The following is a 72,089-nucleotide window of genomic DNA, read 5'->3' on the forward strand; positions in this document are numbered from 1 at the left end:
CTGCCACACAAAGGGGATACCACCCTGAAATACGCAGTATAATCAAGTGCTTGTCCAATTGTGGATGAGTGACTGATGTAATGTGTACAGCCTGCATTTCTTAAAGTATGTGGGTCACGACGTAAATGTATATTTCATTCATTACTGGAATTGATTTGGCCAAGTGCGCTCCTGGTTCAGTGCTGCTTATCAGGGGTCTCTGCTCAGTTTGGCAGCTGTGTGAGTGGGAGAGGTTGTAAAGGGAGATGCCCCTGTGTTTCACGGTTTACCGGATATTTTTCCTGCAGTTTTCTTGAAGATCACTCCACCACCCACACGCTGCAGCACTGTTGTTCAAGCCACTGACTTGTTATTCCTTCTCGCCATCACTCACCGCTGTCATGAAATAGACTCATGCTAGCCACAAGTTCTGACTGAGCTCAGTCGGCATGAAACGCAAATACAGTGATTACTTTTTGTCTATTTCATACAAACGTTGAGAAATAACTAGGAGCGCCCACAATGTGTTTTGTGTGGGGAAGTGCTTAGTAATGAGTGTCTCAAAACGAACAAATGAATAAAACAACACGTCCTGACAAAACATCCACAACATGCCGGTAAACCCAGGGAGGACTTTCAGAACAGGGCAGAATGCTTCAGGAAACAGGGCATTGACTGTGGAAAAGTAAGTCAACTAGCAAGGCATTGTTGTCATTTTTTAACAGGTGATGATCAGCAGAAATAAGGGAGTACTATCTCATAGTAGTAGATGTGAGTTCCTCTTTCAAACAATCCCCTGGCCTTGTAACGGTACACAGCTAATAGCTAACGTTAGCCGAAGCAAGCTAACTAGCTATTGATAGTGCAACCCTAAGTAACAGTACAGATTAAAAATGATAAGGCCTACTGTAGATCTTACTGTAGAAGTGACCAGGCCTACTGTACATCTCACTGTAGAAATGACCAGGCCTACTGTACATCTTACTGTATAAATTATAAGGCCTACCGTACATCTTACTGTAGATATGACCAGGCCTACTGTGCATCTTACTGTAGAAATGACTATGCCTACTGTAGAAGTGACCAGGCCTACTGTACATCTCACTGTAGAAATGACCATGCCTACTATAGAAGTGACCAGGCCTACTGTACATATTACTGTAGACATGACCAGGCCTACTGTACATATGACCAGGCCTACTGTGCATCTTACTGTAGAAATGACCATGCCTACTATAGAAGTGACCAGGCCTACTGTACATCTCACTGTAGAAATGACCAGGCCTACTGTACATCTCACTGTAGAAATGATCAGACCAATTTTACATATTACTGTAGAAATGACCAGGCCTGCTGTACATCTCACTGTAGAAATGACCAGGCCTACTGTACATATTACTGTAGAAATTATGGGTGAAAACAAGTCTAGGTTGGAGCGGTTGCTGTTACAAGTAATACTTTTTATTTTGAACTGGAATAAACTGAAGCAAGATGCTTTTTGAGGCAATAACTCTCATAGTTCTGGGTTGTTCATCTACAACAGGAAGTGGTCTCCTGCCTGGCTCACACTGTTCTGGGTTATTCAGCTACAGCAAGAAGTGGTCTCCTGCCTGACTCTCACAGTTCTGTGTTATTCATCTACAATAGGAAGTGGTCTCCTGCCTGACTCACACAGTTCTGGGTTGTTCATCTACAACAGGAAGTGGTCTCCTGCCTGACTCACACAGTTCTGGGTTGTTCATCTACAACAGGAAGTGGTCTCCTGCCTGACTCACACAGTTCTGGGTTGTTCATCTACAACAGGAAGTGGTCTCCTGCCTGACTCACACAGTTCTGGGTTGTTCATCTACAACAGGAAGTGGTCTCCTGCCTGACTCACACAGTTCTGGGTTGTTCATCTACAACAGGAAGTGGTCTCCTGCCTGACTCACACAGTTCTGGGTTGTTCATCTACAGCAGGAAGTGGTCTCCTGCCTGACTCACACAGTTCTGGGTTGTTCATCTACAACAGGAAGTGGTCTCCTGACTGAGAACCCACTCACACAGTTCTGGGTTGTTCATCAACAACAGGAAGTGGTCTCCTGCCTGACTCACACAGTTCTGGGTTGTTCATCTACAGCAGGAAGTGGTCTCCTGCCTGACTCACACAGTCTGGGTTGTTCATCTACAGCAGGAAGTGGTCTCCTGCCTGACTCACACAGTTCTGGGTTGTTCATCTACAACAGGAAGTGGTCTCCTGACTGAGAACCCACTCACACAGTTCTGGGTTGTTCATCAACAACAGGAAGTGGTCTCCTGCCTGACTCACACAGTTCTGGGTTGTTCATCTACAGCAGGAAGTGGTCTCCTGCCTGACTCACACAGTTCTGGGTTGTTCATCTACAGCAGGAAGTGGTCTCCTGCCTGACTCACACAGTTCTGGGTTGTTCATCTACAGCAGGAAGTGGTCTCCTGCCTGACTGAAAAAGCAGTAGATGTTCTGATCCAGTTTGGCACCACACACCTATGCAAGTCAGGGTTCTCAAGTACAGAAACAGTTTCAATGCTGAGCATGACCTCCGTGTTGCACTGTCTAAAGCAGAGCCCAGAATAGATCTGCTTGTTTAAAACGTCAACCAGCCACACACCTCTCATCAGGACTGTGTGTTCTGGTCTACATCTGTGTGATGTGATCAATCCATTTATTCCAGGTCAGAATGAAATGATGTCTTGTATTTTAACAGAAACAGTTCCAACCTGGTACATAAGAATAAACTAAATAAAAATAGACATGTAAATATGTTTATGGGTATTTTATTGCATTTTTTTAGGCATAAGGGCAATGAAATGTTCCGATATTTACGTATAGTTGCACATTTTCCTAAGCTTGTGTCCCAGGAAAACATAGAATTTCTCATTTGGGTCTCAGGCTTAAGAACCCCTGGTGTACAGCCTTCTCAAAATACAAAGCAGAGCTCCTGCCTTTCAAGCAACTTGTTTCAAATCATCATTAGAGTCTCATCATGCAGCCTTACAATGTATTAAATCAAAACATACAGGCCAACGTTTGTAGAACAACTAAAGTTACATTAATGTCTCTAAATGTAGCATCTAGGAGGACCTATTTCTTTGTTAACCTCTCAACACAGAATAGTTGCACTCCATCAAACTGTTTGGAGAACATATCCTTTCTATTTTATTCAGCTTTGTTCAACTGTATTCTTCATACTATAACATATTATAAAATAATGCAATGGAATTCCAAGAAAATCTTGTCTGCTGAATGAACTAGTGTAGCCCACAGCCATATGGCACAGCCAGATCAGGGCCTAACATGAGGACAACACAGAGTATGTTATTCTGTTCTTCTGAAATAGACTACATTTTCTTATATTATGCTTCTTTAGACCTGTCTAAAATAAATAATGGATTTATTGTGGTGTAGGCTATATTATATGGATTTATTGTGGTGTAGGCTGTATTATATGGATTTATTGTGGTGTAGGCTATATTATATGGATTTATTGTGGTGTAGGCTGTATTATATGGATTTATTGTGGTGTAGGCTGTATTATATGGATTTATTGTGGTGTAGGCTGTATTATATGGATTTATTGTGGTGTAGGCTATATTATATGGATTTATTGTGGTGTAGGCTGTATTATATGGATTTATTGTGGTGTAGGCTATATTATATGGATTTATTGTGGTGTAGGCTGTATTATATGGATTTATTGTGGTGTAGGCTGTATTATATGGATTTATTGTGGTGTAGGCTGTATTATATGGATTTATTGTGGTGTAGGCTGTATTATATGGATTATTGTGGTGTAGGCTGCATTATATGGATTTATTGTGGTGTAGGCTGTATTATATGGATTTATTGTGGTGTAGGCTGTATTATATGGATTTATTGTGGTGTAGGCTGTATTATATGGATTTATTGTGGTGTAGGCTGTATTATATGGATTTATTGTGGTGTAGGCTGTATTATATGGATTTATTAGACATTTTAAAATGTAGACGTTCCAAAGGTCTGTGTCAGCGGTAATAACCGTGAGACCCACAGTTATTTGCTTGACAATCACTGGCTGACGAAATTCCGTGACCGCCACAGCTCTAGTTAGTCCTCAGGCTGGTTAGGGTTGGTTAGTCCTCAGGCTGGCCAGGGATTTTCACTCATTCTGTAGACAAACACAAAGACACATCACATCAGTGATGTCTGTAGAAAGACATCTAACACATAAAGGTGAGAGGTTAAAGGTCATGTCTTCACCTCAACCTCCAGGTCTGACTTCCTCTGAACCTTCTGAGTTTCTCTCCTCCTGGCCCCCTCTCTGCTCACCGCACCTACACACACATACAACACATCTTAAACGTGTAATGTGTCTGCCTGCACATACAGTGTGTTGGTGTGTGTCTCACCATAGTCTGAGAGGCTGGTTGGTCTGTCTGGCTGGTCTCTCTCTGGTTGTCTGTCTGGCTGAGGTTCATCAAACTTCTTATAGTAGTAGTCCTGGTCAGGGGGCCCGAATCTCTGACAAACATAGTACTATTGGATGTGTGTGTGTGTGTGTGTGTGTGTGTGTGTGTGTGTGTGTGTGTGTGTGCGTGCGTGCGTGCGTGCGTGCGTGCGTGCGTGCGTGCGTGCGTGCGTGCGTGCGTGTTTGTACCTTGTCCGGCCACATGTAGCTGATGAAGAGGATGATGGGTAATCCCACCGTGAAGATGTAGACACCCCAGAGCCAGGGACGAGAGTTAGTTGCTATCAGTAGTCTCTCCAACAGGCCGGGCTGGGAGAACACACAGCGCACGGACACCGCACAAGCGCACACACACCGCACACACACACAAACCGCACGCACACACACACACACAAACCGCACGCACACACACACAAACCGCACACACACAAACAGCACGCACACAGTTATTTCCGAGTGGAGTATCACAAAGAGAGACGTACAGATTGAGAGAGAGATGAGTGAAACAGAGAGAGAGAGACGTACAGATTGAGAGAGAGATGAGTGAAACAGAGAGAGAGAGACATACTTGTTTCCGTCCCCAGGTATCCTGTGTCCATCTCTCAGCCAGCTTCAGGTCATCAGTCAACAGGAAATTGTCAAACATAACTTCCCCCGACAATGACCACAGTTCCAGACCCAGCGCCGCGACTGACCCCACCCCTAATCCAGACACCGGGGACTCTGGTTGGCTGTCAGGGGATTCTGTGTACTGGACTTCGTCTGTCAGCAGGCGGCCTTGACTGATCAGCGATTGGTCAATGAAAATCTCATACCTGCTGTCTTGATACAATTCTGCACACGCACGCACACACACACACACACACACGTTAAATACTTTATTTGACTCCACCAATCAAAGGTCTCTGTCTGCATGTCCCTCAAGGGTCCAGAGAGCACCTCCTTCTCCAAGCAGCTAGGATACCCACGGCAGCTGAAACAGAGCAGTACCCAGCCAACTGCTTTGCCCTAGTTGTTGTCAGGCCCACAGTCTGGTGGCCACACACTGCAAGCCTGTGAGCGTGGCAGAGACTGCCACATATCATCACCTCCAGCTTGCACCTCCACCGAGGCTGTTCCAGCCTGCCTGCACCTCCACCCGAGGCTGTCCCAGAGTGCCATGAGGGGTTGGTATTTAAGCAGATTCTCTGCCAAGGCCTTTTCCATGTAGCCATCCAATGAGCAGCCCACTTCCAAAATGAGCACCTCCCCCTGGCCTCCCCCCACAACAACAATATCTGGAAAAACACATCATAAACATCACACCAGCTTCCCTTTACACAAAAATGTTCATGCATGTGTGCTGTTGGTGAGACCACTTTTCTCACCTTGCTGGCTATCAGGTCAGCAAGCCAGTCATGTGAGAGTCATTTCTCTGGGTATGAACATCGACTGTCGCAACATGAATGGAAACAATTGCAGACTCATGAGAAAAATCCTAGACACTAAACTGCTCCAGGAGAAAACCATGTTTGTCTCCCCCGGAGATCCAGGGAAATGGAGTAGAGTGGCAGCAATCCTGAATGGAACTTTCTATAGGAAAGCCATGTGTTTCACACACAGATGTGAGGTTTACTGTGTAGTATTTAGTGGTTAGGCTGCATACTAACGTAGTGTGTAGAGGTAGGGTTTAGTGGTTAGGCTGCATACTAACGTAGTGTATAGAGGTGTGGTTGTCGGTCGGTGAAGTACACCGTCAGGTCATCGACGGGTTGGGGGGCGTGTATCTCTTGGTTACGGCCGTTGCTAGAGTCCGTTACCCTGACGATGAGATGGAGGCGGTGGCTGGTGCCGCACTTATCAGGACCAAACATCACAGAGTACGGAGTGGACTCACTGAACTGGCTCTACGCACATACACAGAGATATATACATATATATATATATATATATATAAATACACACACACACACTTTGACACATGCACACACACAACATCATACAACTTCCTCCATACGAAACAAGAACAGAACAAGGAGCATCGTTATAGAGGACGAGTAGATGTTGAGCAGCAGCAGTTGGGTCAACTCACCAGTCGTAGCAGATGGGTCTGAGTCAGCAGTTTGATGTAGGCTCCACTGCACTCTACATCTCTCCCGAACCTCACCTCATACCTGTACACACACACACAGTAGTAAGTAGTTTGAAAAAGACTCAACTGATGTGGGCGTGTCGAGCATACATATGTGTGTGTACTCACTGCAGGCAGAGAGGTGTGTGTATGACAGTGAAGGGTGTGTGTACTCACTGCAGGCAGAGCGGTGTGTGTATGACAGTGAAGGGTGTGTGTACTCACTGCAGGCAGAGAGGTGTGTGTATGACAGTGAAGGGTGTGTGTACTCACTGCAGGCAGAGCGGTGTGTGTATGACAGTGAAGGGTGTGTGTACTCACTGCAGGCAGAGAGGTGTGTGTATGACAGTGAAGGGTGTGTGTACTCACTGCAGGCAGAGCGGTGTGTGTATGACAGTGAAGGGTGTGTGTACTCACTGCAGGCAGAGCGGTGTGTGTATGACAGTGAAGGGTGTGTGTACTCACTGCAGGCAGAGCGGTGTGTGTATGACAGTGAAGGGTGTGTGTACTCACTGCAGGCAGAGAGGTGTGTGCATGAAGTTGAAGGGTGTGTGTAGGTAGGCAGCGATGGCATGGTGTCGTCCTGATGACTTCATCACCAGTGCTCTATTCCCAGGATACATTGCAGCCGCTGGCTCTTCCACCACCCATTGGCCTGGAGGAAACACACCTTTAACCCCTGGCTCTAACGCTAACCTCTGGATACTCTACTGCCTGCTGACCTGTAGGAAAACACACAGATGACCTTTAACCCCTGGCTCTAACCTCTGGATACTCTACTGCCTCCTGCCCTGTAGGAAAACACACAGATGACCTTTAACCCCTGGCTCTAACCTCTGGATACTCTACTGCCTCCTGCCCTGTAGGAAAACACACAGATGACCTTTAACCCCTGGCTCTAACCTCTGGATACTCTACTGCCTCCTGCCCTGTAGGAAAACACACAGATGACCTTTAACCCCTGGCTCTAACCTCTGGATACTCTACTGCCTCCTGCCCTGTAGGAAAACACACCGATGACCTTTAACCCCTGGCTCTAACCTCTGGATACTCTACTGCCTCCTGCCCTGTAGGAAAACACACAGATGACCTTTAACCCCTGGCTCTAACCTCTGGATACTCTACTGCCTCCTGCCCTGTAGGAAAACACACAGATGACCTTTAACCCCTGGCTCTAACCTCTGGATACTCTACTGCCTCCTGCCCTGTAGGAAAACACATCGATGACTTTTAACCCCTGAAATTGTACACTTAACGTCGGTGACAGCTCCTGGTGTAGTCTACCTACCATCAAACTGTCAGTACTCTACCTCCCATCATACTGCAGTACTCTGTCTACCTCCCATCATACTGCAGTACTCTGTCTACCTCCCATCATACTGCAGTACTCTGTCTACCTCCCATCATACTGTCAGTACTCTGTCTACCTCCTATCATACTGTCAGTACTCAGTCTACCTACCATCAAACTGTCAGTACTCTACCTCCCATCATACTGCAGTACTCTGTCTACCTCCATCATACTCTCAGTACTCTGTCTACCTCCCATCATACTGTCAGTACTCTGTCTACCTCCTATCATACTGTCAGTACTCAGTCTACCTACCATCAAACTGTCAGTACTCTACCTCCATCATACTGCACTACTCTGTCTACCTCCATCATACTCTCAGTACTCTGTCTACCTCCCATCATTCTGTCAGTACTCTGTCTACCTCCCATCATACTGCAGTACTCTGTCTACCTCCCATCATACTGTCAGTACTCTGTCTACCTCCCATCATACTGCAGTACTCTGTCTACCTCCCATCATACTGCATTACTCTGTCTACCTCCATCATATTGTCTACTCTGTCTACCTCCATCATAATGTCTACTCTGTCTACCTCCATCATACTGTCAGTACTCTGTCTACCTCCCATCATTCTGTCAGTACTCTGTCTACCTCCCATCATACTGCAGTACTCTGTCTACCTCCATCATACTGTCAGTACTCTGTCTACCTCCTATCATACTGTCAGTACTCTGTCTACCTCCCATCATTCTGTCAGTACTCTGTCTACCTCCATCATACTGTCAGTACTCTATCTACCTCCATCATACTGTCAGTACTCTGTCTACCTCCTATCATACTGTCAGTACTCTGTCTACCTCCCATCATTCTGTCAGTACTCTGTCTACCTCCATCATACTGTCAGTACTCTATCTACCTCCATCATACTGTCACATTGTAGTCTACATACCATCGTATTTGAGAGCCTCAGCATCTGTCTCTTTCACAGCCTTGGATTGGACCCATCTCCTGTAAAACACATGACACATTGTCTTACTGATACGATATTAGTTATATTACTAAGACACTACTATTACTAACTACTATTACCTTGACAATACTATTACTAACTACTATTACCTTGACAATACTATTACTAACTACTGTTACTAAGATAATACTATTACTACCTACTATTACCAAGATATTCCTATTACCACCTACTTTTACCAATATATTACTGTTACTAACTACTATTACCAAGATATTACTGTTACTAACTACTATTACTAAGACAATACTATTACTAACTATTAATTATACCTAGTATTACTAAGATATTACTATTACTAACTACTGTTACTAAGAAAATACTATTACTAACTACTATTACTAAGACAATACTATTACTAACTACTATTACCAAGACTATATTATTACTACCCACTATTACTAAGACAATCCTATTACCAACTACTAATTCTACCTATTATTACTAAGATAGCACTATTACTAGATATTACTATTACTTACTATTATTACTAAGATATTACTATTACTAACTACTATTACTAAGACATTACTATTACCAACTACTAATTCTACCTATTATTACTAAGATATTACTATTACTAACTACCGTTACTAAGACAATACTATTACTAACTACTAATTCTACCTATTATTACTAAGATATTACTATTACTAGATATTACTATTACTTACTACTATTACTAAGACAATACTATTGCTAACTACTATTACCAAGACCTTACTATTGCTAACTACTATTACTAAGACAATACTATTACTAAGACATTACTATTACAACCTACTATTACTAAGACAATACTATTACTAACTACTAATTCTACCTATTATTACTAAGATATTACATGTACTAACTACCATTAACCAAAACAATACTATTACTAACTACTAATTCTACATATTATTACTAAGACATTACTATTGCTAACTACTATTACCAAGATATTACTATTACTAACTACTATTACTACAACATTACTATTGCTAACTACTATTACTAAGACAATACTATTACTAACTACTAATTATACCTATTATTACTAAGATAGTACTATTACGAACTACTATTACTAAGACAATACTATTACTAACTACTATTACTAAGACAATACTATTACTAACTACTATTACTAAGACAATACTAATGCTAACTACTATTACTAAGACATTACCATTACTAACTACTATTACTAAGACAATACTGTTACTAACTACTATTACTAAGACAATACCATTACTAACTACTATTACTAAGACAATACTGTTACTAACTACTATTACTAAGACAATACTATTACTAAGTACTATTACTAAGACATTACTATTACTAACTACTATTACTAAGACAATACTATTACTAACTGCTAATTCTACCTATTATTACTAAGATAGTACTATTACTAGATATTACTATTACTTACTACTATTACTAAGACAATACTATTACTAACTACTATTACTAAGACAATACTATTACTAACTACTATTACTAAGACAATACTATTACTAACTACTATTACTAAGACAATACCATTACTAACTACTATTACTAAGACAATACTATTACTAACTACTATTACTAAGACAATGCTATTACTAACTACTAATTCTACCTATTATTACTAAGATAGTACTATTACTAGATATTACTATTACTTACTACTATTACTAAGACAATACTATTACTAACTACTATTACTAAGACATTACTATTACTAACTACTATTACTAAGACAATACTATTACTAACTACTAATTCTACCTATTATTACTAAGATAGTACTATTACTAGATATTACTATTACTTACTACTATTACTAAGACAATACTATTACTAACTACTATTACTAAGACAATACTATTACTAACTACTATTACTAAGACAATACTATTACTAACTACTATTACTAAGACAATACTATTACTAACTACTATTACTAAGACAATACTATTACTAACTACTATTACTAAGACAATACCATTACTAACTACTATTACTAAGACAATACTGTTACTAACTACTATTACTAAGACAATACTATAACTAAGTACTATTACTAAGACATTACTATTACTAACTACTATTACTAAGACAATGCTATTACTAACTACTAATTCTACCTATTATTACTAAGATAGTACTATTACTAGATATTACTATTACTTACTACTATTACTAAGACAATACTATTACTAACTACTATTACTAAGACATTACTATTACTAACTACTATTACTAAGACAATACTATTACTTACTACTATTACTAACTACTATTACCAAGACATTAATATTACTAAGACATTACTATATGGTGAATGTAGAATATAGATTTAAACAGATCACGTCACCTATCTAGAGGATCTGAGTCAAACGTCTCTGCAAAATGTGCTTCTTCTGGAACCTGAACAAGTCTGTAGGTAGCCTGAAAGAGAGAGAGGGGGGAGAGAGAGGGGAATAGAGTGAGAGAGAGAGAGAGAGAAGAGAGAGAGAGAGAGAGAAGGGAGAGAGAGAGAAAGACAGAGAGAGAGAGTGAAGGGAGAAAGAGAGAAGGGAGAGAGACAGAGACAGAGAGAGAGATAAGAGAGACAGAAAGAGAGAGAGACAGAGACAGAGAGAGATGAGAGAGAGAGAGAGACAGAGAGAGAGAGGGGCAAACAACAGTTTATAGGTTAACAGGGTAGTTAAAGAGTAAAGAGGTCAGTGTCACCTCAGTTAATAAAACAACGACAGGAGAACAGCACTCAATATCTCTTATAATATGGCACATGTAGTAGACATTACAGTAATCCAGTCCATATATCTAGTATGAATGAGAGTAATCCAGGTCATATATCTAGTATGAATGACAGTAATCCAGGTCATATTTCTAGTATGAATGACAGTAATCCAGGTCATATATCTAGTATGAATGACAGTAATCCAGGTCATATTTCTAGTATGAATGACAGTAATCCAGGCAATATATCTAGTTTGAATGACAGTAATCCAGGCCATATATCTAGTTTGAATGATATTAGCAGAGCCTGACCTGAACTGGATCCGCCGGGGTTAAACACACACAGGCAAGCAGCAGGCGGCCGAACATCATGTCTGTTTCACACGCACGCACGCACACACAGACACACAGACACACAGACACACACACACACACACACACACACACACGCACGCACGCACACACAGACACACAGACACACAATACATAACCATGTTTCCCTCTCGTCAAGGGTTACGTCGCTAGCTACTAGATAACAGATACTGTATCAACACAACAGATCCTATAACCTACAAACCCCGCTACTCCAAAAAGATACAGTACGTAATCACCACGTGTGTAAAAAAAACATACAGGTGTTTACCTGTTAATACACTTATAATAATTGTGAGTGTTTACCTGGTCAGACGAGGTTCTCAGAGACTGGTTGCTCGGTGGGAAACAGACTTCCTCAAAGTGTTCGTGTAATTACAGCTGGACTCTGACCCCTCCTCAGTCAGTCAGCCATCTCTTAGCAACCAATGAGCTTTGTCACCATTAAGGCATTAAGAGCAGCAATGCACTGTGGGATTGACATCAGGTGCTGCAGTTTCATCTGTATTGGTTCATCATTATTTAGTGATGTTAAACCAGTTTAATCTGTATTGGTCATCATTATTTAGTAAAGTAAAACCAGTTTAATCTGTATTGGTCATCATTATTTAGTGATGTAAAACAAAGGTTACGTATGAAACCAAGGTTATGTGAGCTATATGGACCACTCCATTATATTTGTGTCACTCCGCGGCGGAGGGATACATCCGAGGTGAGGATTTACCGATTTACTCCCGTGTACACCTGTGTCACGGTTAGGTCCCCCCTATGTATAGACCCCATGGCAGCGACACACGTTCTCCACATCATTGAGGCGCCTCTAGCACCGTAGAGGATTGGAGTGATTCATATAGCTCATAACCGTGGTTACATACATAACCTTCATTATGTTTCACTATATTGGATCACTCCAATTTATTGGTATACCCGTACCAGATTAGTCGATGGGGAGATTAACAAGAAGTTTATCTTTCATTTGGTGTATTGGACTTATTAATGTGTGAAAGTTGCATATTTCAAAAAAATATTTTTTAATTTCGCACGCTGCCTTTTCAGCGGAATGTTGTCGAGCGGAACCCCTAGCCATAAGAAGCTTAGCTTAGTGATGAGCTTTGAGGACACCATGGTGTCGAACGCTGAGCTGTAGTCAATTAATAGCATTCTCAGGTGTGAAAGGGCAGTGTGGAGTGCAATAGAGAATGCATCATCTGTGGATCTGTTGGGGCGAGTCTAGGGTTTCTGGGATAATGGTGTTGATGGTGTTGATGTGAGCCATGACCAGCCTTTCAAAGCATTTCATGGCTATGGGTCGGTAGTCATTTAGGCAGGTTACCTTAGTCCCTGTGCCCAAGAATACTATGGTGGTCTACTTGAAGGATGTTGGTATTACAAACTCAGTCAGGGAGAGGTTGAAAATGTCAGTGAAGACACTTGCCAGTTGGTCAGCTCATGCTCGGAGTACACGTCCTGGTAGTCCATCTGCCCCAGCGGCTGTGTGACTGTTGACCGGTTTAAAGGTCTTACTCACATTGGCTGCGGTAAGCAGGATCACACAGTCGTCCGGAACAGCTGATGCTCTCATGCATGTTTCAGTGTTACTTGCCTCGAAGCGAACATAGAAGTTATTTAGCTCGTCTGGTAGGCTCGTGTCACTGGGCAGCTCTCTTTGTGCTTCCCTTTGTAGTCTGTTATAGTTTGCAAGCCCTGCCACATCTGACGAGAGTAGGAGCCGGTGTCGTACGATTCGATCTTAGTTTTATATTGACGCTTTGTCTGTTTGATGGTTTGTCGGAAAGCGGCAGCTCTACCCTTTAGCTCAGTGCGAATGTTGCCTGTAATCCATGGCTTCTGGTTGGGGTATGTACGTACAGTCACTGTGTGTGCAAAGTCATCGACACACTTATTGATGAAGCCAGTGCTTGATGTGATGTACTGCTCAATGCCATTTGAAGAATCCCAGAACATATTCCAGTCTGTGCTAGCAAAACCATTCCTGTTAGTAGAGACCCTGAAGAGTATGAATATTAAAATAAAAAGTACCAATTTAAAAGACTAAAAAGAAAAAAGATAGATAAAAAATAATCTGTGCTCAAACAAGTGGTTGATATGTCAATAAAAGGTAGACTAAGAATAAGGTACTTTTATTTTTTTATATACTTATTTTGGTGAAAAGTATTATTGAATTGTCGACAATATACTATAACCTATGGTCAATAATGAGAAAGCGTGTGTTATGGGTTTTCAACCTCTGCCATATCGTGGATTGAGAGCTATCTAATAGAACAGAGGGTTTTCTTTAATGGAAGCATCTCTAATGTCAAACATGTAAAGTGGGGTGTACCGCAGGGCAGCTCTCTAGGCCCTCTACTCTTTTCTATTTTTTACCAATGACCTGACACTGGCATTAAACAAAGCATGGTGTGTCTATGTATACTGATGATTCAACCATATACCCATCAGCAACCGCAGACACTTAAACCCTTAACAAAGAGTTGAGGTCTGTTTTGGAATGGGTAGCCAGTAATAAATTGGTCCTGAACATCTGTAAAACTAAGAGTATTGTATTTGGTACAAATAATTCCTTAAAACTTGTTAAGGCGATGGGTTCCCCTACAGGAACTCCACCCCCCCGTTCAGCTGAAAAGGTGGCGCAGGGAATGCAAAAATATTATTTAGAAATATCTAACCTTCACACATTAACAAGTCCAATACCTCAAATGAAAGAAAAACACCTTGTTCATCTACCCAGCGTGTTAGATTTTTAAAATGTTTTACGGCGAAAACACAACATATATTTATGTTAGACCACCACCAAACCAAAGAAAAAACGTAGCCATTTTTTCCAGCAAAAGATAAAAATCACAAAAGCAGGATTTAAAAAAAAATCAATCACTAACCTCTTGAAAATCTTCATCAGATGACAGTCATATGACATGTTACACAGTACATTTATGTTTTGTTCGATAATATGCATTTTATATCCATAAATCTCAGTTTACATTGACAAATACAAATACAAATATCCGGAGGAATTATTGAAAGCTACGCCAGATAACAGAAATACTCATCATAAACTTTGACTAAAGATACATGTTCTACATATAATTAAAGATACACTGGTTCTTAATGCAACCGCTGTGTCACATTTCTTTTTAAACTTACGGAAAAAGCCTAACATACCTATAATCTGAGATGGCGCTCAGACGTAACAATATTTCTCCGCCATGTTGGAGTCAACAGAAATACAAAATTACAACATAAATATTCCTTTTGCGACACCAACTACTTTCCTTCCCATTAGGTCAAAGTTCACAGCAAATGCTCCATTATACTTTCTACTGAATGAGGACATCTAGTGGAAGACGTAGGAAGTGTTTCCAGATCCATAACTTGTTGGGAAGGGAGGGGGCGATGACGTCAAAGTTGCCCCAACTTTCAGGATTTCAAAACTTGTTTGGAAGATTGCCTGCCCTGTGAGTTCTGTTATACTCACAGACATAATTTAAACGGTTTTAGTAACTTCAGAGTGTTTTCTATCCAATATTAATAATAATATGCATATATTAGCAATTTAGGACAGATTTTGATGCAGTTCACTATGGGCACGCAATTCATCCAAAGTGGAAATACTGCCCCCTATCTCTAACTGGTTTTAAGTTCTAGACCTCAGGTGAATCTGGTAATGAATGGTGTGGCTGTTGAACAAATTGAGGAGACTAAATTACTTGATATTACCTTAAATTGTAAACCGTCATGGTCTAAATATATTGATTCAATGGTTGTAAAGATGGGGAGAAAAAATGCTTTGCTTTTTTGACACGACACACCACAAAGCAAGTTCTGCAGGCTCTAGTTTTATCTTATCTTGATTATTGTCCAGTCATATGGTCAAGTGCTGCAATAAAAGACCTAGTTAAGCTGCAGCTGATCCAGAATAGAGCTGCACGTCCTGCTCTTCATCGTAATCAGATGGCTATACTGTATCAACACCGTGCATGCCAGTCTCTCTCGGCTAAGAGTTGAGGAAGACTGACTGCGTCACATCTTGTTTTTATAAGAAACATTTATGTGAAGGAAATTCTAAATTGTTTGCATAGTCAACTTCCACACAGCACTGACACACACACTTATCCCAGCAAACATGCCACCAGGGGTCTTTTCACAGACCCCAGGTCCAGAACAAATTCAAGGAAACATACAGTATTATACAGAGCCATGAGTGCATGGGACTCCCTTCATATAGTGAACAGCATACCTGGTTTCAAAAATGAATAAAACAACAACTCATTTCAGTTGAATGCATTCAGTTGTACAACTGACAAGGTATCCCCCTTCCCCTTTCCCTCATGGCACAACGACTCTCCTCCATGTGACCTACTTGTTGTGTGTATGTACTGATATGTATGTGGAGCAGCGGTCTAAGGCACTGCATCTCAGTGAAAAAGGCATCACTACAATCCCCGGTTCAAATCCAGGCTGTATCACAGCTCTGTTATTTCCTGTTGACTTCTCAACCGCCTGGTAGAGAGAGCTCTGTTATTAGAGTTCTATGGGGGCACTCCTTGAGGCTAGAGTCCTATGGGGGCATTCCTTGAGGCTAGAGTTCTATGGGGGCACTCCTTGAGATTAGAGTGCTATGGGGGCACTCCTTGAGGCTAGAGTCCTATGGGGGCACTCCTTGAGATTAGAGTGCTATGGGGGCACCCTATTTCCTGTTGACTTCTCAACTGCCTGGTAGAGAGCTCTGTTATTTCCTGTTGACTTCTCAACCGCCTGGTAGAAAGCTCTGTTACTTCCTGTTGACTTCTCAACCGCCTGGTAGAGAGCTCTGTTATTTCCTGTTGACTTCTCAACTGCCTGGTAGAGAGCTCTGTTATTTCCTGTTGACTTCTCAACCGCCTGGTAGAGAGAGCTCTGTTATTTCCTGTTGACTTCTCAACTGCCTGGTAGAGAGCTCTGTTATTTCCTGTTGACTTCTCAACTGCCTGGTAGAGAGCTCTGTTATTTCCTGTTGACTTCTCAACCGCCTGGTAGAGAGCTCTGTTATTTCCTGTTGACTTCTCAACTGCTTGGTAGAGAGCTCTATTATTTCCTGTTGACTTCTCAACCGCCTGATAGAGAGAGCTATGTTATTTCCTGTTGACTTCTCAACTGCCTGGTAGAGAGTTCTGTTATTTCCTGTTGACTTCTCAACCTCTTGGTAGAGAGCTCTGTTATTTCCTGTTGACTTCACAACCGCCTGGTAGAGAGCTCTGTCATTTCCTGTTGACTTCTCAACTGCCTGGTAGAGAGAGCTCTGTTATTTCCTGTTGACTTCTCAACCGCCTGTTAGAGAGAGCTCTGTTATTTCCTGTTGACTTCTCAACCGCCTGGTAGAGAGCTCTGTTATTTCCTGTTGACTTCTCAACCGCCTGGTAGAGAGCTCTGTTATTTCCTGTTGACTTCTCAACCGCCTGGTAGAGAGCTCTGTTATTTCCTGTTGACTTCTCAACCGCCTGGTAGAGAGCTCTGTTATTTCCTGTTGACTTCACAACCGCCTGGTAGAGAGCTCTGTTATTTCCTGTTGACTTCTCAACCGCCTGGTAGAGAGAGCTCTGTTATTTCCTGTTGACTTCTCAACCGCCTGTTAGAGAGAGCTCTGTTATTTCCTGTTGACTTCTCAACCGCCTGGTAGAGAGCTCTGTTATTTCCTGTTGACTTCTCAACCGCCTGGTAGAGAGCTCTGTTATTTCCTGTTGACTTCTCAACTGCCTGGTAGAGAGCTCTGTTATTTCCTGTTGACTTCTCAACCGCCTGGTAGAGAGCTCTGTTATTTCCTGTTGACTTCTCAACCGCCTGGTAGAGAGCTCTGTTATTTCCTGTTGACTTCTCAACCGCCTGGTAGAGAGAGCTCTGTTATTTCCTGTTGACTTCTCAACCGCCTGTTAGAGAGCTCTGTTTTTTCCTGTTGACTTCTCAACCGCCTGGTAGAGAGCTCTGTTATTTCCTGTTGACTTCTCAACCGCCTGGTAGAGAGCTCTGTTATTTCCTGTTGACTTCTCAACCGCCTGGTAGAGAGCTCTGTTATTTCCTGTTGACTTCTCAACCGCCTGGTAGAGAGAGCTCTGTTATTTCCTGTTGACTTCTCAACCGCCTGGTAGAGAGCTCTGTTATTTCCTGTTGACTTCTCAACCGCCTGGTAGAGAGAGCTCTGTTATTTCCTGTTGACTTCTCAACCGCCTGTTAGAGAGCTCTGTTATTTCCTGTTGACTTCTCAACCGCCTGTTAGAGAGCTCTGTTATTTCCTGTTGACTTCTCAACCGCCTGGTAGAGAGCTCTGTTATTTCCTGTTGACTTCTCAACCGCCTGGTAGAGAGCTCTGTTATTTCCTGTTGACTTCTCAACCGCCTGGTAGAGAGCTCTGTTATTTCCTGTTGACTTCTCAACCGCCTGGTAGAGAGCTCTGTTATTTCCTGTTGACTTCTCAACCGCCTGGTAGAGAGAGCTCTGTTATTTCCTGTTGACTTCTCAACCGCCTGGTAGAGAGCTCTGTTATTTAAAAAAATAACCATCAAGTAAAAAAAAAACTATTGGAAGTTATTGTTTGGGTTGTCATTAACAGGAATTTAAGGTGAAATAATTTTTTCAACATGTTTTTCAAGAGACAGTTTCGTTTTTACAATGTTGAACATACAGTAGCTTACAGGTAGACTCAGCGTTACACCATCATTAAGCACAGCGACACCCTGCTGACAGACAAAAACAACAACAACAACAGATATCAAATCTGCCACAAAATATTAAATCTAACTAAATAAAACAGAGTAAATAAGATAAACGCTCTTCCAGCTGTCTCTATGGCGATACAGCGTTGTTGTCACAGTCTGATGTTGATCTCACTGCGTGCTCCGTCGTCACCGCCACTCTCATTGCCATCGGCGTCGGACAGGAAACCGCTTCCGACGGTAACCGTGGTGCCGACGCTGTGTTCCAGAGCCGTGATTCGCTGCTTCAGACGTTGCTGCGCGGTGGCATACTCCATTTGTAAACGTGCCAACTGCGTCTGGAGACGATCCACACACGCCTCCAACTTCTCCACCTATAAGAGGACAGTAGTTAAGATGATGATGATTAGTATTATAATTCTGTACCCAGTTCAAACTCTCGGTTCACACACTCTTCCATGTGAGGCCCATGAGGAAAATTTGTATTCCGTATACTCTTAGCGGTGCACTCCTTGAGGTTAGAGTTCTATGGGGGCACTCCTTGAGGCTAGAGTCCTATGGGGGCATTCCTTGAGGCTAGAGTTCTATGGGGGCACTCCTTGTGATTAGAGTGCTATGGGGGCACTCCTTGAGGCTAGAGTCCTATGGGGGCACTCCTTGAGATTAGAGTGCTATGGGGGCACTCCTTGAGGCTAGAGTCCTATGGGGGCACTCCTTGAGGTTAGAGTCCTATGGGGGCACTCCTTGAGGTTAGAGTTCTATCGGGGCATTCCTTGAGGTTAGAGTCCTATGGGGACACTCCTTGAGGTTAGAGTCCTATGGGGGCATTCCTTGAGGCTAGAGTTCTATGGGGGCACTCCTTGAGATTAGAGTGCTATGGGGGCACTCCTTGAGGCTAGAGTCCTATGGGGGCACTCCTTGAGGTTAGAGTTCTATGGGGGCACTCCTTGAGGTTAGAGTCCTATGGCGGCACTCCTTGAGGTTAGAGTTCTATGGGGGCATTCAGGAAACACATAGGTCTTTAATGTGTCCACCTCAATCATCTTGCTATGCATGTTGTGCTTCCTTACAAACAAACAAACACACACCTTCTCCTCCATTTCCTCCACTCCCAGGCTATCTCCTCCCACTTCATCCAGTAGCCCCTCCTTCCTGAGGATATCCCGCCCCCTCTGCTCCAACTGGGTTCTAGCATGAGGGAAGTCGCTGAGTGCCTCGGTCAGATCTCTCTTAGACAGACAGAACAGGTCAGAGTAACCAAGGCTACGGATGTTAGCTGTTCTCCTGTTTCCCATCTTACTGCCCCGGATGTTCAGGATGCTGACAGAGGAAAACACACAAACATTATAGTATTTATGTAACAACAATTAGACAGAAACACCCACAGTCGTGCACACACTCCCACCCCCACTCCTCCACCCCCACCTACCTGATCTCCCCGAAGCAGCTTCCTGAAGTGAGCATGGCCAGCTGAGTAGCTCCATCATCTCCCACCACCGCCAGGCGGCCATCTTTAATAATGTACATCTCCTTCCCAATATCTCCTTTACGACAGATATAATCTCCTGGAGAGAAGACCTGGGGACGCAGCTTCAATACCAACTCTACTAGCAGGCCTGCTTCACAGTCCTGGAAGATACGCACCTAGAGGAGTGGGAGAGAGGGGGGAACAGAGAGAGAGAGGAGGAGAAGAGAGAGGAGGAGAGAGAGAGAGGCAGGCAGGCAGTCCGAGGGAGATGCCGTGAGAGAGGCAGAGAGAGAGAGAGAGAGAGAGAGAGAGAGAGAGAGAGAGAGAGAGAGAGAGAGAGTGAGAGAGAGAGAGAGAAAGAGAGAAGCAGAAACAGCTTCAATACCAACTCTACTTCCTCACAGTCATGGAAGTTGCACACCTTGAGAGACGGGGAGAGAGAAAGAGAGGGAGGCGAGGAGATGGGACAACAAGTGTGTGCGAGTATGTGTTTGTGGGTGTGTGTGCGTGTGTGTCTGTGCATGTGTGTGTTCTACCTTCTTTAAAGTTTCCAGGTGCACATTGATAGCGATCTCAGCCCTCAGTTTATTGGGCAGGCTCTTCAGAACTTCCTGTTCGTCTACCGCCTTTTGATTGGTCCAGAGGTAGTCGAACCAGCGAATGACACGATGCTCCAGGTCACGGCTGACGTGTCTGAACTGCATGTAGTGTTTGACCTGGTCGATGCGGCTCTGGAACTCTGCCCGCGTAGCGTTCATATTGGAGATCATGGCTCCCACGTTCCCCACGATGCTGGCAAAGATCAACACGCCCACCTACAATAAACATACCCAATATGTTAATATTCTAGGATTAAGACACCCAATATGTTAATATTCTAGGATTAAGACACCCAATATGTTAATATTCTAGGATTAAGACACCCAATATGTGAAAGTTTCCACAGAGGGTTCTACCTGGAACCAAAAAAAGGATTCTCCCTGGAAACAAAAAGGACCATTTTGGAACACTTTTTCCTAAGAGTATATCTGATCTGGGGAATAAGGTGTACTATCTAGGGAATAGAGAGCACTATCTAGGGAATAGAGAGCACTATCTATGGAATAGGGAGCGCTATCTAGGGCATAGAGAGCACTATCTAGGATATTGATTTTAATATTATTAATTTTGAGTAACAGACATATGACAAAATATACAATGTGGACCCAGAGGATATCACTTGAATGTATTAATTTACACGGTTGTTTCCAAAGTGGTCGTCGATGGTAAAAACAATAACACATATAATGATTAAAAGGCAAGACTAAATTACAAATAAACATAAATACATTAATTTATATTGACATGTTTAAAAGTGTCACTATTCGCTGTAATTGTCCCTAACCTTAAAAATCAACCATATTCATTTCACATTTCGACCTTAAAAAACAATCTATAATTGCCTATCATTCATATGAATACACCTGACCAGCAGTAGGGGCACAAGGGGCAGTGGAGCGGTTTCTCTTACTGAGACAACCTTGTCCAAATGAAAACCTTTGCCTGCTTTTTAAAGCTATTTCTACTTTATCTTTGCTTGATCTCCAAGAGGAAGCTATTCCATAGACAAATGCCTGTATAGAAAAACCTGCTCCTCGCTGTAGTGTTTACTCTTGGGATTTTACAAGACATAACACTAGATCTGGTATTGTGACTGTGTTGGTTATGGACCATGTCAATGTGGTTTTTCATATAACCTGGGGTACGATAATTTATGATATCATACATATAATTAAGTTGGTCCAAAGGACTACAAAGGCAACAAGCCCACCTCCTGTACCCCTATGTGGGTCCTGCACCCCTATATGGGGGGGACGGACATTCAGCATATACCTGAAACCATTATGTGGGTCCTGGGGGACGGACGGACATTCAGCATATACCTGATAACATTATGTGGGTCCTGGGGGGGGACATTCAGCGTATACCTGATAACATTATGTGGGTCCTGGGGGGGGGGGGGGGGGGGGGGGGGACATTCAGCGTATACCTGATAACATTATGTGGATCCTGGGGAGGGGGACATTCAGCGTATACCTGATAACATTATGTGGGTCCTGGGGAGGGGGACATTCAGCGTAAACCTGATAACATTATGTGGGTCCTGGGGAGGGGGACATTCAGCGTATACCTGATAACATTATGTGGGTCCTGGGGAGGGGGACATTCAGCGTATACCTGATAACATTATGTGGGTCCTGGGGAGGGGGACATTCAGCGTATACCTGATAACATTATGTGGGTCCTGGGGAGGGGGACATTCAGCATTTACCTGATAACATTATGTGGGTCCTGGGTAGGGGGACATTCAGCATATACATGATAACATTATGTGGGTCCTGGGGAGGGGGACATTCAGATTATACCTGATAACATTATGTGGGTCCTGGGGAGGGGGACATTCAGCGTATACCTGATAACATTATGTGGGTCCTGGGGAGGGGGACGTTCAGATTATAGCTGATAACATTATGTGGGTCCTGGGGAGGGGGACATTCAGCGTATACCTGATAACATTATGTGGGTCCTGGGGAGGGGGACATTCAGCATATACCTGATAACATTATGTGGGTCCTGGGGAGGGGAACATTCAGCGTATACCTGATAACATTATGTGGGTCCTGGGGGGGGGGGGGGGGGGGGATTCAGCATATACCTGATAACATTATGTGGGTCCTGGGGAGGGGGACATTCAGCATATACCTGATAACATTATGTGGGTCCTGGGGAGGGGGACATTCAGCGTATACCTGATAATATTATTTTGCATGACCTGCATTCTCTTTTTCATCTGTTTTTATAGCCCAGCATACCATGCAGAGCAGGCATAATTTCTTTGACACTGAATCAAGGTTGAGACAAGCAGTTTCTTAACTTTGATGTTGAAATATCTAGTGTTACGATATCAAAATGTCAATTTGTTCGCCATTTTAGAAATCTTTTGAGAAGCAATCAGGTCTCCAGAAAGGGATTGATCTAGAGACAAACTACGATAATTTACACTTGTTTAAGATTCATTCTCCTTGCCTAAACGGTTTACCTTTATCTTGTCAGCCCTAAGCAATCTACATTTTGTTCCAAACAAAATTGGTTCAGTTTATCCCAAATGCAGTGACAATTTGTTGTCAGTCAACCCACCTCTAACAAAACCTCTATGTAACCTGTGTCCTTCCCTGATACCAGTATGGCTGAGTCATCAGCATAAAAGCAGGACTTTACTGTATCTGGCATATCATTAACATATATTAGAAATGAGAGAGGCCCTAAAATGGATCCCTGTGGTACTCCACAGGATATTTCTTTGGCCTCTGACATCACCAACATTACATACTTGTGTTCTGTTGGTCAGATAAGACCTAAACCAATTCACTGCTACATCATTTAGACCCATGCATTTCAGTTTCATCAGGAGAATATCATTGGTCCACAGTGTCAAAATCTTTCCACAACTCTAGCATGACCATAGCTGTATAGTTTCACTTCTCACTTTCCTGCTTAATGTGGTCAAAAAGGTGGATACGGCAAGTATCAGTGGAATGAGCTGTTCTAAAGTCAGACTGGAGTTCATAAAGAAGATTGTTCTCCAGAAGGTATCCTTCAAGTTGATTAAAAACTAACAACTTTGGATGAGGTTCTGAGGATTGACACGGGCCTGTAGTTTCCTACATTTGTTTTACTGCCCTTCTTGTGGAGTGGAACCATCCGGGCTGTTTTGAGATGCTTGGGAAACATACCACTAGTAATAGAAAGGTTTACTATATGAGTTATAATTTTAGCAGTGACACCACCATTATCCTTTATGAATCTTGCAGGAAGGTTATCCAGCCCAGTTGCTTTGTTGGTGCTCATTAAGCATAGCAGATTGGACATTTTGTCCTCTGTTACCATGCACATCTCAAACAAATCACTAGTGATCCTTTGCTGTGGTAAAAGTTGATAATAAAGACTGGCCATAGTGTCCAGAGCAGGTGGGTTACTTCTTAACCAGAGATGAGGCTATAGTGGTTAAAAATGGGTTAAAGTAATTAGCAACCTTTGCCTGGTCATAACATGAAACATCATCAATATCCAGGCCAATACTACAGGATTTTACCGTTTGGGGAGCTTTTCAGCCAATGTCTTTGAAAATGTTCCACATTTTACGAGGCTGATGTAAGGTATCATTCACAGTGTCTATGTAATGTTAGGATTTGGCCTTATCCATTTTGTATCTTGCCTGGTTTCTACAGTTACTTTAACCATCATCATCTTGAAGTAGATTTGTCCTTCTGAATCTGGCCAGGTGGCTATTCCCTTTTCCTTATGAGGTCTAAGATCTTCCAAGTGATCCATTTCCCTGACCGCTGTTTGATTCTAATTTGTTTCATTGGAGTCAGAGAGTTGAGTGCAGACAGAAACAGATCTTTAAAAAGATACCAAGCTTGATCAACATCAAACTTTAATTTGTCACATGCGCCGAATACAACAACCGTGAAATACTTACTTCCAAGCCCTTAACAGTGCAGTTCAAGAAGAGTTAAGAAAATATTTACCCAATAGACTAAAGTAAAAAATCATAAAAAGTGACACAGTAACATAACAATAATGAGTCTATATACAGGGGGCACTAGTACCGAGTCAGTGTGTGGGGGTACAGGTTAGTTGAGGTACGTGACATCACAGTACATGAGACCAATCCAAATTTCCAAGTCCTTCTACAAAACGTTCCATTGAGTATTGTGTCATGAACTGTACCTTCATGTAGTTATTACCTGGCTCAAGTAGCATTTTGGATGTCTTACGGGTACAGCAGGATACCATATAATCACTAAAACCAATATTTGAGACTCCTGACTGACAGATGTTCTCTTGGTCTGATACAATAATCAAATCCAAAGTTGATTTACTGTCAATACACATCTGGCTCAACAATCAGTTGTTTTAGTCCAAATAACTGATTAAAGTCATACAGGGCATTTACTAGTGTACGTCTCTGTGGTGGTAACTGCACATTTGTATTAAAACCACCAAGCAGAATACATTCTCTATCAGTCAATACATTGTGATCACAGCAATTCAATCATGGAAATGATTCTGCTTAGGAGGCCGATAGCACAGACCAACAAGTACAGGACAACATTCAGGAAGAAGTGTTTCTACACATACAACCTCAAGACCATCCATTTTCAGATCTGAACGAGGGTTAAAATGCACATTCTTCCTATTAAAAACAAACTGCCACCGTTTCAGTTTCAGATAATTCTATAAATACTAAAACCTGGTGGCTCAACCTCATTGTCCTCAGTTGACCCATCAATTCTCAGTCACAGCAACTACTGAAGCCCGGGTGTTAGAAGCCAGGAGGTTTAATTCCTCTAATTTCGTCAGCAGGCTCCGTGCGTTCACATGGATAAAGTGAAGACCTCTGATTGAAGCAGTCAAACATGTCATCTTCTGTGCCCACTGCTGATACATCGACTATCTCATCTAGATTTCACTCATCATCCCTGCTTGTGTCCAGCATTCCAATGTTTGGAACCACATTTACCCAGCATACATTGCAAACAAGCTAAATGTTACTTTGAGACTGTACAGATTCATCATTTAACAAGTGTTGGATATCTCCACACTTTAAGAGCAAACAAATCACAAATGTCATTAGCCACCGCATTTGAATTCTTCCTTACGGACTCACCACAGTTTGGGCATAGTTTTTTAGCTTGCTTTGTGGTGTTTGGGCCAGAACATCACCACAGAATAGCAGACAAAGTAATAAGCAGCTTGTTAGGGTTAACACAGGTCTTAGCTGCGCTGCAGAGTACACCAAGATAAGAGGATTCCTCTGCACCTAGCACCAAGATAAGTGGTCTCTACCTCTTTGGGACACTGTAAAGTCCATGGAGAATAAGAGCACCTCCTCCCAGCTGCCCACTGCACTGAGGATAGGAAACATTGTCACCACGATATATCTACGACAATCGATCATTTCAATAAGCATTTTTCTACGGCTGGCCATGCTTTCCACCTGGCTACCCCTACCCCGGCCAACATTTCATCACCCCCCACGGCAACTTGCCCAAGTTTCCCCCCACTTCTCTTTCACCCAAATCCAGACAGTTGATGTTCTGTAAGAGCTGCAAAATCTGGAACCCTACAAATCAGCCGGGCTAGACAATCTGGACCATCTCTTTCTAAAATGATCCACCGAAATTGTTCCAATCCCTATTACTAGCCTGTTCAACCTCTCTTTCGTATCGTCTGAGATCCCCAAAGATTGGAAAGCAGCTGCGGTCATCCCCCTCTTCAAAGTGCAAGACACTCTAGACCCAAACTGCTACAGACCTATATCTATCCTACCCTGCCTTTCTAAGGTCTTCGAAAGCCAAGTCAACAAACAGATTACTGACCATTTCAAATCCCACCATACCTTCTCCGCTATGCAATCTGGTTTCAGAGCTGGTCATGGGTGCACCTCAGCCCTGCTCAAGGTCCTAAACAATATCATAACCGCCATCGATAAAAGACAATACTGTGCAACTGTCTTCATCGACCTGACCAAGGCTTTCGACTCTGTCAATCACTGCATTCTTATTGACTCAATAGCCTTGGTACTGCACTATCTATGGAACAGGGTTCCATGTCAGACAAAGTAGTGCACTATCTAGGGGATAGGGTTCAATGTCAGACAAAGTAGTGCACTATCTAGGGAACAGGGTTCCATGTCAGACAAAGTAGTCCGCTATCTAGGGAACAGGGTTCCATGTCAGACAAAGTAGTGCACTATCTAGGGGATAGGGTTCAATGTCAGACATAAAGTAATCCACTATCTAGGTCAATTGGTTCCTTGTCAGAAATAAAATGGTACACTATCTATGGAATAGGGTATATGGTATACGGTTACATTATACACTCACCAGGAAGTCAAAGACCACAAAGAGGAACTCCTCATCTCGTACGGGTGGCGGTGTCTCTCCTATGGTGGTGAGGGTGAGGGTGGACCAGTAGAGGCAGTAGATGTAACCCCGCGACAGAGTTGTCTGGTTGGGATACACCCAGGAGTCAGACCCCAGTCCCAGGGCCTTGGAGAAGGAGTAGTACATACAGGCGTTCCAGTGGATGATCACCTGGAGGAGAGACAGCAGGGTTAAAACAAATCAACATGAATTAGTCAACAGGTGATCAGACTAACAGACTAACAGGAAAAGCTAACTTATGGGTCCTTTTCCGACAACCCACTGGGCAAAAAATGGTTGAATCAAGATTGTTTCCTAGACATTTCAAACCCTCAAATCTATGCGATAACGTTGAATCAGTGGCAGACAGACTCAGGCTATTAGATTACTCATTGGATTTGCAAAAAGTCATCAACATAAGGGCATTTCAGTATTTTTTTCATCCAACTTTTACCCTAAATCCGATGATAGGTAGCCTAGCGGTCAGGAGTGTTGGGCCAGTAACCGAAAGGTTGCTGGTTTGTAAAAAATCTGCCGATGTGCCCATGAGCAAGGCACTTAACCCTAATCGCACTTGTAAGTCACTCTGAATAAGAGGGTCTGCTAAATTACTCAAGTGTGTGTGTGTTGGGGTGTCAGTATATGTATGTGTGTATGTATGTGTGAGTGTATGGGTAGAGTCAGTGTAAAAGAGTTAGCTGGAAAAAGGGTCAATGCAGGTAGTCCGAGGTAGCCATTTGATGAGCTATTTAGCGGTCTATGGCTTGGGGGTAGAAGCTGTTCAGGGTCCTGTTGGGTGGCTGGACTCTCCTCCTGGTATAGAGGTACTGGATGGAAGGGAACTCAGGCCAAGTGATGTACTGGGTCGTTCACACCACTTTCCCAGTGATGTACTGGATCGTTCACACCACCTTCCCAGTGATGTACTGGGCCGTTCACACCACCCTTCCCAGTGATGTACTGGGTCGTTCACATCACCTTCCCAGTGATGTACTGGGCCGTTCACACCACCCTTCCCAGTGATGTACTGGGTCGTTCACACCACCTTCCCAGTGATGTACTGGGTCGTTCACACCACTTTCCCAGTGATGTACTGGATCGTTCACACCACCTTCCCAGTGATGTACTGGGCCGTTCACATCACCTTCCCAGTGATGTACTGGGTCGTTCACATCACCTTCCCAGTAATGTACTGGGCCGTTCACATCACCTTCCCAGTGATGTACTGGGTCGTTCACATCACCTTCCCAGTGATGTACTGGATCGTTCACACCACCTTCCCAGTGATGTCCTGGGCCGTTCACACCACCCTTCCCAGTGATGTACTGGGCCGTTCACACCACCCTTCCCAGTGATGTACTGGGTCGTTCACATCACCTTCCCAGTGATGTACTGGGCCGTTCACACCACCCTTCCCAGTGATGTACTGGGTCGTTCACATCACCTTCCCAGTGATGTACTGGGTCGTTCACATCACCTTCCCAGTGATGTACTGGGCCGTTCACACCACCCTTCCCAGTGATGTACTGGGCCGTTCACATCACCTTCCCAGTGATGTACTGGATCGTTCACACCACCTTCCCAGTAATGTACTAGGCCGTTCACACCACCTTCCCAGTGATGTACTGGGCCGTTCACACCACCTTCCCAGTGATGTACTGGGCCGTTCACACCACCCTTCCCAGTGATGTACTGGGCCGTTCACACCACCCTTCCCAGTGATGTACTGGGCCGTTCACACCACCTTCCCAGTGATGTACTGGGTCGTTCACATCACCTTCCCAGTGATGTACTGGGCCGTTCACACCACCCTTCCCAGTGATGTACTGGGTCGTTCACATCACCTTCCCAGTGATGTACTGGGTCGTTCACATCACCTTCCCAGTGATGTACTGGGCCGTTCACATCACCTTCCCAGTGATGTACTGGGTCGTTCACATCACCTTCCCAGTGATGTACTGGGTCGTTCACACCACCCTTCCCAGTGATGTACTGGGTCGTTCACATCACCTTCCCAGTGATGTACTGGGTCGTTCACATCACCTTCCCAGTGATGTACTGGGTCGTTCACACCACCCTTCCCAGTGATGTACTGGGTCGTTCACATCACCTTCCCAGTGATGTACTGGGTCGTTCACATCACCTTCCCAGTGATGTACTGGGCCGTTCACATCACCTTCCCAGTGATGTACTGGGTCGTTCACATCACCTTCCCAGTGATGTACTGGGTCGTTCACATCACCTTCCCAGTGATGTACTGGGTCGTTCACACCACCCTTCCCAGTGATGTACTGGGTCGTTCACATCACCTTCCCAGTGATGTACTGGGTCGTTCACATCACCTTCCCAGTGATGTACTGGGCCGTTCACATCACCTTCCCAGTGATGTACTGGGTCGTTCACATCACCTTCCCAGTGATGTACTGGGTCGTTCACACCACGTTCCCAGTGATGTACTGGGCCGTTCACACCACCTTCCCAGTGATGTACTGGGTCGTTCACATCACCTTCCCAGTGATGTACTGGGCCGTTCACACCACCCTTCCCAGTGATGTACTGGGTCGTTCACATCACCTTCCCAGTGATGTACTGGGTCGTTCACATCACCTTCCCAGTGATGTACTGGGCCGTTCACATCACCTTCCCAGTGATGTACTGGGTCGTTCACATCACCTTCCCAGTGATGTACTGGGTCGTTCACACCACCTTCCCAGTGATGTACTGGGTCGTTCACACCACCTTCCCAGTGATGTACTGGGCCGTTCACACCACCCTTTGAAGTCACATCATTACTGTCACAACAGCGCCTTACGGTTGGGTGCATTGCAGTTGCCATACCAAGCGGTGGCGCAGCTAGTCAAGATGCAGCTGTAGAATCTTGTGAAGATCCGAGGGCCCATGCCAATATTTTCAGCCTCGTGAGAGGGACGAGGTGCTGTTGTGCCCTCTTCACAACTGTGTGGGTGTGTGTGGACCATGATAATTCCTTAATAATGTGGACACTGAGAAACTAATACAACCCCATTGATGTGGATATGGGTGTGCTCGCTCCCCCGTTTCCTGTGGTCCACGATCAGCTCCTTTTTGATGTTAGAGTCTGTGTGTGTTTATATACTGGTTTAATGCTGTTTGCTTATCAGTATAGCTTCCTTCTTGATGAGCCCAAACTGGTATGCCATGTTGAATCCTCAGCCTCGCAAACCCATGTGACCACCCTGTTTGAAACACTTTAGACAGCTGTGCAAAAAATGGCGCAGGTGGTGGTATTTTTAGCTGTGCTGTTAGTTTAACTAATTCAACTTGGTTACACATGCATGCTTGTGTGTGTAAATGTGTTAGTTTGTGTGTGTACCACATATCTCTCACCAGTGTGTGTGTGTGCGTGTGTGTGCACGTACCAGTATGTAAAGGACCAGGTTAGTGATGCGGAAGGCGTTGGGGTAACTGGTCCTGGTCTCTGTACGGTCGAAGAACTCGAACATGCGGTTGAACCGCAGCAGTCTGTTGAAGCGGAGGAGAGGAGTGTGTATTCCCAGAGATAGGTAGAACAGGTCAGTAGGCAGGATAGACAACAGGTCTAGTTTAAACTGAACCGTCTTCAGATAACTGTCTCTCAGCTTAGAGAGGTCCTTCACCAACAGACCCTGCTCCAGGAAACCTGATAAACAAACAGGTAGAGTTACACAGTCAGTGTTAGGGCACAGGCTCAGGGTAGGCAGACAGATTCAGGGTAGGCAGACAGATTCAGGGTAGGCAGACAGACTCAGGGTAGGCAGACAGACTCAGGGTAGGCAGACAGACTCAGGGTAGGCAGACAGACTCAGGGTAGGCAGACAGACTCTTTCAGGAGGTGACAACAGGGGACGTGAGGAATCAAGGAAAGAGAACAGAAACACGACAGAAACAAATTGTGGAGAATTGACCTCTGACCTGTGCGTAGCCTGACGGCTGTGTCCAAGATGTAGAGACCGTCACACAGGTAGTCCAACACCAGCCACACGATGGCACCACTCGTCTGAAGCTCATCAAAGCATGCCCTGCACAGAACACACAACAATTCTGTCAATACATTACTGTCACTACATTACTGTCACAACATTACTGTCACTACAATACTGTCACAACAACACTGTCACAACATTACTGTCACTACATTACTGTCACTACATTACTGTCACTACAATACTGTCACAACAATACTGTCACTACATTACTGTCACTACATTACTGTCACTACATTACTGTCACTACATTACTGTCGCTACATATCTTTAAGGTGAGTAAAGAATGAACCAGTCAGTCTGATGCTAGGTGGGGTAGCTTCAAATCCATATACATTGTTGACAAAAAGGGAGTGGTCGAAATGTACACAATTACCCAGAGGAAAATGGGGGAGGGTCATCCATTTTAAATTTGAATTTAGATTAAATGTCATATCGCTAAGGGGTTGATAATGAGTTGCTTGTTATAGTATCTCATGTGTGCTCGATGATGCCCCCAATCCCTGATTCTCTGCTGGACGCTCAGTATCAAGTTCTGTTAGTGTGGTGTTGATTACTATAGGCCATAGGCCTAATGCCAAAGTATTCACCCCCCCCCCCCCCCCCCCCCCCCTTGGCATTTTTCCTATTTTGTTGCCTTTGGCTGTTAATATCATTTGATGTACACAACATGCCTACCACTTTGAAGATGCAAAATATTTTTATTATGAAACAAACAAGAAATAAGACTTGAGCGTGCACAACTGTTCATCCCCCCCAAAGTCAATACTTCATAGAGCCACCTTTTGCAAGTCTCTTGGGGTATGTCTCTATAAGCTTGGCACATCCAGCCACTGGGAATTATTCCCATTCTTCAAGGCAAAACTGCTCCAGCTCCTTCAAGTTGGATGGGTTCCGCTGGTATACAGCAATCTTTAAGTCATACCACAGATTCTCAATTGGATTGTTAAACCATTCAAGTTTTGCTTTAGCAGTATGCTCAGGGTCATTGTCCTGCTGGAAGGTGAACCTACGTCCCAGTCACAAATCTCTGGAAGACTGAAACACGTTTCCCTCAAGAAATTCCCTGTATTTAGTGCCATCCATCATTCCTTCAATTCTGACCAGTTTCCTAGTCCATGCTGATGAAAAACATGTCCCCGGCATGATGCTACCACCATCATGCTTCACTGTGGAGATGGTGTTCTCGGGGTGATGAGAGGTGTTGGGGTTGCGCCAGAGTAGAGTACCAGAGTACCTTCTTCCATATGTTTGGGGTGTCTCCCACATGCCTTTTGGCAAACACCAAATGTGTTTGCTTATATTTTTCTTTAAGCAATTACGTTTTTCTGGCCACTCTTCCGTAAAGCCCAGCTCTGTGGAGTGTACGGCTGAAAGTGGTCCTATGGACAAATACTCCAATCTCCGCGGTAGAGCTTTGCAGCTCCTTCAGGGTTATCTTTGGTCTCTTTGTTGCCTCTCTGATTAATGCCTTCCTTGACTGGTCTGTGAGTTTTGGTGGGCAGCACTCTCTTGGCAGGTATCACGACTTCCGCCGAAGTCGGCTCCTCTCCTTGTTCAGGCAGTGTTCAGCGGTCGACGTCACCGGCTTTCTAGCCATCGCCGCTCCGTTTTTCATTTATCCATTTGTTTTGTCTTGTTCTCTGCACACCTGGTTTTCATTCCCCAATCAATCTACATGTATTTATTCCTCATGTCTTTGTGTGGAATTGTTTGTGTTACGTGTTTATTGTTGACTGGTTTGCTTTTACCGTGTTTGTTCACATGTTTATTGTTAAACATAAATAATTGTGACTGTTTTTGCGCGTTTTTCACTTTTGTCTATGGGCTGGAGGTTTAGACGCAGTTGCGTCCATCTGTTGGTTTCTCCTGCCTCATTAAAGTGTGTGCCTATTCACAACTCTCTGCTCTCCTGCACCTGACTTCGCTACCAGTAGCGCACACCTGATAGCAGGTTTGTTGTGATGCCATATTCTTTCAATATTTTAATAATGGATTTAATGGTACTCCTTGGGATGTTCAAAGTGTTTTTATAACCCAGCCCACAACTTTGTCCCTGACCTTTTTGGAAAGCTCCTTGGTCTTCATGGTGCCGCTTGCTTGGTGGTGCCGATGCTCAGTGGTGTTGCAGACTCTGAGGCCTTTCAGAAAAGGTGTATATACACAGTTGAAGTCTGTGGTTAAATATACCTCAGCCAAATACATTTAAACTCAGTTTTTCACAAATCCTGATATTTAATCATAGTACAATTACCTGAATTAGGTCAGTTAGGATCACCACTTTATTTTAAGAACGTGAAATGTCAGAAAAAATAGTAGATATGACTTATTCTAGCCTTTGTTTCTTTCATCGCATTCCCAGTGGGTCAGAAGTTTACATACACTCAATTAGTATTTGGTAGCATTGCCTTTAAATTCTTTAACTTGGGTCAAACATTTCAGGTAGCCTTCCACAAGCTTCCCACAATAAGTTGGGTGAATGTTGGCCCATTCCTCCTGACAGAGCTGGTGTAAGGCCTCCTGACAGAGCTGGTGTAAGGTCTCCTGACAGAGCTGGTGTAACTGAGTCAGGTTACCTCTTTGCTCACGCACACTTTTTCAGTTCTGCCCATGCATTTTCTATAGGATTGAGGTCAGGGCTTTGTGATGGTCAATCCAATACCTTGACTTTGTTCTCCTTTAGCCATTTTGCCACAACTTTGAAAGTATGCTTGGGGTCATTGTCCATTTGGAAGACCCATTTGCGACCAAGCTTTAACTTGAGATGTTGCTTTGATAAATCCACGTAATTTCCTACCTCATGAAGCCATCTATTTTGTGAAGTGCACCAGACCCTCCTGCAGAAAAGCACCGCCACAACATGATGCTGCCACCCCTGTGATTCACGGTTGGGATGGTGTTCTTCGGCTTGCAAGCCTCCCCCTTTTTCCTCCAAACATAATGATGGTCATTATGGACAAACAGTTCTATTTTTGTTCATCAAACCAGAGGACATTTCTCCAAAAAGTAATATATTTTTCCCCATATGCAGTTGCAAACCATAGTCTGGCTTTTTTTACAGCGGTATTGGAGCAGTGGCTTCTTCCTTGCAGAGCGGCCTTTCAGGTTATGTCGATATAGGACTCTTTTTACTGTGGATTGCGTACTATTGCCTACCTTTTTGACATATTATAATAATATTAATAATAATATTTATATATGCATTGTGTCCGCTGTCTGTATATAGCCTTGCAACTGTTATTTTCAAATGTCTTTTTACTGTTGTTTTATTTCTTTAGTTACCTACACACACACACACCTTTTTTTCGCACTATTGGTTAGAGCCTGTAAGTAAGCATTTCACTGTAAGGTCTACTACACCTGTTGTATTCAGCATTTCACTGTGAGGTCTACTACACCTGTTGTATTCAGCATTTCACTGTGAGGTCTACTACACCTGTTGTATTCAGCATTTCACTGTGAGGTCTACTACTGTTGTATTCAGCATTTCACTGTAAGGTCTACAACTGTTGTATTCAGCATTTCACTGTAAGGTCTACTACACCTGTTGTATTCAACATTTCACTGTAAGGTCTACTACACCTGTTGTATTCAGCATTTCACTGTGAGGTTTACTACACATGTTGTATTCAGCATTTCACTAAGGTTTACAACTGTTGTATTCAGCATTTCACTGTAAGGTCTACTACACCTGTTGTATTCAGCATTTCACTGTAAGGCCTACAACTGTTGTATTCAGCATTTCACTGTAAGGTCTACAACTGTTGTATTCAGCATTTCACTGTAAGGTCTACTACACCTGTTGTATTCAGCATTTCACTGTAAGGTCTACTACACCTGTTGTATTCAGCATTTCACTGTAAGGTATATTACACCTGTTGTATTCAGCATTTCACTGTAAGGTCTACTACACCTGTTGTATTCAGCATTTCACTGTAAGGTCTACTACACCTGTTGTATTCAGCATTTCACTGTAAGGCCTACAACTGTTGTATTCAGCATTTCACTGTAAGGTCTACAACTGTTGTATTCAGCATTTCACTGTAAGGTCTACTACACCTGTTGTATTCAGCATTTCACTGTAAGGTCTACTACACCTGTTGTATTCAGCATTTCACTGTAAGGTATACTACACCTGTTGTATTCAGCATTTCACTGTAAGGTCTACTACACCTGTTGTATTCAGCATTTCACTGTAAGGTCTACTACACCTGTTGTATTCAGCATTTCACTGTAAGGTCTACTACACCTGTTGTATTCAGCATTTCACTGTAAGGTCTACTACACCTGTTGTATTCAGCATTTCACTGTAAGGTCTACTACTGTTGTATTCGACACACGTGACAAATACACTTTGATTTGATTCTATAGTGCTTTTCATAACAATCTGACACTAGCACAGCCAGCTTAGCTATCCCCATTGAGACCATGTCTGTGCCTCGACCTAGGTTGGGCAAAACTAAACATGGCGGTGTTCGCCTTAGCAATCTCACTAGAATAAAGACCTCCTCCATTCCTGCCATTATTGAAAGAGATTGTGATACCTCACATTTCAAAAAAGGGCTACTTAATGTTGGATCCCTCGCTTCAAAGGCAGTTATAGTCAATGAACTAATCACTAATCATAATCTTGATGTGATTGGCCTGACTGAATCATGGCTTAAGCCTGATTTAAATGAGGCCTCACCTCCTGGTTATATTAGTGACCATATCCCCCTTGCATCCCGCAAAGGCGGAGGTGTTGCTATAATTTACGATAGCAGATTTCAATATACAGTGCCTTGCGAAAGTATTCGGCCCCCTTGAACTTTGCGACCTTTTGCCACATTTCAGGCTTCAAACATAAAGATATAAAACTGTATTTTTTTGTGAAGAATCAACAACAAGTGGGACACAATCATGAAGTGGAACGACATTTATTGGATATTTCAAACTTTTTTAACAAATCAAAAACTGAAAAATTGGCCGTGCAAAATTATTCAGCCCCCTTAAGTTAATACTTTGTAGCGCCACCTTTTACTGCGATTACAGCTGTAAGTCGCTTGGGGTATGTCTCTATCAGTTTTGCACATCGAGAGACTGACATTTTTTCCCATTCCTCCTTGCAAAACAGCTCGAGCTCAGTGAGGTTGGATGGAGAGCATTTGTGAACAGCAGTTTTCAGTTCTTTCCACAGATTCTCGATTGGATTCAGGTCTGGACTTTGACTTGGCCATTCTAACACCTGGATATGTTTATTTTTGAACCATTCCATTGTAGATTTTGCTTTATGTTTTGGATCATTGTCTTGTTGGAAGACAAATCTCCGTCCCAGTCTCAGGTCTTTTGCAGACTCCATCAGGTTTTCTTCCAGAATGGTCCTGTATTTGGCTCCATCCATCTTCCCATCAATTTTAACCATCTTCCCTGTCCATGCTGAAGAAAAGCAGGCCCAAACCATGATGCTGCCACCACCATGTTTGACAGTGGGGATGGTGTGTTCAGCTGTGTTGCTTTTACGCCAAACATAACGTTTTGCATTGTTGCCAAAAGTTCAATTTTGGTTTCATCTGACCAGAGCATCTTCTTCCACATGTTTGGTGTGTCTCCCAGGTGGCTTGTGGCAAACTTTAAACAACACTTTTTATGGATATCTTTAAGAAATGGCTTTCTTCTTGCCACTCTTCCATAAAGGCCAGATTTGTACAATATACGACTGATTGTTGTCCTATGGACAGAGTCTCCCACCTCAGCTGTAGATCTCTGCAGTTCATCCAGAGTGATCATGGGCCTCTTGGCTGCATCTCTGATCAGTCTTCTCCTTGTATGAGCTGAAAGTTTAGAGGGACGGCCAGGTCTTGGTAGATTTGCAGTGGTCTGATACTCCTTCCATTTCAATATTATCGCTTGCACTGTGCTCCTTGGGATGTTTAAAGCTTAGGAAACCTTTTTGTATCCAAATCCGGCTTTAAACTTCTTCACAACAGTATCTCGGACCTGCCTGGTGTGTTCCTTGTTCTTCATGATGCTCTCTGCGCTTTTAACGGACCTCTGAGACTATCACAGTGCAGGTGCATTTATACAGAGACTTGATTACACACAGGTGGATTGTATTTATCATCATTAGTCATTTAGGTCAACATTGGATCATTCAGAGATCCTCACTGAACTTCTGGAGAGAGTTTGCTGCACTGAAAGTAAAGGGGCTGAATAATTTTGCACGCTCAATTTTTCAGTTTTTGATTTGTTAAAAAAGTTTGAAATATCCAATAAATGTCGTTCCACTTCATGATTGTGTCCCACTTGTTGTTGATTCTTCACAAAAAAATAAAGTTTTATATCTTTATGTTTGAAGCCTGAAATGTGGCAAAAGGTCGCAAAGTTCAAGGGGGCTGAATACTTTCGCAAGGCACTGTACAACCCCCCCCCCCCCCCTGATGTTTTCGTATTTTGAGCTTCTAGTCATGAAATCTATGCAGCCTACTCAAATACTTTTTTTAGCTACTGTTTACAGGCCTCCTGGGCCATATACAGCATTCCTCACTGAGTTCCCTGAATTCCTATCGGACCTTGTAGTCATAGCAGATAATATTCAAATTTTTGGTGATTTTAATATTCACATGGATAAGTCCACAGACCCACTCCAAAAGGCTTTCGGAGGCATCATCGACTCAATGGGTTCTGTCCAACATGTCTCTGGACCTACTCACCCTCACAGTCATAATCTGGACCTAGTTTTGTCCCATGGAATAAATGTTGTGGATCTTAATGTTTTTCCTCATAATCCTGGACTATCGGACCACCATTTTATTACGTTTGCAATCGCAACAAATAATATGCTCAGACCCCAACCAAGGAGCATCAAAAGTCGTGCTATAAATTCTCAGACAACCCATAGATTCCTTGATGCCCTTCCAGACTCCCTCTGCCTACCCAATGATGTCAGAGGACAAAAATCAGTTAACCACCTAACTGAGGAACTCAATTTAACCTTGTGCAATACCCTAGATGCAGTTGCACCCCTAAAAACTAAAAACATTTGTCATAAGAAACTAGCTCCCTGGTATACAGAAAATACCCGAGCTCTGAAGCAAGCTTCCAGAACATTGGAACGGAAATGGCGCCACACCAAACTGGAAGTCTTCTGACAGTACCGTGCAGTATCGAAGAGCCCTCACTGCTGCTCGATCATCCTATTTTTCCAACGTAATTGAGGAAAATAAGAACAATCCTACATTTATTTTTGACACCGTCACAAAGCTAACTAAAAAGCACCTGTCACACCCTGACCATAGTTTGCTTTGTATGTTGTTATGTTTTGTTTGGTCAGGGTGTGATCTGAGTGGGCATTCTGTGTTGTGTGTCTAGTTTTGCTGTTTCTGTGTTTGGCCTGATATGGTTCTCAATCAGAGGCAGGTGTTAGTCATTGTCTCTGATTGGGAACCATATTTAGGTAGCCTGTTTGGTGTTGGGGTTTGTGGGTGATTGTCCCTGTCTCTGTGTTTGTTGCACCAGATAGGGCTGTTTCGGTTTCTTCACGTTTATTGTTTTTGTATATTGTTCTATTGTCATCTTTATTAAAGATGTATCCAAATAACCACGTTGCGTTTTGGTCCGCCTCTCCTTCAACAGAAGAATCCCGTTACAGAATCACCCACCACAACAGGACCAAGCGGCGTGGTGATAAACAGCAACAGCAGGAGAGGCAGCGATGTCTGGACTATACGACTTGGGAAGAGATAGACAGGTGGGCGGTCGACCCAGGGAGAGTGCCGGAGCCCGCCTGGGATTCGCTGGAGCAGTGCTGGAGCAGTGCGAGGAGGGGTATAGGAGAATGGAGTTGGAGAGACAATCAAGGCGGCGCGGTAGGAAGCCCGAGAGTCAGCCCCAAAAATGTATTGGGGGTGGGCACACAGGAAGTGTGGCGAAGCCAGGTAGGAGACCTGCGCCAACTTCCTGTGCTTACCGGGGGGCTAGAGAGACCGGGCAGGCACCGTGTTATGCTGTGGAGCGCACGCTGTCCCCAGTGCGGGTGCATAGCCCGGTGCGGTACATACCAGCTCCGCGTATCGGCCGGGCTAGAGTGGGCATCGAGCCAAGTGCCATGAAGCCGGCTCTACGCATCTGGTCTCCAGTGCGTCTCCTTGGGCCGGCTTGCATGGCACCAGCCTTGCGCATGGTGTCCCCGGTTCGCCTGCATAGCCCAGTGCGGGCTATTCCACATCGCACTGGCAGGGCGACCGGGAGCATTCAACCAGGTAAGGTTGGGCAGGCTCGGTGCTCAAGAGCTCCAGTGCGCCTGCACGGTCCGGTCTATCCAGTACCAACTCCACGCACCAGCCCTCCGGTGGCAGCTCCCCGCACCAGGCTTCCTGTTTATGTCCTCGGCCCAGTACCACCAGTGCCAGCACCACACATCAGGCCTACAGTGCGCTTCGCCTCTCCAGCGTTGCCGGAGTCTCCCGCCTGTCCAGCGCTGCCGGAGCCTTCCTCCTCTACAGCGCTGCCGGAGTCTCCCGCCTGTTCAGCGCTGCCGGAGTCTCCCGCCTGTCCAGCGCAGCTAGAGCTGCCAGTCTGCATGGAGCAGCCAGAGATGCCAGTCTGCATGGAGCAGCCAGAGCTGCCAGTCTGCATGGAGCAGCCAGAGCCGCCAGTCTGCATGGAGCAGCCAGAGCCGCCAGTCTGCATGGAGCAGCCAGAGCCGCCAGTCTGCATGGAGCAGCCAGAGTCGCCAGTCTGCATGGAGCAGCCAGAGCCGCCAGTCTGCATGGAGCAGCCAGAGCCGCCAGTCTTCGTTTTGTTGACGTTGAGTATGAGGTTATTTTCCTGACACCACACTCCGAGGGCCCTCACCTCCTCCCTGTAGGCCGTCTCGTCATTGTTGGTAATCAAGCCTACCACTGTTGTGTCGTCCGCAAACTTGATGATTGAGTTGGAGGCGTGCGTGGCCACGCAGTCGTGGGTGAACAGGGAGTACAGGAGAGGGCTCAGAACGCACCCTTGTGGGGCCCCAGTGTTGAGGATCAGCGGGGTGGAGATGTTGTTGCCTACCCTCACCACCTGGGGGCGGCCCGTCAGGAAGTCCAGTACCCAGTTGCACAGGGCGGGGTCGAGACCCAGGGTCTCGAGCTTGATGACGAGCTTCGAGGGTACTATGGTGTTGAATGCCGAGCTGTAGTCGATGAACAGCATTCTCACATAGGTATTCCTCTTGTCCAGATGGGTTAGGGCAGTGTGCAGTGTGGTTGAGATTGCATCGTCTGTGGACCTATTTGGGCGGTAAGCAAATTGGAGTGGGTCTAGGGTGTCGGGTAGGGTGGAGGTGATATGGTCCTTGACTAGTCTCTCAAAGCACTTCATGATGACGGAAGTGAGTGCTACGGGGCGGTAGTCATTTAGCTCAGTTACCTTAGATTTCTTGGGAACAGGAACAATGGTGGCCCTCTTGAAGCATGTGGGAACAGCAGACTGGTATAGGGATTGATTGAATATGTCCGTAAACACACCGGCCAGCTGGTCTGCGCATGCTCTGAGGGCGCGGCTGGGGATGCCCTCTGGGCCTGCAACCTTGCGAGGGTAAACACGTTTAAATGTCTTACTCACCTCGGCTGCAGTGAAGGAGAGTCCGCATGTTTTCGTTGCAGGCCGTGTCAGTGGCACTGTATTGTCCTCAAAGCGGGCAAAAAAGTTATTTAGTCTGCATGGGAGCAGGACATCCTGGTCCGTGACTGGGCTGGATTTCTTCTTGTAGTCCGTGATTGACTGTAGACCCTGCCACATGCCTCTTGTGTCTGAGCCGTTGAATTGAGATTCTACTTTGTCTCTGTACTGACGCTTAGCTTGTTTGATAGCCTTGCGGAGAGAATAGCTGCACTGTTTGTATTCGGTCATGTTACCAGTCACCTTGCCCTGATTTAAAAGCAGTGGTTCGCGCTTTCAGTTTCACGCGAATGCTGCCATCAATCCACGGTTTCTGGTTAGGGAATGTTTTAATCGTTGCTATGGGAACGACATCTTCAACGCACGTTCTAATGAACTCGCACACCGAATCAGCGTATTCGTCAATATTGTTATCTGACGCAATACGAAACATGTCCCAGTCCACGTGATGGAAGCAGTCTTGGAGTGTGGAGTCAGCTTGGTCGGACCAGCGTTGGACAGACCTCAGCGCGGGAGCCTCTTGTTTTAGTTTCTGTCTGTAGGCAGGAAGCAACAAAATGGAGTCGTGGTCAGCTTTTCCAAAAGGAGGGTGGGGGAGGGCCTTATATGTGTCGCGGAAGTTTTACCAGCCCTGGTTGCGCAATCGATATGCTGATACAATTTAGGGAGTCTTGTTTTCAGATTAGCCTTGTTAAAATCCCCAGCTACAATGAATGCAGCCTCAGGATATGTGGTTTCCAGTTTGCAAAGAGTCAAATAAGGTCCGTTCAGAGCCATCGATGTGTCTGCTTGGGAGGGAATATATACGGCTGTGATTATAATCGAAGAGAATTCCCTTGGTAGATAATGCGGACGACATTTGATATTGAGGAATTCTAAGTCAGGTGAACAGAAGGACTTGAGTTCCTGTATGTTGTTGTGACCGCACAATGTCTCGTTAACCATAAAGCATACGCCCCCGCCCCTCTTCTTACCAGAAATATGTTTGTTTCTGAAGGCGCGATGCGTGAAGAAACCAGCTGGCTGCACCGATTCCGGTAGCGTCTCTTGAGTGAGCCATGTTTTCGTGAAGCAAAGAACGTTACAGTCTCTGATGTCTCTCTGGAATGCTACCCTTGCTCGGATTTCATCAACCTTGTTGTCAAGAGACTGGACATTGGCGAGTAGTATGCTAGGGACTGGTGCGCGATGTGCACGTCTCCGGAGCCTGACCAGAAGACCGCTACGATTCCCTCTTTTACGACGTCTTTGTTTTGGGTCGCAGGCTGGGATCATTCCGTTGTCCTGGGTGGAAGGCAGAACACAGGATCCGCTTCGGGAAAGTCATATTCCTGGTCGTACTGATGGTGAGTTGACGTTGCTCTTATATTCAGTAGTTCTTCCCGACTGTATGTAATGAAACCTAAGTTGACCTGGGGTACCAATGTAAGAAATAACACGTAAAAAAACCAAAAAACTGCATAGTTTCCTAGAAACGCGAAGCGAGGCGGCCATCTCTGTCGGTGCCGGAAATGATCGATTCTGTAATGATTTAGGAAGGTAAATTAAATCTCAAAGGTCGACGCCTACCCCATGCCCCGACTTGATGAACTAATAGAATGGCTAGGGACCGCCCGATTGATCAGCACGCTCGACCTGACAAAGGATTATTGACAGGTGCCCTTAGCTCTCAAGGCATGGTAGAAAACTGCTTTAGCCACCCCGGATGGTCTGTTCCATTATAAGAAGCTGCCCTTTGAACTGCAAAGGGCCCCGGAGGTTGATGGACATGGTTCTCTGACCCTATCGGAAGTACGCGGTGGCGTACATTGATGATTTTGTGATCCATGAGAGTGAGTGGGAGGCACATCTAAACCAGGTGATCACAGTACCAAAATCCCTAATAAACTTCCCCTTTGCATTCTATTTGTGCGACTGGTGCCTGTTTTGTTATTGAACTTGGTGACGTGGAAACCCCACACCCTTGATCTTGCTACAATGTAAAGTGCTGGTCCCATGTTAAATGAGCTGAAATTTAAAAAATCCCCGAAATCTTCCATATGCACAAAGCTTATTTGTCTAAAATGTTGTACACAAATGTGATTACATTCCTGTTAGTGAACATTTTATCCTTTGTCAAGATAATCCAGCCACTTGGCATATCAAGATGATTAAACAGCATGATAATTACACACAGCTGCGTGATCATCAAGGAGGGGGGTGTGAATGCTGAAATATAGCCCTTTTGTGGGGAAAAACAAATTCTGATTGGCTGGGGCTGGCTCCCCAGTGGGTGGGTCTGGCTACCTCCCAGGCCCACCCATGGCTACACCACTGCCTAATCATGTGAAATCCATAGATTAGGGCCTAATGAATTTATATAAATTGACTTTCCTCATATAAACTGTAACTGTGAAAAATATTTGAAATTGTTGAATGTTGCTTTTATATTTTTTTTCAGTATAAATAACGTCCCTAACAGACTTTTAAAGGTGGAGCAAAATGCCTTGATTGTCAGCTGTCTAGCGCGCTGCTCTGAAAAATTGCCTTGGATTAATTCCTGACCTAAGTAAAACGACTCAGAAGTCTCACAGCAATGATGTTGTATAAAAGAAAAGAAGTGTGCTGCCATACCTGGCCACCAGGAGGCACCAGTTGTAGAGCACAGCAGTCGAGATGATCAGGAGCCAGTGGTAATAGATATTATCAGCTGGAGATAATATCAACATACCTGGACTCTTACTGCAGGAAGGGGGGAGAGAGGGGTGAGAGGAAGTGAGTGACAGAGAGGGAGTGAGTGACAGAGAGGGGTAGGGAGAGAGAGAGAGAAAGAAAGAGTGGGAGAGAGAGGGGAAGAGTGGAATTGCTTTGCTGTGTTTGTCAGCTGACTGGTGGTATGAATTGTCACTATTTGTAGTAAATCAGAAATTAGGAAATCATACGGAGTATCATACGTGTGTATGTGGTCGTTGTGGTCAGTGGGCTCAGCATCCGGTCGTGATTGGCTGATCCTGCTGGGCGGAGCCTGCAGATCAGGGCCTCGGAACCTTTCCAGGAACGAATCAGGTCTCTCTTGCTCCTCAACCAAACTCTTATGAGCCCACTCTCTCAAAGTCACCACCATGCTGACCAACCTGGAAACACACACAGAAACACACACACAAACACACATGTATATTAGGATATTGTGACATAACATTGTATTGTACTATGTTAGAAAATATTGGCATATTATTTATACCGAAGCAAAAATTATAAAACACAGTTCATATCAGGAAATCAGTCAAATGAAATAATTTTATTAGGCCCGATTCTATGGATTTCATGACTGGGCAGGGGCGCAGCCATTGGTAGGCCTTGGAGAGCATAGGCCCACCCACTGGGGAGCCAGGCTCAGCCAATCAGAATGAGTTTTTCCCCCAAAAAGGGCTTTACTACAGACAGAAATACTCCTCAGGATTTTAAAATTCAGTTCATGAAACATTGGACTAAAACTTTACATGTTGCGTCTGTAATTTTGTTCCTTGCATAAACGTTATATGTGAATATAACAGACAACATGGCAGTGTTTTGTGTCACCTTGACATGGCTCCTCTCCCTCTGAAGGAGTTCTGGGAGGTGAGTCCTCTCCGGTCAATGACAGCCATCCGTTGTAGTTCTGACGACGTGTCATCACAAATAGACTGGCCTCTACACGCACACATGAAGGATTAAGAAATGTGTGTGTGTGCGTGCGTGCGTGTGTGTACACCTGAGAGACATCCTATTAAACATCCTGTGTACCAGTCAAAAGTTTGGACACACCTACTCTTTCAAGGGTTTTTCTTTATTTTTACAATTTTCTACATTGTAGAATAATAGTGAAGACATAACAACTAAGAAAAAACACATATGGAATCATGTAGTAACCAAAAGAAGTGTTAAACAAATCAAATATATTTCAGATTTTAGGTTCTTCAAAGTAGCCACCTTTTGCCTTGATGACAGCTTGCACACTCATAGGAAGGCCACCAAAATGTTCAAAGACTCCAGTCACCCGTCATAATTCTCTGTGCTACGACACGGCAAGCCATATCAGAGCACAGGTCCACGTCTAAAAGGCTCCTCCACCCCCAAGCCATCAGACTGCCAAACAGCTTCTACCCCCAAGCCATCAGACTGCCAAACAGCTTCCACACCCAAGCCATCAGACTGCCAAACAGCTTCCACACCCAAGCCATCAGACTGCCAAACAGCTTCCACACCCAAGCCATCAGACTGCCAAACAGCTTCCACACCCAAGCCATCAGACTGCCAAACAGCTTCCACACCCAAGCCATCAGACTGCCAAACAGCTTCTACCCCCAAGCCATCAGACTGCCAAACAGCTTCTATCGCCAAGCCACCAGACTGCCAAACAGCTTCTACCCCCAAGCCATCAGACTGCCAAACAGCTTCCACACCCAAGCCATCAGACTGCCAAACAGCTTCTGCCCCCAAGCCATCAGACTGCCAAACAGCTTCTACCGCCAAGCCATCAAACTGCCAAACAGCTTCCACCCCCAAGCCATTAGACTGCAGAACAGCTTCCACTCCCAAGCCATGAGACTGCTGAACAGCTTCTACCCCCAAGCCATTATACTGCTAAACAGCTTCTAACCCCCAAGCCATCAGACTGCCGAACAGCTTCCACCCCCAAGCCATAAGACTTCTGAACAGCTTCTAACACCAGCCATTAGAATGCAGAACAGCTTCCACCCCCAAGCCATCAGACTGTCGAACAGCTTCCACCCTCAAGCTATCAGACTGCCAAACAGCTTCTACCCCCAAGCCATCAGACTGCCAAACAGCTTCCACACCCAATCCATCAGACTGCCAAACAGGTTCTACCCTCAAGCCATCAGACTGCTGAACAGCTTCCACCCTCAAGCCATCAGACTGCTGAACAGCTTCCACCCTCAAGCCATCAGACTGCTGAACAGCTTCCACCCCCAAGCCATCAGACTGCTGAACAGCTTCCACCCCCAAGCCAGCAGACTCCTGAACAACTTCCACCCCCAAGCCATCAGACTGCTGAACAGCTTCTAGCCCCAAGCCATTAGACTGCTGAACAGCTTCTACCCCCAAGCCATCAGACTGCTGAACAGCTTCCACCCCCAAGCCATCAGACTGCCGAACAGCTTCCACCCCCAAGCCATTAGACTGCCGAACAGCTTCTACCCCCAAGCCATCAGACTGCTGAACAGCTTCCACCCCCAAGCCATTAGACTGCCGAACAGCTTCCACCCCCAAGCCATCAGACTGCCGAACAGCTTCCACCCTCAAGCCATCAGACTGCCGAACAGCTTCCACCCCCAAGCCATCCGATTGCTGAACAATTAATCAAATGTTCACTGGGAATATGTACATTGAACCTGACAGACATTAAACACCTGACAGACATCCTGCTAGTAGCTATGTTAAACACCTGACAGACATCCTGTTAGTAGCTATGTTAAACACCTGACAGACATCCTGCTAGTAGCTATGTTAAACACCTGACCTGACAGACATCCTGCTAGTAGCTATGTTAAACACCTGACAGACATCCTGTTAGTAGCTATGTTAAACCCCTGACAGACATCCTGCTAGTAGCTATGTTAAACACCTGACCTGACAGACATCCTGCTAGTAGCTATGTTAAATTCCTGACCTGACAGATATCCTGCTAGTAGCTATGTTAAACACCTGACAGACATCCTGCTAGTAGCTATGTTAAACACCTGACCTGACAGACATCCTGCTAGTAGCTATGTTAAATTCCTTACCTGACAGATATCCTGCTAGTAGCTATGTTAAACACCTGACAGATATCCTGTTAGTAGCTATGTTAAACACCTGACCTGACAGATATCCTGCTAGTAGCTATGTTAAACACCTGACAGACATCCTGCTAGTAGCTATGTTAAACACCTGACCTGACAGATATCCTGCTAGTAGCTATGTTAAATTCCTTACCTGACAGATATCCTGCTAGTAGCTATGTTAAACACCTGACAGATATCCTGTTAGTAGCTATGTTAAACACCTGACCTGACAGATATCCTGCTAGTAGCTATGTTAAACACCTGACAGACATCCTGCTAGTAGCTATGTTAAACACCTGACCTGACAGATATCCTGCTAGTAGCTATGTTAAACACCTGACTTGACAGACATCCTGCTAGTAGCTATGTTAAACACCTGACCTGACAGACATCCTGCTAGTAGCTATGCTAAACACCTGACCTGACAGACATCCTGTTAGTAGCTATGTTAAACACCTGACCTGACAGATATCCTGCTAGTAGCTATGTTAAACACCTGACAGACATCATGCTAGTAGCTATGTTAAACACCTGACCTGACAGACATCCTGTTAGTAGCTATGTTAAACACCTGACCTGACAGACATCCTGTTAGTAGCTATGGTAAACACCCAGTTACCCTGCCTCTCAGAGGCTGATGCTGTATATAGATATGGAACACAGGTCACTTTAATATTGGAACACTGGCAAGCCAGCGGTGGAAAATAGGATGGTGTGCTGCTTGAAAATAAATGTGTGTGTGTGTGTGTGTGTGTGTGTGTGTGTGTGTGTGTGTGTGTGTGTGTGTGTGTGTGTGTGTGTGTGTGTGTGTGTGTGTGTGTGTGTGTGTGTGTGTGTGCGTGCGTGCGTACCGACTCAGGTGACTCAGGTTGCTGTCTGCTCTCTCGCATTCCTCGTCCAGCCATGTCTTCACTGACAGCCTCTGAGACGCCAGCTCAGTACCCTCACCCAACACCTGCCCCGTCATCTAGACACACAGTGTGAAGGTCAGCCAGGACATGGATTGTCCAGAAACATAACCAAACGTAACCAACAAGCTGCCATCACCATGGAGACAACCTTGGCCACCATAGCAACCGCCTGGTCACAGAAACAAAGAAAGGGATGAGTAACGAAGGAGAGAGAGGGAGGAGAAAGATGGGGGGGGGGGAAGGAGAGAAGAGGAAAGAAAATGAGAGGGAGAGAGGAAAGAGAGAGCGTGAGGGACAGAAAGGGAGATGGAGAGAGAGGGAGAGAGGAGAGAAGGAGAGGAGAGAAGGAGAGAGGAGAGAAGGAGAGACAGAGGTAAAGAGGAAAGGACTAGTGGGATGAAGAGAGGAGAAGTGTGAAGTGAGGAACCCTAGACAAATACCTTCACATTTGGTCTTTTTCAGGCTTCACCTTCCTGTTGTCCTCCGTCCCTGTAGAATGCTAGACACTAGATTGTCCCGTCCCAGCCAGTCAACCAGCCACACAACCTCAAAACCAACTCACTGTGTACTAACATTGAGTAGTAAACCACAGACTAAATCATCTGTCTCTCTCCATAGCTGTGTGAATGTGTCTGTGTGTTGAAAAAGTCTGTCAGTTTAGATGTGTGTATATGCTATAGAGGTCTGCCTATATGTCAGTCTGCCCCTGAATGCAACAGGTTATTTCTGTGAAATCCAAACACAGACAGATGGAGGGGCGAGGGGAGAGATGAGAGGGAGGAGGGGAGAGATGGAAGGATGGAGAAACGGAGAGATGGAGAGAGTGGGAAGAGCTGAGAGGAAATGAGAGGGTAATCATATGCCACTCCAAACCGAAACACACCACACGCCTCCCTTCATCTCAGTTCAACTAAGACAAATGCTTTCTCTCTCTCTCCATCCCTCCCTCTCCCTCCATCCATCCGTCTCTCTCCATCGCTCCATCTCCTTTGAGTGGTGGTCTTCCAATGTTCTGTCTGTGTGTTCAACCCCCTCCCAGCTCCTGTCCTATTGTACCATGAGCTCATCATTATTCAGGAAGCTTGTTTGAAGTGTGTGAAGTGCGGAGAACGTTTGGTAATGTGTATGTGTGTGTGGACTAAGTGCAGAAATTCCATTCAGTGTGTTCTGTTTCATGTTCAGATCTGCTAATTAATACATGGTTGTAATTGAGATACAGGTAGCTGATAAATACATGGTTATATTAGAGATACAGGTAGCTGATAAATACATGGTTATATTAGAGATACAGGTAGCTGATTAATACATGGTTATATTAGAGATACAGGTAGCTGATTAATACATGGTTATATTAGAGATACAGGTAGCTGATTAATACATGGTTATATTAGAGATACAGGTAGCTGATTAATACATGGTTATATTAGAGATACAGGTAGCTGATTAATACATGGTTATATTAGAGATACAGGTAGCTGATAAATACATGGTTATATTAGAGATACAGGTAGCTGATTAATACATGGTTATATTAGAGATACAGGTAGCTGATTAATACATGGTTATATTAGAGATACAGGTAGCTGATTAATACATGGTTATATTAGAGATACAGGTAGCTGATAAATACATGGTTATATTAGAGATACAGGTAGCTGATAAATACATGGTTATATTAGAGATACAGGTAGCTGATAAACATCAGCATGAGCTTTGGTTGCGAATGGAATGAACTTTGAACTCTTATTTCAAGACAGAAGTGATACCTCCTAGCCATTGAGTTAGCGGCCGCAGCTGCAAACGCAGGTTAGGAAGGAACAGACAGAGTATCCCATCTACCACACAACGACGTTACTACAACTTATCCAAGTGACCATCAGAGACATTCTTCAAAGGACAAAGGACTCGGTTTGGCAACACGGCCTTCCATCTACCACCAACCTACTGAAGCGCAGCTCAGAGTAAATATTTATTGCATTTTCCTTTTCCAAATGGGCGGTAATTTAGAATGCATAAGATACTGTATTTACGATAGCACAGCTTCTTCCCTTTGTTCCCCAGTCTCCCGCTCTTTCACTCAAACCCCGCCCCTTTTCCTTTGTGTAACAAGCTGTCATATCTGTTCCGCCCGCTAGTGACGTTTTCCTATGACGTAAAGAATTATCCAGGTATAATTAATTCTTTGTATATGTAATTATGTGTGATTAGTTAGGTATTTAGTAAATAAATAATTAAACCCAATTTTGTATTGCTGATTCAACTTGTTAGCCAGGATTCTTGCAGATAACCAAGAATTTACAACTTTCAGATTATGAGACTGAAGTAAAATGAGGATTAATGTTGACTGCTATTGATGTAAAATATTATTAGTTCTTTATAGTTTATTCGGAAGATAACAGCTCTATGAATATTATTTTGTGGTGCCCGACTCTCTAGTTAATTACATTTACATGATTAGCTCAATCAGGTGATATTAATTACGGAGAAATTATTTTATAGAATAGCATGTCATAGCAATTAATCCGGCATAGCCAAAGACACGACATTATATATGTAGTATATATGATATAGTAGTAGGTATATATGAATATAGTAGTAGTTATATATGTAGTATATATGATATAGTGGTAGGTATATATGGATATAGTAGTAGTTACATATTGTGGCAGACCAGGGGGTTTGGTCAAGACGTTTACACAGATCAGACAAGGACAGAGTAGGAGTAGCTCAGTTTCAAGGGTGTTTATTTAAATAATAAATAAAAAAGAAAAGGATAGGTCCCCCCATGAGACCCTCTCCGGGATACCGTCTTCGTGTCTTGCTCTATCCACAAAAACTGAACTCCCTCCTCATACCTCTGCAGCCGTCCCCAACTATACGGGAGTCCTTTCTTCCCCCACTCTCCCTGTGTGCTGCCCTTCTGGCAGCTTTATGGGCCTTGCACAGCTGGTGAGCAATCTTCCCTTGATTACTCACCAACTCCCAATCAGTCCCAATTAGTCCTGGCCGGTGAGCCCGTCGAGACCTGGCACATCCTCCCGACCTTGGCTGTTGTTAGGAATATTATGAATAAATTACTAAACAATATCCTCATTTTAAATAGAACTGTAAACTAAGTAAACTTATACTCTGTTTTATTATATTTGATTAACAATATGAGTTCATAATAAGGGATTATGTGGCATGAACAGGGAGTAATTAAATATAACGATTACCATTCCAAACTAGTCTGGAGAGGAGTGGGTTAAGTAAGCAGATAGGGTTGTTAACCTATGGTTGAACCGACGAAACTGAGCTCTGGGGTGTTTTAGATAAGGCAGTGAGTGCATTCCTAGGTTTTCTGTTAATTAGAACTGTCAGCTAAGTGGTGATCGATAATGGTGAGGGATCAAGAGTTAATTCAGTTATGTTGTATGACCTGTGAGTGTGTTAGTGAGTTGGAATGAACTTTTAAACTCACTTAATTCTAGGTCGGGAGGAGGGGATTCATTCTAGAAGCAATGAAATGACATCATGTTATTGTATATAAACTGTTGCTCGTGGTAACGTGGCAGCGCGCTCCAAGAATAAATTCTGTTACCTATTATTGATAAGACTGGTCTCCGTCTATTTTATGCAAACAAGAATCTTACAAATTCTCATAAAATAGATTAAGGGAATTCAATTAATGAAAACATATTGGAATAATTCAATTACAGTAACAGCTGTGGATGATGATATCATTCAGATAGGTCGCTGGGTACTGCTGGTGGGGTTGAAGTACTCTGTTCATCAGTTGCTGGAATGTGGGCGGGACTCCGTGGGGACCGAACGAAAACGCCGTCTTCTCCTGGGAGGAGGCTGCCAATGGTACCTGCCTTTGGTCTTTGGTCAGGTCAAGGGTGCTGATGTACCGGGCCTTTCCCAATCGGTCGATGAGCTCGTCCACCCTCGGCATGGGGTAGGCGTGGAATAAGCTTATGTCGTTCACACCCCGGAAATCATTACAGAAGCGGAGGCTACCGAGGACTCTTCAATGACCCCCATCCTCAGCATAGCCTCCACTTCTTGTTTCACGGCCTTCCTTTGGGCCAATGGTATCTGATATGGCCTCTTTCGTACTATTTCCCCGGGCCGGGTACGGATGTGGTGTTCAATGAGGGTTGTGCGGCCTGGCATGTTCCGATCAATCCCTGAGCTCTTGCTTCTGGGCCGGGTCAAGGTCCTCATTGCTCGGGACCACCACTGGTACCGTTGGCGTCCTGGGTCCCGGCCATAACACGGCCAAGGCTGTCCTCTCGTGCCAGTTCTTCAGCAGTTTCACGTGGTAAATCTGTTAGGGTTTCCATCTCCTCGGTTTCTGTACACGGTAATTGACAGGTCCCAACTTCTCGATCATCTCATATGGCCCGTGCCATGTTGCCAGGAACTTACTTTTGGCCGCGGGGATTAAGACCGACAACCAGTCTCCCACCTGGAATTCTCAGGGCTGGGCTCCCCGATTGTAGACCTGGGCTTGGTGAGTTGGGCCTTCCCCTTATGTTCCCTCACGACTGGCCATATGGCTGTCATCCGCTCCCTCATCGTCTCCATGTGCTCTACCACGCTGCGTAATGGGGTAGGTAGGGCTTCCCACACCTCCTTAGCGACGGCCAGTAGGCTGTGTGGCCTCCTCCCGCAGAGGATTTCAACAGGGGAAAACCCAGTGGAGGACTGGGGTACTTCTCGGATTGAGAACATTAGGTGGGGTAGTAAGCTGGTCCCAGTTGTTCCCGTCCTGCCTGATAACCTTCCACAGCATTTGTTTGAGCATTTTATTGAAGTGCTCGATGAGCCCATCCATCTGCGGGTGAATGACATCACAGGGTTGTGATGGAGCTCATATAATTAAAGATGGACTTTATGATAACTCTGACTTGTGTGTGGTTTGCTCTCATGATTTGGTAAATACAGGAAATTTCCATGACATTTGGCAACGAGGAGGGGATGTGAATCTTCACTCGGTGACCGTTCCTGACGATCTAGGTAAATAAATCGTGCACGAGGGATCCCCTAAACTTGGGATCTTAGGGAAACCACACTTCGGGAACGAATCAGATGGACCAACCTTTGCTCTGAGAGGAAGCGAGCCGAGTGGATACCACATCTCGAACTGAGTTTTTTTTAAAGAAAAAGGTGAGCGAACCACACACAGATTTGAAGTCGAGTTTTTTTATCATGCCTGTTACGTATACTCTGAGCGTGAATTCCTTTGTAAGGAAGGCACCTTGGCGGTGTAAGCAGGGCTGAGTCAGGGGAGAGTAATCTGAGGGTTTGTGGACTCAAAAGATACTCTGCCACTGTCCGGTTGCGAGTGACCAAGAGCCGTCCTGAGACTGAATTGATCACAGTGGGGATTTGATGCGGTCTGTCGGGGTGAGGGGCCAAGAGGACTGTGTATTCTAGGTGAAAACACGGCATTTGGTGAAGCCCTATTGGAAGAAGGACCTCATTCTGTGCGTCTGTGTGATTGTCTAAGTGACCTTCAGAGGTGGTGAATTCCAATTATTTTAAATGTGCTAGCCAGGTATGCCCTGGGTTACTCTGTGTGAGTATTTTGTTATGGGATCACTAGGTAATAGTTGTCGGACCGTTCTGTGTGAGCGGGGTAGGGTTAACTCTGTGTGAGTACCTTTCAAATATGTTCTGATGTTCTGTGTGGACGTCTGACCAGTTCTGTGTGAACTTCTGACCAATCCTGTGTGGGTGATCCTTAAAGTTCTGTGTGAGTACCTAAGATTTCTTAAGTTTTATATGGATTCTGTGAATTATTTGAAATTATGATAAATTGTATGTGTGTATAATCAATTACTAGAGATTTGATAAAGTAATGCTGAGAATAATTAGATACAATTTAAACCACCCATTCGTAGACGTACGTAGGTTTTGAGTTGGTATCTTAAATGGATAATTTGATAAAGATGAGGTTTTAAGCACTATTAAAATAGTCTACAAAATCTGGGAAATTGAGCTCTAGAAACTGATTAGAGTGTGTCCACTTTTGGTTATTTTACCCTAACGATGTAACTATAAAACGCATATTGGATTATCTCCATCTGGGTGAAACATTTGAAATTAAACTGCCCTTAAGGTCTGAACATGTTATATTTTTTCTTCCCAAATATGAGAGAAGTTGCGGGATTTATTGAATAAACTGAATAAAGTTAGAGAGAATTAAGAGGGAATCTCGACGTAATTTATAATGTCGTACAAAGCCTAAGGTTTTCCATCAAACTAATTATCATTGCGTGATTAATGTGATGTAGTAAAGTAATTGAAATACGTTGCATAAGTAAACATAATCTACTTTTATTAAAAGGCGCAATATCTGTTTCCTAGTCATTATCTGTCGATTTTATTCTTTGATTGCTAATCTATTCATTTGGCATTTGAGAATCAAAGCTGGAGTAACGCTTGTACATTTAGATTTGGGCTATTTTTTCATCTGGGAATTGCCGATAGTGACGTGTTTTGATTTTACTTGTAAATTGGGTTTATTTGCGGAGAATCTCAGTTTTTCGCATGGTATTGGTGGTTCAGTGGTAGAATTCTCGCCTGCCACGCGGGAGGCCGGGGTTCCGTTCCCAGTTAATGTGCTAACTGAATTCTGAGTTTTTGATTGTAAATAATCTATTTGTATGTTTTGCCTGGAAAGTTATGGTCGCTAGTGTTTGTATAAGAGATCAATTGAACGTTTTCAAAAGATTGTTTAGGTTAAATTGATAGACTAATTCAACTTAAAATAATAACGAAGCGAATTTTGATGCAAGACGATGTCTGTTCACTAAATTATCTGCTGGAATAATGTATTGAGAATTGAGTCGTATTTAAATTACTGTATCAATAGAGAAGACAGTTACCTAAGTTAAAGAAATTCTGAATAATAGCGGGGAGAGGATGGCGATAGGAAGTGATTACCGAAAGGATTTTCATTCTTATAGATTGACTGACGCATGTTATAATTTTGGCGCTGCGTGTGTTATTTTTAAAGAAATAGGATACATTTCATAAGTGTGAAGAGCAAAGAGAAGAGGAAGTTATAAAGTTGGGCTTTTAATCTTACATAGAGGTAAGGAAAAACGTTGAAATGAGAGGGGTTATATATTTTTGCCCAATGGGAAAAAAGAAAGTATGGAAGAGAGTTAGTTGCTATGTTGGCTACTAATTGTCAGGGTAAGTTGCTGGATGCAGGTAGATTGTTGTAGAATAACGTACATTTGCGTTATTAGTTTGAATATACAATAACCTTACTCTAATTGTTTTGACCGTTGTTCAGGTACACTCTTTTTCTGTACTTCTAGCAGTATAATTTTGATTGCCAGATGTTGATTGGGTTTTATTTGGCTGTAAGAAAGAGAGATCTGAAAGTTGTGAGTGAGTAAGACATTGTGAGAATGGATTCTGATGATTATTGATTCTTGGTTTGATTGTTTAAGTAACACCAGTTCATTTGAGCAGGAAAGTTCATGTAATCTAACATTATAGTATGTTTCCATTATGTGGAACAATGTCAGGTCATTAAAGGTGATTGCTGGATTGAGTAGTATGAGAGCCTGTTGGCAGAAGACTGAATGGGTATGAATGTTGAAAAGCAAGATTGGGCCAAACGAGTAAACTAATATGTTAAGTGGGGGAGTATCATAGATTTTAATTATAGTGTTGTTACCGCAATAGTCAAAACAATTTCATATGTTTTGGGAAATTAGCTAGGTTGAATTTGGTTATTTGAGTTCCTTTATTATTTGTTTTTTAAAAGAAAGGTTGGAATCAAGTATGATGCCTTAGCACTTAAAATCAGATACCACCAGGAGTTTTTTCCACCAGTAGTTGTTTTGTGAGGAACACGCAGACTGTGTTTTATTTTATTGAGATGTAAACATGAGTCTCTGAGCAATTTTGTCATCTGAACCATTATAGTGGTGAGTTCTTGTGTAGTTTGTTATTTGCATGAATTTATCACTGTATCATCTGCATACATTGGAATTTCAGACCCTGTACAGACTAAAGGAAGATCATTAATGGATGTGCTGAACAGTATTGACCTTTGGGGAATGAAAGCTTTGTGGATATGAGTGGGAAAAAATAATACGTTTGTTTTGATTTTTACGCTGATGAGACAGCGCCGACTTTTGAAAGATTTTAGATTTGTTAAAAAAAATCAGGATCGTTTTTACTAAATTTATATCAACAGGTTGACATTATTAGATTGCTGATTAAAGGTTTCTTTTAGGAGTTGATTTAACTTAATTAAACATTGTATCATACATGAACAAACTTTATTTGACTCTTTGCAAACTTGAATCCATTTATCCGGAGGCATTCATTGTAGCTGGGGATTTTAACAAGGCTAATCTGAAAACAAGACTCCCTAAATTTTATCAGCATATCGATTGCGCAACTAGGGCTGGAGAAACCTTGGATCATTGCTATTCTAACTTCCGCGACGCATATAAGGCCCTGCCCCACCCTCCTTTCGGAAAAGCTGACCACGACTCCATTTTGTTGATCTCTGCTACAGACAGAAACTAAAACAAGAAGCTCCCGCGCTGAGGTCTGTTCAACGCTGGTCCGACCAATCTGATTCCACACTCCAAGATTGCTTCCATCACGTGGACTGGGATATGTTTCGTATTGCATCAGACAACAACATTGACGAATACGCTGATTCGGTGAGCGAGTTCATTAGAACGTGCGTTGAAGATGTCGTTCCCATAGCAACGATTAAAACATTCCCAAACCAGAAACCGTGGATTGATGGCAGCATTCGCGTGAAACTGAAAGCCCGAACCACTGCTTTTAATCAGGGCAAGGTGACCGGAAACATGACCGAATACGAATTCCCTCCGCAAGGCAATCAAACAAGCTAAGCGTCAGTATAGAGACAAAGTAGAATCTCAATTCAATGGCTCAGACACAAGAGGTATGTGGCAGGGTCTACAGTCAATCACGGATTACAAAAAGAAAATCAGCCCCGTCACGGACCAGGATGTCTTGCTCCCAGGCAGACTAAATCACTTTTTTGCCCGCTTTGAGGACAATACAGTGCCACTGACACGGCCCGCAACTAAAACATGCGGACTCTGCTTCACTGCAGCCGACGTGTCAACCCTCGCAACGCTGCAGGCCCAGACGGCATCCCCAGCCGCGCCCTCAGAGCATGCGCAGACCAGCTGGCTGGTGTGTTTACGGACATATTCAATCAATCCCTATCCCAGTCTGTTTTTCCCACATGCTTCAAGAGGGCCACCATTGTTCCTGTTCCCAAGAAAGCTAAGGTAACTGAGCTAAATGACTACCGCCCCGTAGCACTCACTTCCGTCATCATGAAGTGCTTTGAGAGACTAGTCAAGGACCATATCACCTCCACCCTACCTGACAACCTAGACCCACTCCAATTTGCTTACCGCCCAAATAGGTCCACATACGATGCAATCTCAACCACACTGCACACTGCCCTAACCCATCTGGACAAGAGGAATACCTATGTGAGAATGCTGTTCATCGACTACAGCTCGGCATTTAACACCATAGTGCCCTCCAAGCTCGTCATCAAGCTCGAGACCCTGGGTCTCGACCCCGCCCTGTGCAACTGGGTACTGGACTTCCTGACGGGCCGCCCCCAGGTGGTGAGGGTAGGCAACAACATTTTCACCCCGCTGATCCTCAACACTGGGGCCCCACAAGGGTGCGTTCTGAGCCGTCTCCTGTACTTCCTGTTCACCCACGACTGCATGGCCATGCACGCCTCCAACTCAATCATCAAGTTTGCGGACGACACAACAGTGGTAGGCTTGATTACCAACAACGACGAGACGGCCTACAGGGAGGAGGTGAGGGCCCTCGGAGTGTGGTGTCAGGAAAATAACCTCACACTCAACGTCAACAAAACTAAGGAGATGATTGTGGACTTCAGGAAACAGCAGAGGGAACACCCCCCTATCCACATTGATGGAACAGTAGTGGAGAGGGTAGTAAGTTTTAAGTTCCTCGGCGTATACATCACAGACAAACTGAATTGGTCTACCCACACAGACAGCATCGTGAAGAAGGCGCAGCAGCGCCTCTTCAACCTCATGAGGCTTAAGAAATTCGGCTTGTCACCAAAAGCACTCACAAACTTCTACAGATGCACAATCGAGAGCATCCTGTCGGGCTGTATCACCGCCTGGTACGGCAACTGCTCCGCCCACAACCGTAAGGCTCTCCAGAGGGTAGTGAGGTCTGCACAACGCATCACCGGGGGCAAACTACTTGTCCTCCAGGATACCTACACCACCCGATGTCACAGGAAGGCCATAAAGATCATCAAGGACAACAACCACCCGAGCCACTGCCTGTTCACCCCGCTATCATCCAGAAGGCGAGGTCAGTACAGGTACATCAAAGCTGGGACCGAGAGACTGAAAAACAGCTTCTATCTCAAGGCCATCAGACTGTTAAACAGCCACCACTAACATTGAGTGGCTGCTACCAACACACTGACTCAACTCCAGCCACTTTAATAATGGGAATTGATGGGAAATGGTGTAAAATATATCACTAGCCACTTTAAACAATGCTACCTAATATAATGTTTACATACCCTACATTATTCATCTCATATGTATATGTATATACTGTACTCTATATCATCTACTGCATCTTTATGTAATACATGTATCACTAGCCACTTTAACTATGCCACTTTGTTTACATACTCATCTCATATGTATATACTGCACTCAATACCATCTACTGTATCTTGCCTATGCCGCTCTGTACCATCACTCATTCATATATCTTTATGTACATATTCTTTATCCCCTTACACTTGTGTCTATAAGGTAGTAGTTTTGGAATTGTTAGCTAGATTACTTGTTGGTTATTACTGCATTGTCGGAACTAGAAGCACAAGCATTTCGCTACACTCGCATTAACATCTGCTAACCATGTGTATGTGACAAATAAAATTTGATTTGATACATATACATTGATGTTGATTAAAACTTATGATTAATGATTTGAGGTACAGTGGAATTATCATTAGGTTTGGTTTATAGTTCACGTTTGAGTTTCTGAATCGATGTAGTGTAATGAATACTAAGTGTTTTGTGGTTTCTCCGGGAAAATTGGTATTTCAGTCTCTCTTTGGAATGTTTCCAGGGACTATACTCTTGGGGAGAGTGAGTGCGATTGAGGCCATAAACTACCACATTGAAAAGGGCCTGGAAGTTGTTTGTTTTAGTGCAAAGGTATTTTAAAGGGGCACTCACCACATGGGATTTTAATGAGTTTTTATTTTCTGAGTTTTCATTACACACGCAAATTATTTTGATAAAGGAATGTTCTGGGGACATGGAAATACCAAAATGTTGGAACTAGTTGACTATTGTTTGCAATTTGTTTAATATAGTGAAAAACACTGCTTTGAAGGGTTTTGTATGACCTATGACCTGCTGATGACTTTCCGTTGTGGCTTGATCACCCGCATTGGAAAGCCATTTGGATAATGAATTTATGGTCATTTGTAATACTGCCTTCAAGATCATTTTGTGTAATTGGTAAATATGTTTCTTAGCCATATTTGTAATTTGGACCACTGTGAAGAGGGAGAGGGCCTTGCTTTTAACTAAGGGTATGCTGCTTTAAGTCTATTTTCCTATGACCATAGGGGTTAAATAATTTTTCTTTGTGGAGTTTTTTTCAGTTTAGTGATTTTAATTTGATTAGGTTAGCTGAAATTTTGTTTTATATATTTATTTTTCTTTTTGCACACTACGGCCTTGGGCATCCTTCCCGTAGCGCTGTCCGTTCAAACGTACAGAGGTATGTTTCGATGTCATCGTCTTCCGTTAGCTTGATTAAAAACTGGTTGGGATGTGATTCAGGAGACTCTCCTCCTTGCAGCTTCCTGATTTCCTCAACGAGGCAGACATTTTGTAATCGCTGATCCTCCAGTGTTCGTTCCTGAACCGCCTGTTGTGTTTGTTGGGCCCAGCCGAAATGAGCTATCAACTCGTTCATGCTGATGCTGTGTAAACATCAATCCTGATCTGACCACGTTGTAAGATTACCTGCATTCTCCACCACTTGTGGCAGACCAGAGGGTTTGGTCAAGACGTTTACACAGATCAGACACAGACAGAGTAGGATTAGCTCGGATTCAAGGGTGTTTATTTAAATAATAAATCAAAAGGAAAAGGATAGGTCTCCCCATGAGACCCTCTCCGGAATACCGTCTTCGGGTCTTGCTGTATCCTGTCGGGCACAAAAACTGAACTCCCTCCCCATACCTCTGCAGCCGTCCCCAACTATACGGGAGTCCTTTCTTCCCCCACTCTCCCTGTGTGCTGCCCTTCTGGCAGCTTTATGGGCCTTGCACAGCTGGTGAGCAATCAGCCCTTGATTACTCACCAACTCCCAATCAGCCCCAATTAGTCCTGGCCGGAGAGCCCGTCGAGACCTGGCACATCCAGCAGATGGAGCCATCGCCTCATGATGTATACTCCGTCTGTCACCAGGCCTCGACGAGTCTCCCCCTGGTGGCTGACCTGCTGTACGCCACAATATGTAGTGTATATGAATATAGTTATAGTAGTTATAGTTATATATGTATTATATATAATATATATATATAATGTATTATATATGAATATAGTAGTAGCGTGTGTATATATATATATATGAATATAGTAGTGGTTATATATGTAGTATACATGAATATAGTAGTAGTGTGTATATGTAGTGTATATGAATATAGTAGTAGTCTATATATGTAGTATATATGAATATAGTAGTAGTTATATACAGTTGAAGTCGGAAGTTTACATACACTTAGGTTGCAGTCATTAAAACTTGTTTTTCAACCACTACACAAATATCTTGTTAACAAACTATAGTTTTGGCAAGTCGGTTAGGACATCTACTTTGTGCATGACACAAGTAATTTTTCCAACAATTGTTTACAGACAGATTATTTCACTTATATTTCACTGTATCACAATTCCAGTGGGTCAGATGTTTAAATACACTAAGTTGACTATGCCTTTCAACAGCTTGAAAATTCCAGAAAATTATGTCATGTCTTTAAAAGCTTCTGATAGGCTTATTGACATCATTTGAGTCAATTGGAGGTGTACCTGTGGATGTATTTCAAGGCCCACCTTCAACTCAGTGCCTCTTTGCTTGACATCATGAAAATCAAAAGAAATCAGCCAAGACCTCAGGAAAAATAATTGTAGACCTCCACAAGTCTGGTTCATCCTTGAGAGCAATTTCCAAACGCCTGAAGGTACCACGTTAATCTGTACAAACAATAGTATGCAAGTATAAACAACATGGGACCACGCAGCCATCATACCGCTCAGGAACGAGATGCGTTCTGTCTCCTAGAGATGAACATACTTTGGTGTGAAACGTGCAAATCAATCCCAGAACAACAGCGAAGGACCTTGTGAAGATGCTGGAGGAAACAGGTACAAAAGTATCTATATCCACAGTAAAACGAGTCCTAAATCGACATAACCTGAAAGGCCACTCAGCAAGGAAGAAGCCACTGCTCCTAAACCGCCATAAAAAAGCCAGACTACGGTTAACAACTGCACATGGGGACAAAGATCATACTTTTTGGAGAAATGTCCTCTGGTCTGATGAAACAAAAATCGAACTGTTTGGCCATAATGACCATCATTATGTTTGGAGGAAAAAGCGGGAGGCTTGCAAGCCGAAGAACACCATCCCAATCGTGAAACACATGGGTGGCAGCATCATGTTGTGGGAATGCTTTGCTGCATGAGGGACTGGTGCACTTCACAAAATAGATGGCATCATAAGGCAGGAAAATGATGTGGATATATTAAAGCAACATCTCAAGACATCAGGCAGGAAGTTAAAGCTTGGTCGCAAATGGGTCTTCCAAATGGACATTGACCCCAAGCATACATCCAAAGTTGTGGCAAAATGGCTTAAGGACAACAAAGTCAAGTTATTGGACTCGCCATCACAAATGTCTGACCTCAATCCTATAGAAAATTTGTGGGCAGAACTGAAAAAGTGTGTGCGAGCAAGGAGGCCTACAAACCTGACTCAGTTACACCAGCTCTGTCAGCATTTTTACTAGGATTAAATGTCAGAAATTGTGAAAAAGTGAGTTTAAATGTACTTTGCTAAGGTGTATGTAAACTTCCGACTTCAACTGTATGTCGTGTACATTAATATATTAGTAGTTATATACATACAGTACCAGTCAAACATTTTAGAACACCTACTCATTCCAGGGTTTTTATTTACTTTTACTATTTCTACATTGTAGAATAATAGTGAACACATCAAAACTATGAAATAACACATATGGAATCAAAGTAGCCACCCTTTGCCTTGATGACAGCTTTGCACATTCTTAGCATTCTCTCAACCAGCTTCACCTGGAATGATTTTCAAACGGTCTTGAAGGAGTTCCAACAAATGTTGAGCACTTGTTGGCTGCTTTTCCTTTACTCTGCGGTCCGACTCATCCCAAACCATATCACACCCTGATCTGTTTCACCTGTCTTTGTGCTTGTCTCCGACCCTCTCCAGGTGTTGCCCATCTTCCCTATTATCCCCATTGTATTTATACCCGTGTTCTGTTTGTATGTTGCCAGTTCGTTTTGTTTTGTGAAATCTACCAGAGTTTTCCCCTTTGCTCCTGTCTGTTCTAGTTCCTGTTTTCTAGTTTTCCCAGTTTTGACCATTCTGCCTGCCCTGAGCCTGCCTGCCGTTCTGTACCTTGCCACACCACACTGGATTATTGACCTCTGCCTGCTCTGACCCTGAGACTGCTTGCCGTTCTGGACCTTTTGCACCCTATCTGGATTACTGACCTCTGCCTGCCCTTGACCTGCCGTTTTGCCTGCACCTGTACTGGTAATAAACTTTTGTTAGTTCAACACCGTCTGCAGTCTACTCCTGTAAAGTCATTTACTATATTGCTCGTTGTGCTTCTTTGTAAACACGTGGCTCAAACTGCAGGTTTGGGAAACTAGTAAAGTAAACTAATCTAACAGGTGAAATGATGAACAAGATCTGCTTGATCTATTACCAACGAGATGACTGATAGCATTTCTTTAACAAGGTACTAATATTACAATGATAGCGAACCACTGGGTTTAGAGCTAAAGAGAAACACTGGGTTTAGAGCTATAGAGAACCACTGGGTTTAGAGCTAAAGAGAAACACTGGGTTTAGAGCTATAGAGAACCACTGGGTTAAGAGCTATAGAGAAGCATTGGGTTTAGAGCTATAGAGAAGCACTGGGGTTAGAGCTATAGAGAACCACTGGGTTTAGAGCTATAGAGAACCACTGGGTTTAGAGCTATAGAGAAACACTGGGTTTAGAGCTATAGAGAACAACTGGGTTAAGAGCTATAGAGAACAACTGGGTTTAGAGCTATAGAGAACCACTGGGTTAAGAGCTATAGAGAACAACTGGGTTTAGAGCTATAGAGAACACTGGGATTAGAGCTATATAGAGAAGCACTGGCTTTGGAGAGGCAGAGAAGCGCTGGGTTTAGAGCTATAGAGAACACTGGGATTAGAGCTATATAGAGAAGCACTGGCTTTGGAGCGGCAGAGAAGCGCTGGATTTAGAGCTATAGAGAACACTGGGTTTAGAGCTATATAGAAACACTGGGTGTAGAGCTATATAGAAACACTGGGTTTAGAGCTATAGAGAACACTGGGTTTAGAGCTATATAGAAACACTGGGTTTAGAGCTATAGAGAAGCAGTGGGTTTAGAACTATAGAGAACCACTGGGTTAAGAGCTATAGAGAAAACTGGGTTTAGAGCTATATAGAGAACACTGGGTTAAGAGCTATAGAGAAGCACTGGCATAGTGCGACAGAGAACCACTGGCTTGGTGCGACAGAGAAGCACTGGGTTTAGAGCTATAGAGAACACAGGGTTTATAGCTATATAGAAAAACTGGGGTTAGCGCTATAGAGAAACACTGGGTTTAGAGTTATATAGAACACTGGGTTTAGAGCTATAGAGAACACTGGGATTAGAGCTATATAGAGAAGCACTGGCTTTGGAGAGGCAGAGAAGCGCTGGGTTTAGAGCTATAGAGAACACTGGGATTAGAGCTATATAGAGAAGCACTGGCTTTGGAGCGGCAGAGAAGCGCTGGGTTTAGAGCTAAAGAGAAACACTGGGTTTAGAGCTATAGAGAACCACTGGGTTAAGAGCTATAGAGAAGCATTGGGTTTAGAGCTATAGAGAAGCACTGGGGTTAGAGCTATAGAGAACCACTGGGTTTAGAGCTATAGAGAACCACTGGGTTTAGAGCTATAGAGAAACACTGGGTTTAGAGCTATAGAGAACAACTGGGTTAAGAGCTATAGAGAACAACTGGGTTTAGAGCTATAGAGAACCACTGGGTTAAGAGCTATAGAGAACAACTGGGTTTAGAGCTATAGAGAACACTGGGATTAGAGCTATATAGAGAAGCACTGGCTTTGGAGAGGCAGAGAAGCGCTGGGTTTAGAGCTATAGAGAACACTGGGATTAGAGCTATATAGAGAAGCACTGGCTTTGGAGCGGCAGAGAAGCGCTGGATTTAGAGCTATAGAGAACACTGTGTTTAGAGCTATATAGAAACACTGGGTGTAGAGCTATATAGAAACACTGGGTTTAGAGCTATAGAGAACACTGGGTTTAGAGCTATATAGAAACACTGGGTTTAGAGCTATAGAGAAGCAGTGGGTTTAGAACTATAGAGAACCACTGGGTTAAGAGCTATAGAGAAAACTGGGTTTAGAGCTATATAGAAACACTGGGTTAAGAGCTATAGAGAAGCACTGGCATAGTGCGACAGAGAACCACTGGCTTGGTGCGACAGAGAAGCACTGGGTTTAGAGCTATAGAGAACACAGGGTTTATAGCTATATAGAAAAACTGGGGTTAGCGCTATAGAGAAACACTGGGTTTAGAGTTATATAGAACACTGGGTTTAGAGCTATAGAGAACACTGGGATTAGAGCTATATAGAGAAGCACTGGCTTTGGAGAGGCAGAGAAGCGCTGGGTTTAGAGCTATAGAGAACACTGGGATTAGAGCTATATAGAGAAGCACTGGCTTTGGAGCGGCAGAGAAGCGCTGGGTTTAGAGCTATAGAGAACACTGGGTTTAGAGCAATATAGAAACACTGGGTGTAGAGCTATAGAGAAACACTGGGTTTAGAGCTATATAGAACACTGGGTTTAGAGCTATAGAGAACACTGGGATTAGAGCTATATAGAGAAGCACTGGCTTTGGAGAGGCAGAGAAGTGCTGGGTTTAGAGCTATAGAGAACACTGGGATTAGAGCTATATAGAGAAGCACTGGCTTTGGAGTGGCAGAGAAGCGCTGGGTTTAGAGCTATAGAGAACACTGGGTTTAGAGCTATATAGAAACACTGGGTGTAGAGCTATATAGAAACACTGGGTTTAGAGCTATAGAGAACACTGGGTTTAGAGCTATATAGAAACACTGGGTTTAGAGCTATAGAGAAGCAGTGGATTTAGAGCTATAGAGAACCACTGGGTTTAGAGCTATAGAGAACCACTGGGTTTAGAGCTATAGAGAACCACTGGGTTAAGAGCTATAGAGAAGCACTGGGTTTAGAGCTATAGAGAAGCACTGGGTTTAGAGCTATAGAGAACCACTGGGTTTAGAGCTATAGAGAACCACTGGGTTAAGAGCAATAGAGAACCACTGGGTTTAGAGCTATAGCGAACCACTGGGTTAAGAGCTATAGAGAACGACTGGGTTTAGAGCTATAGAGAACCACTGGGTTAAGAGCTATAGAGAACACTGGGTTTAGAGCTATAGAGAAGCACTGGGTTTAGAGCTATAGAGAAACACTGGGTTTAGAGTTATATAGAACACTGGGTTTAGAGCTATAGAGAACACTGGGATTAGAGCTATATAGAGAAGCACTGGCTTTGGAGAGGCAGAGAAGCGCTGGGTTTAGAGCTATAGAGAACACTGGGATTAGAGCTATATAGAAACACTGGGTGTAGAGCTATAGAGAAACACTGGGTTTAGAGCTATATAGAACACTGGGTTTAGAGCTATATAGAAACACTGGGTGTAGAGCTATAGAGAAACACTGGGTTTAGAGCTATATAGAACACTGGGTTTAGAGCTATAGAGAACACTGGGATTAGAGCTATATAGAGAAGCACTGGCTTTGGAGCGGCAGAGAAGCGCTGGGTTTAGAGCTATAGAGAACACTGGGTTTAGAGCTATATAGAAACACTGGGTGTAGAGCTATATAGAAACACTGGGTTTAGAGCTATAGAGAACACTGGGTTTAGAGCTATATAGAAACACTGGGTTTAGAGCTATAGAGAAGCAGTGGATTTAGAGCTATAGAGAACCACTGGGTTTAGAGCTATAGAGAACCACTGGGTTTAGAGCTATAGAGGACCACTGGGTTAAGAGCTATAGAGAAGCACTGGGTTTAGAGCTATAGAGAAGCACTGGGTTTAGAGCTATAGAGAACCACTGGGTTTAGAGCTATAGAGAACCACTGGGTTAAGAGCAATAGAGAACCACTGGGTTTAGAGCTATAGAGAAGCACTGGGTTTAGAGCTATAGAGAACCACTGGGTTTAGAGCTATAGAGAACCACTGGGTTAAGAGCAATAGAGAACCACTGGGTTTAGAGCTATAGAGAACCACTGGGTTTAGAGCTATAGAGAAAACTGGGTTTAGAGCTATATAGAGAACACTGGGTTAAGAGCTATAGAGAAGCACTGGCATAGTGCGACAGAGAACCACTGGCTTGGTGCGACAGAGAAGCACTGGGGTTAGAGCTATAGAGAACACAGGGTTTATAGCTATATAGAAAAACTGGGGTTAGCGCTATAGAGAAACACTGGGTTTAGAGTTATATAGAACACTGGGTTTAGAGCTATAGAGAACACTGGGATTAGAGCTATATAGAGAAGCACTGGCTTTGGAGAGGCAGAGAAGCGCTGGGTTTAGAGCTATAGAGAACACTGGGATTAGAGCTATATAGAGAAGCACTGGCTTTGGAGCGTCAGAGAAGCGCTGGGTTTAGAGCTATAGAGAACACTGGGTTTAGAGCTATATAGAAACACTGGGTGTAGAGCTATAGAGAAACACTGGGTTTAGAGCTATATAGAACACTGGGTTTAGAGCTATAGAGAACACTGGGATTAGAGCTATATAGAGAAGCACTGGCTTTGGAGCGGCAGAGAAGCGCTGGGTTTAGAGCTATAGAGAACACTGGGTTTAGAGCTATATAGAAACACTGGGTGTAGAGCTATAGAGAAACACTGGGTTTAGAGCTATATAGAACACTGGGTTTAGAGCTATAGAGAACACTGGGATTAGAGCTATATAGAGAAGCACTGGCTTTGGAGAGGCAGAGAAGTGCTGGGTTTAGAGCTATAGAGAACACTGGGTTTAGAGCTATATAGAAACACTGGGTGTAGAGCTATATAGAAACACTGGGTTTAGAGCTATAGAGAACACTGGGTTTAGAGCTATATAGAAACACTGGGTTTAGAGCTATAGAGAAGCAGTGGATTTAGAGCTATAGAGAACCACTGGGTTTAGAGCTATAGAGAACCACTGGGTTTAGAGCTATAGAGAACCACTGGGTTAAGAGCTATAGAGAAGCACTGGGTTTAGAGCTATAGAGAAGCACTGGGTTTAGAGCTATAGAGAACCACTGGGTTTAGAGCTATAGAGAACCACTGGGTTAAGAGCAATAGAGAACCACTGGGTTTAGAGCTATAGCGAACCACTGGGTTAAGAGCTATAGAGAACGACTGGGTTTAGAGCTATAGAGAACCACTGGGTTAAGAGCTATAGAGAACACTGGGTTTAGAGCTATAGAGAAGCACTGGGTTTAGAGCTATAGAGAAACACTGGGTTTAGAGTTATATAGAACACTGGGTTTAGAGCTATAGAGAACACTGGGATTAGAGCTATATAGAGAAGCACTGGCTTTGGAGAGGCAGAGAAGCGCTGGGTTTAGAGCTATAGAGAACACTGGGATTAGAGCTATATAGAAACACTGGGTGTAGAGCTATAGAGAAACACTGGGTTTAGAGCTATATAGAGAAGCACTGGCTTTGGAGAGGCAGAGAAGCGCTGGGTTTAGAGCTATAGAGAACACTGGGATTAGAGCTATATAGAGAAGCACTGGCTTTGGAGCGGCAGAGAAGCGCTGGGTTTAGAGCTATAGAGAACACTGGGTTTAGAGCTATATAGAAACACTGGGTGTAGAGCTATAGAGAAACACTGGGTTTAGAGCTATATAGAACACTGGGTTTAGAGCTATAGAGAACACTGGGATTAGAGCTATAGAGAAGCAGTGGATTTAGAGCTATAGAGAACCACTGGGTTTAGAGCTATAGAGAACCACTGGGTTTAGAGCTATAGAGAACCACTGGGTTAAGAGCTATAGAGAAGCACTGGGTTTAGAGCTATAGAGAAGCACTGGGTTTAGAGCTATAGAGAACCACTGGGTTTAGAGCTATAGAGAACCACTGGGTTAAGAGCAATAGAGAATCACTGGGTTTAGAGCTATAGCGAACCACTGGGTTAAGAGCTATAGAGAACGACTGGGTTTAGAGCTATAGAGAACCACTGGGTTAAGAGCTATAGAGAACACTGGGTTTAGAGCTATAGAGAACACTGGGATTAGAGCTATATAGAGAAGCACTGGCTTTGGAGAGGCAGAGAAGCGCTGGGTTTAGAGCTATAGAGAACACTGGGATTAGAGCTATATAGAAACACTGGGTGTAGAGCTATAGAGAAACACTGGGTTTAGAGCTATATAGAACACTGGGTTTAGAGCTATAGAGAACACTGGGTTTAGAGCTATATAGAGAAGCACTGGCTTTGGAGAGGCAGAGAAGCGCTGGGTTTAGAGCTATAGAGAACACTGGGATTAGAGCTATATAGAGAAGCACTGGCTTTGGAGCGGCAGAGAAGCGCTGGATTTAGAGCTATAGAGAACACTGGGTTTAGAGCTATATAGAAACACTGGGTGTAGAGCTATATAGAAACACTGGGTTTAGAGCTATAGAGAACACTGGGTTTAGAGCTATATAGAAACACTGGGTTTAGAGCTATAGAGAAGCAGTGGGTTTAGAACTATAGAGAACCACTGGGTTAAGAGCTATAGAGAACACTGGGTTTAGAGCTATAGAGAACACTGGGTTTAGAGCTATAGAGAAGCACTGGCTTTGAGCGACAGAGAACCACTGGCTTGGTGCGACAGAGAAGCACTGGGTTTAGAGCCAAAGAGAACCACTGGGTTTAGAGCTATAGAGAACACAGGGTTTATAGCTATATAGAAAAACTGTGGTTAGAGCTATAGAGAACACTGGGTTTAGAGTTATAGAGAACACTGGGATTAGAGCTATATAGAGAAGCACTGGCTTTGGAGAGGCATTGAAGCGCTGGGTTTAGAGCTATAGAGAACACTGGGATTAGAGCTATATAGAGAAGCACTGGCTTTGGAGCGGCAGAGAAGCGCTGGATTTAGAGCTATAGAGAACACTGGGTTTAGAGCTATATAGAAACACTGGGTGTAGAGCTATATAGAAACACTGGGTTTAGAGCTATAGAGAACACTGGGTTTAGAGCTATATAGAAACACTGGGTTTAGAGCTATAGAGAAGCAGTGGGTTTAGAACTATAGAGAACCACTGGGTTAAGAGCTATAGAGAACACTGGGTTTAGAGCTATAGAGAACACTGGGTTTAGAGCTATAGAGAAGCACTGGCTTTGAGCGACAGAGAACCACTGGCTTGGTGCGACAGAGAAGCACGTGGTTTAGAGCTATAGAGAACACAGGGTTTATAGCTATATAGAAAAACAGGGGTTAGAGCTATAGAGAAACACTGGGTTTAGAGTTATATAGAACACTGGGTTTAGAGCTATAGAGAACACTGGGATTAGAGCTATATAGAGAAGCACTGGCTTTGGAGAGGCAGACAAGCGCTGGGTTTAGAGCTATAGAGAACACTGGGATTAGAGCTATATAGAAACACTGGGTGTAGAGCTATAGAGAAACACTGGGTTTAGAGCTATATAGAACACTGGGTTTAGAGCTATAGAGAACACTGGGATTAGATCTATATAGAGAAGCACTGGCTTTGGAGAGGCAGAGAAGCGCTGGGTTTAGAGCTATAGAGAACACTGGGATTAGAGCTATATAGAGAAGCACTGGCTTTGGAGCGGCAGAGAAGCGCTGGGTTTAGAGCTATATAGAAACACTGGGTGTAGAGCTATATAGAAACACTGGGTTTAGAGCTATAGAGAACACTGGGTTTAGAGCTATATAGAAACACTGGGTTTAGAGCTATAGAGAAGCAGTGGATTTAGAGCTATAGAGAACCACTGGGTTTAGAGCTATAGAGAACCACTGGGTTTAGAGCTATAGAGAACACTGGGTTTAGAGCTATAGAGAAACACTGGCTTTGGAGCTATAGAGAAGCGCTGGGTTTAGAGCTATAGAGAAACACTGGGTTTAGAGCTATAGAGTACACTGGGTTTAGAGCTATAGAGAACACTGGGTTTATAGCTATATAGAGAAGCACTGGCTTTGGAGCGGCAGAGAAGCGCTGGGTTTAGAGCTATAGAGAACACTGGGTTTAGAGCTATATAGAAAAACACTGGGTTTAGAGCTATATAGAAACACTGGGTTTAGAGCTATAGAGAAACACTGGGTTTAGAGCTATAGAGAAACACTGGGTTTAGAGCTATAGAGAACACTGGGTTTATAGCTATATAGAGAAGCACTGGCTTTGGAGCGGCATAGAAGCGCTGTGTTTAGAGCTATAGAGAACCACTGGCTTGGTGCGACAGAGAACCACTGGCTTGGTGCGACAGAGATGCACTGGGTTTAGAGCTATAGAGAAACACTGGGTTTAGAGCTATAGAGAACACTGGGTTTAGAGCTATATAGAAACACTGGGTTTAGAGCTATAGAGAAGCAGTGGGTTTAGAACTATAGAGAACCACTGGGTTAAGAGCTATAGAGAACACTGGGTTTAGAGCTATAGAGAACACTGGGTTTAGAGCTATAGAGAAGCACTGGCTTTGAGCGACAGAGAACCACTGGCTTGGTGCGACAGAGAAGCACTGGGTTTAGAGCTATAGAGAACACAGGGTTTATAGCTATAGAGAACACAGGGTTTATAGCTATATAGAAAAACTGGGGTTAGAGCTATAGAGAAACACTGGGTTTATAGTTATATAGAACACTGGGTTTAGAGCTATAGAGAACACTGGGATTAGAGCTATATAGAGAAGCACTGGCTTTGGAGAGGCAGACAAGCGCTGGGTTTAGAGCTATAGAGAACACTGGGATTAGAGCTATATAGAAACACTGGGTGTAGAGCTATAGAGAAACACTGGGTTTAGAGCTATATAGAACACTGGGTTTAGAGCTATAGAGAACACTGGGATTAGAGCTATATAGAGAAGCACTGGCTTTGGAGAGGCAGAGAAGCGCTGGGTTTAGAGCTATAGAGAACACTGGGATTAGAGCTATATAGAGAAGCACTGGCTTTGGAGCGGCAGACAAGCGCTGGGTTTAGAGCTATATAGAAACACTGGGTGTAGAGCTATATAGAAACACTGGGTTTAGAGCTATAGAGAACACTGGGTTTAGAGCTATATAGAAACACTGGGTTTAGAGCTATAGAGAAGCAGTGGATTTAGAGCTATAGAGAACCACTGGGTTTAGAGCTATAGAGAACCACTGGGTTTAGAGCTATAGAGGACCACTGGGTTAAGAGCTATAGAGAACCACTGGGTTTAGAGCTATAGAGAAGCACTGGGTTTAGAGCTATAGAGAACCACTGGGTTTAGAGCTATAAAGAAGCACTGGGTTTAGAGCTATAGAGAACCACTTGGTTTAGAGCTATAGAGAACCACTGGGTTAAGAGCAATAGAGAACCACTGGATTTAGAGCTATAGAGAACCACTGGGTTAAGAGCTATAGAGAACAACTGGGTTTAGAGCTATTGAGAACCACTGGGTTAAGAGCTATAGAGAACACTGGGTTTAGAGCTATATAGAGAACACTGGGTTAAGAGCTATAGAGAAGCACTGGCTTTGTGCAACAGAGAACCACTGGCTTGGTGCGACAGAGAAGCACTGGGTTTAGAGCTAAAGAGAACCACTGGGTTTAGAGCTATAGAGAACACAGGGTTTATAGCTATATAGAAAAACTGTGGTTAGAGCTATAGAGAACACTGGGTTTAGAGCTATAGAGAACACTGGGATTAGAGCTATATAGAGAAGCACTGGCTTTGGAGAGGCAGAGAAGCGCTGGGTTTAGAGCTATAGAGAACACTGGGATTAGAGCTATATAGAGAAGCACTGGCTTTGGAGCGGCAGAGAAGCGCTGGATTTAGAGCTATAGAGAACACTGGGTTTAGAGCTATATAGAAACACTGGGTGTAGAGCTATATAGAAACACTGGGTTTAGAGCTATAGAGAACACTGGGTTTAGAGCTATATAGAAACACTGGGTTTAGAGCTATAGAGAAGCAGTGGGTTTAGAACTATAGAGAACCACTGGGTTAAGAGCTATAGAGAACACTGGGTTTAGAG

General features: G+C 43.7%; 2 protein-coding genes across 2 annotated transcripts; both read right to left on the minus strand.

Moving 5' to 3' along the window:
* Positions 1-4,035: 4,035 nt before the first annotated feature.
* si:ch211-274f20.2 (calnexin) lies at positions 4,036-12,340 on the minus strand (the record flags this gene model as incomplete). Its single annotated transcript, XM_036969640.1, has 11 exons — positions 4,036-4,142; positions 4,235-4,308; positions 4,384-4,495; positions 4,632-4,751; positions 5,011-5,276; positions 6,136-6,328; positions 6,514-6,595; positions 7,066-7,207; positions 8,795-8,853; positions 11,226-11,299; positions 12,272-12,340. Coding segments are annotated over 11 exons (1,200 nt in total), but the record flags the coding sequence as incomplete, so codon positions are not given.
* A 2,700-nt stretch (positions 12,341-15,040) lies between these two features.
* Positions 15,041-48,315, minus strand: LOC110504350 (cyclic nucleotide-gated cation channel-like). Its single transcript, XM_036970113.1, has 12 exons — positions 47,904-48,315; positions 47,404-47,519; positions 44,307-44,417; positions 43,682-43,861; positions 43,362-43,469; positions 31,039-31,145; positions 30,507-30,766; positions 27,070-27,279; positions 20,674-20,952; positions 20,099-20,313; positions 19,758-19,989; positions 15,041-19,043 (listed from the first exon to the last, which is right to left on the minus strand). Exons 2-12 carry the CDS (start codon positions 47,517-47,519, stop codon positions 18,822-18,824), a joined length of 2,040 nt encoding a protein of 679 aa, XP_036826008.1. The 5' UTR covers positions 47,904-48,315; the 3' UTR covers positions 15,041-18,821.
* Between the last annotated feature and the right edge of the window lie 23,774 nt (positions 48,316-72,089).

This window comes from Oncorhynchus mykiss, chromosome 31, assembly GCF_013265735.2.
Source record: "Oncorhynchus mykiss isolate Arlee chromosome 31, USDA_OmykA_1.1, whole genome shotgun sequence".
Classification (NCBI taxonomy): Eukaryota; Metazoa; Chordata; class Actinopteri; order Salmoniformes; family Salmonidae; genus Oncorhynchus; species Oncorhynchus mykiss.

Bases quoted from the DNA above. Each gene is read 5' to 3' on its own strand.
- LOC110504350 (XM_036970113.1), bottom strand. From the start codon at position 47,519: ATGACGGGGCAGGTGTTGGGTGAGGGTACTGAGCTGGCGTCTCAGAGG. The intron at 31,146-43,361 runs GTATGGCAGCAC...TGTTCTGTGCAG, and splicing joins TGGTGCCTCCTGGTGGCCAG to GGCATGCTTTGATGAGCTTC. The intron at 19,044-19,757 runs GTGTGTGTTTGT...GTCCTCTTATAG, and splicing joins TGGAGGAAATGGAGGAGAAG to GTGGAGAAGTTGGAGGCGTG.